Source organism: Capricornis sumatraensis, chromosome 9 (assembly GCF_032405125.1).
Source record: "Capricornis sumatraensis isolate serow.1 chromosome 9, serow.2, whole genome shotgun sequence".
NCBI lineage: Eukaryota > Metazoa > Chordata > Mammalia > Artiodactyla > Bovidae > Capricornis > Capricornis sumatraensis.
The window spans coordinates 20,923,213-20,993,201 of record NC_091077.1 but is presented as its reverse complement, the minus strand read 5'-3'; the positions used below and the strand labels follow the sequence as shown (position 1 = coordinate 20,993,201).

At 53.0% G+C, this 69,989-nt stretch overlaps 3 protein-coding genes across 5 annotated transcripts; all 3 read right to left on the bottom strand.

Moving 5' to 3' along the window:
• Positions 1 to 23,795: 23,795 nt before the first annotated feature.
• DIRAS1 (DIRAS family GTPase 1) lies at positions 23,796 to 24,392 on the bottom strand. The gene has a single exon (XM_068981420.1). It carries the CDS (start codon positions 24,390 to 24,392, stop codon positions 23,796 to 23,798), a length of 597 nt encoding a protein of 198 aa, XP_068837521.1.
• A 10,615-nt stretch (positions 24,393 to 35,007) lies between these two features.
• On the bottom strand, positions 35,008 to 41,550 carry SLC39A3 (solute carrier family 39 member 3). Its single transcript, XM_068981138.1, has 5 exons — positions 41,460 to 41,550; positions 41,085 to 41,166; positions 40,784 to 40,896; positions 39,690 to 40,022; positions 35,008 to 35,867 (listed from the first exon to the last, which is right to left on the bottom strand). The coding sequence occupies exons 4-5, from the start codon at positions 39,897 to 39,899 to the stop codon at positions 35,133 to 35,135; spliced, it is 945 nt and encodes a 314-aa protein (XP_068837239.1). The 5' UTR covers positions 39,900 to 40,022; positions 40,784 to 40,896; positions 41,085 to 41,166; positions 41,460 to 41,550; the 3' UTR covers positions 35,008 to 35,132.
• A 12,706-nt stretch (positions 41,551 to 54,256) lies between these two features.
• On the bottom strand, positions 54,257 to 69,151 carry SGTA (small glutamine rich tetratricopeptide repeat co-chaperone alpha). 3 transcript variants are annotated; one of them, XM_068980113.1, is made up of 12 exons: positions 69,097 to 69,151; positions 62,052 to 62,189; positions 61,360 to 61,466; positions 61,125 to 61,209; positions 59,848 to 59,947; positions 59,419 to 59,523; positions 58,506 to 58,644; positions 57,774 to 57,836; positions 56,609 to 56,646; positions 55,753 to 55,842; positions 55,442 to 55,563; positions 54,257 to 55,361 (listed from the first exon to the last, which is right to left on the bottom strand). In XM_068980113.1, exons 2-11 carry the CDS (start codon positions 62,149 to 62,151, stop codon positions 55,449 to 55,451), a joined length of 942 nt encoding a protein of 313 aa, XP_068836214.1. In that variant the 5' UTR covers positions 62,152 to 62,189; positions 69,097 to 69,151; the 3' UTR covers positions 54,257 to 55,361; positions 55,442 to 55,448. The 3 variants fall into 3 exon arrangements, 2 of the variants coding, with proteins under 2 accessions (XP_068836214.1, XP_068836215.1); XM_068980114.1 differs by having other exon boundaries at positions 54,257 to 55,178; XR_011145380.1 differs by lacking the exon at positions 54,257 to 55,361 and adding an exon at positions 56,078 to 56,219 and having other exon boundaries at positions 55,534 to 55,563.
• Positions 69,152 to 69,989: the final 838 nt, after the last annotated feature.

The window sequence follows — 69,989 nt, the reverse complement described above, 5'->3', positions numbered from 1 at the left end:
TCCTCCAGCCGTCTGCCTCTGAACACCAGGGCCTGGGAACAAGGTCAGTGGAGGGTCAGCAGCCCATGGGAGACAGCTGACAGGGTCCCGTCCCCTGCGTGTGGCCCTGAGCAGAGGGGCAGCAGATGCCCCCAGCTCCCAGCAGCACACGGGGAGGTGGACGTGTGGCACACAGTTCCCGTGGCTGGGCTGGGGTGGGGAGCCCAGGAAGGGATGGAGGAGGAACGACAAGTGACCACACAGGGTGACACCTGGCAGGCTGTCTTCCTGGGTCGTCCTCCGCTTGGCCTCACTTGGCTCATGGACAATCACCTGCCCTGGGGGTAGCGCCGCAGTAAACGAGACCAAGTCCTCACTTTGCCCCGACTCAGGGCCTCACCTGGGATGGTGCCTCAGATTCTCCGTCTGCAGCACTGATGGGATGGTCCAGCCTAGGGCGGGGCCTGAACAGTGGGCAGCTCCTTCCCAACCTCACCTCCAGCCCATTCAGCCTCATCCCTGGTCCTCAGTTCCTGGGCCGAGGGATGGCCAAAGTGTCTAGGCACATCCACCACGACCGAGTCTCCTCCACACCTGGTCCCATCTCCCCAGGGACAGACCTGGTCTTTTCCTCACTTTGGTCCGTGGCTGTGGTGGCAGCCATTGGGAAGACAATAGTATTAATATTAACATACACTGTAGGGCTTCTCTGGTGGCTCAGGAATTAAGAATCCGCCTGCCAACGCAGGGGACACAGGTTGACCCCTGGCCTGGGAAGCTCCCACATGCAGTGGAGCAACTGAGCCTATGTGCCGCAACTGCTAGGCCCCTGGGCCCCAGAATCCATGCTTCTCAACAAAAAAAAAACCATCGCAATGAGAGGCCTGCGTCACAACAAGCGAGCAGCCCCCACTCGTTGCAGCTAGAGAAAAGTCCCCACAGCCACAAAGACCCAGCACAACATACACCGACTATAACACAAATATTATCTCTGCTGCTGCTAAGTCGCTTCAGTCATGTCCGACTCTGTGCGACCCCACAGACAGCAGCCCACCAGGCTCCCCTGTCCCTGGGATTCTCCAGGCAAGGACACTGGAGTGGGTTGCCATTTCCTTCTCCAATGCATGAAAGTGAAAAGTGAAAGTGAAGTTGCTCAGTCGTGTCTGACTCTTTGCGACCCCGTGGACTGCAGCCTTCCAGGCTCCTCCATCCATGGGATTTTCCAGGCAAGAGTACTGGAGTGGGGTGCCATCGCCTTCTCCAAATATTATCTCTAATGTGACATAAATAATAATATTAAGGGTCTTCCCTGGTGGTCCAGTGGCTAAGACTCCTTGTTTCCACTGCAGGGGCCGTGGGTGCAATGCCTGGTAGGGGAACAAAGATCCTACCTGCCATGCGGTGTCACCAAAAAATGTTTTAAATAATAATAAAATAGCAACATTAACAGTGATAATAATATCACATCAAAGGCAGTAATAACCTGTCCATCCCAGCTCGGGTCACCGCCCTGGCCACCATCTCAGCCCCTAGGGGGATTCTGGGCAGTGATTTGTATTCCATTTTGCCCACAAGGAAACAGACACAAAAAGGTTTTGCCCAAAATTGCCCAGGGAGAAAGTCACCCAGCGTCTAAGTAATCACCCCAATCCCAAAGTCTCACTGTGCCACAAGGCCCCCTACATTCCACCAGGTTCCAAAAGGTTCCAGAACTTTCCATCATGTTTGACCATACACCTCCTCCACATCTCACCCCTCCCAGGAGTCCCCATCCCACAAAGGAGGGGAGGACTCTCAAAACTCCCCGAGCCGAGCCTCACTTGCTGCCTTCTCCCAGGGACCCCAGAGCACCCCCCATTCCCTCCCAGTTCCACCCATGGCCAGTTAGGGCCCAGTGCTGGCAAGAGCTATGGCCAAGCTGTGACTGCTCAACAGCCCAGGACACAGGAGAGTTCATGTCCTTGTGCCAGACTCTGAAGGACAGGGCTTAGAAGGAGAAAGTGTCAGATCACAGCTTGACCTCAGCCAGAGATGGGCATCCCTCACGGCCCGTCAAGGACTGCATGCGGGCTTACTCCATGAAATGGCAACCCCCCCCCACCTTAGACCAACAGGTTGGGGCCGGTGTTGTAGTAAAATAAACATAATAGAAAATTTATAATTTTAATCATTTTAAAGTATACAATTCAATAGTATTTAATACAGTCACAGAGTTGTGTAACTATCACCACTAACTAGTTCCAGAACATTCCATCATCTCAGAAGAAGCCCCATTCCCAGCAGTAGTCATGTCCAGCCCCTGACCACCAGGAACCCACTCTCTGTGTCTGCGGATCGGCCTGCTCTGCACGTTTCCTGTCAGTGGAGTCACACCCTGTGTGTCCTTCTGTGTCTGCTTCTCTCACTGAGCACCGTGTTCTCGGGGTCTGCCCATGTGGTAGCGAGTGTCAGGGCTTCTCTCCTTTCCGTGGCTGAGGGATGCTCCCGTGTGTGGAGGGAACACAGTTTTGTTTATCTGCTTGTTTGCTGATGAGATGACATTTGGGTGGTTTCCACCTTTTGGCTGCTGTGAATTATGCTGCTGTGAACACTGATGTTCAGGGTTTTGTGTGGATGAATATTCTCATTTCTCTTGAGTGGACACCCAGGAGTAGAATTGCTGAGTTGTATAGAAACTCCATGTTTTCCAATCAGCTGCCTGATTTCCATTCTTGCCAGAAGGGCACAAGGTTCTCTCCTCTCCACACCCTCGCCTATGCTTGTCACTGTCTGTCTTTCAACTCTAGCCATCCTGATAGTTATGAAGGGGTGTCCTACTGTGCTTTTGATTTGCATTTCTCTGAAAGCTAATAGTGTGGAGAATCTTTCATGAGACCATAGTCTGAGAGGGGCAGGTTTGGCCACACTGTGCAGCCTGTGGGATCCTAGTTCTCTGACCAGGGATCGAGCCCAGGCCCTCAACAGTGAAAGCGCTGAGTTGTAGTCATTGGACCGCCAGGGAATTCCCAACACCACAGTTTTTAATCCTAGGAGACAGGTGCACCAAAGACAGCCTCACATACCCAATTACACGGCCAGAAGGAAGCATGGCTGGTTCTGTCACCGAGACAAAAAAGCCTGTGCAAAATTCAGACAACATGATCAGCTTCGTCTCATGGAAGAGCTACAGAGCGGCGGGCCTGGGCCTGGGTCCCTCCTGGCTTGGCTCCCTGGTTCTTTTACTTTTAACTGAAGTATACAATACAATTGATCTACAATATTGCATTAGATTCAGGTATACAGCAAAGCAATTCAGTTATACATGTATATACCTAGATTCTTTTTAACATTTTTTCCATTATAGTTTATTAAAAGATCATAATATTGATGTTGAATTTAGTTCCCTGTGGTATACAGTAGGTCCTTGTTTATCTATTTTATATACAGTAGTGTATATATGTTCATCTCACGCTCCTCATTTATGCCTCTCCATCCCCTTTGGCAACCAAAAGTTTATTTTCTAAGTCTGTGAGTCTTTCTATTTTGTAAATAAGTTTCATTTGTAGTACTTTTTAGATTCCACATATAAGTGATATCATATAGAATTTGTCTTTCTCTGACTGACTTCACTTAGCATGACACTCTCTAAATACATTCATGTTGCTGCCAATGGCATAACTGCATTCTTTCTGATGACTGAGTAGTATTCCATTGTATATATACACACCTTCTTTATCCATTCATCTGTCTATGGACACTTGGGTTGCTTCCACATCTTATTTATTGTAAATAGTGTTGTTATGAACATTGGGGTGTCACTGCCCCAGTCCTGAGCCTCAGTTTCCTTACCTGAAGACAGACCCTCAGAGGGGCACCCCAGGTGGGTACTCTTGGGGCCAAAATAGCCCTGGGTGGGAACCACTACGGACAAAGTTAAATGCAAGTCAACAGTGACCAGCACATCACCGGAACCTTGACCTGGGGCAGGAGGAGGGGGAGGGGAGAGAGACGCAGCTGCAGCCCTGGGGACAGCAGGGCATCACATTAGCCCCAGAACACAGACTCCAGAGCACCCAGATTCAACTGGGCTCAGTGAATAAGAACCCCTCTAAAGACATGCAGGTGACATAACTGAAATGGAAAGCTCATCTCCAGGAGGCTTCAGGATAGAATCCTGCATCATGGGCTCAGCCACAGACACGGTAGAGAGTGTGTGGTTGGGAATTCCACCCGCCCTTTAGGGTCCAGCGCAGCCCATGGCAGGAGGCTCTTGATCCACATCATGTGCCAGAAGCGAGACGAGAAGCTGTGAGGACACAGAGCTTTATCTGCACTGTGGTTCCCTAAACCACATCAGTTTCCTGCAGTTACTGTAACAAACTGCCGCCAGTTCAGGGCTTAAAGCCACACCCATTGATTCTCTCATAGTTCTGGGGTTGAGGAGTCTGGCTCAGGCCTCACGGAGGGTAAATCCAGGTGTGGGCAGGGCTAGTCTTTTCGGAGCACAAGCTCTTGCCTTTTCCAGCTTCCAGAGGCGCCGCATCCCTGGCTCACGGCCCCTCCCTCCATCCTCACAGCCAGCAGCACAGCACCTCCTGTCCCTCTGCCTCTGACCCTCCCTTTCCCTCTTATAAGGACCCTCTGATGACACTGGGCCTCCCGGGGAATCCAGGGTCGTCCCCATCTCAGAGATCTTACTTAATCCCACCTGCAAAGTCCCCTCTACCCCATGAGGTGATGTGTCCTCGGGGGCCCCATCACTCTATCACAGCTTGCTTCTGATTTTTTTCTCCATGTTTTTGTCTGAATTTTTTAAAATCCATTTTTTCCTGCATATTTAATACCTGCTGGCTACTAGACATACATTCTGTGTGGCCTGCTCCACCGCCCTTGACAGAGGAGCCTCTTTTATAGATAAAACCAATCAACCAAAAACTGAAGCCCTGGCTAAAGAAAGTTGGGTGAGGCCCCCTGGCAACTGCAGAGCAGAGGTGGCTGGGAGTCCGATGGGAGTCCAGTGGGTTCGGGGCGGCATCACTGGACGTGAGGCCAGGTGGAGGCCAGGTGCAGTGGAAAGGTGGCCTTAGTGGAAAGGTGGGCGGGTCAACAGCGAACAGGTGGGGTTTGTCAAAACAGAGGGCATTCCAGGCCAGGGGAGGTAGGAGTGTGACCCCAGATGCAGGAGGGAGACAAATGAACAGTACAGAGAAAGCTGCCGCAGGCTGGCTGCACAGTTAACAAGGATGGGGACGAGAGTGGGGATGGGGGATGAATGCAGTCAGCCAGAACTCAAGTCCTTCCAAAGTCCCCAGGGCTGAGCTGAGAGAGAAGCAGCAAATGGACGAAAACCCCACCAGGCAGAGAAGCACAAACGATCGAGAGGTTTAAAAATAGACGGCCCCATGATGCCACTCCTGGGGACCCACCCGGGGGAACTGAAAACAACCATCAACATAAAAACCTGAAGAGGACGGAAGTTCACTGCAGCGCAAGTCATGGCAGCCTAACAGTGGAATCACCCCAAGTGCCCACTGATAGATGAAGGCCTCAATTCACAGCGGACGCATACGATGGAACGTGATTCTGCTCCAAACTACGAAAGTGGACAGATGCTGAGAACACGGTGCTCAGTGAGAGAAGCAGACACAGAAGGACGCACAGGGTGCGATTCCACTGATGGGGAACGTGCAGGGCAGGCCGATCCACAGACAGACAGTGGGTTCACGACCGTCAGGGGCTCAGGAGGGGATGGTGCGGGGAGTATGTAACAGGGACAGTTTCAAATTTAGAAGATGAAAAGGTGCTGGGTAGATGGGGGACATGGGGAGAACAGTTGCATAATGGCGTGAATATACTTCATGTTACTGAACTGAACTAAAAACAGTTAAAGCAGTGAATTTTATGTGACATGTAATTCACCACAATGAAAAAACAAAGCAAATCAGAGTGGGTTGAAGTGGGTGCAAGGAGGTGAGTTAGGAAACTCATACAGCGCTAGGCAGAGAAATGGGTGGGGGTGGGGGGAGGGGGGAGAAAGAAGGTGGGCTGTGTCTGGTGTGTGATAAACTAATTTTTGATTTCCAGAAACTACTGTGACCAGCAGGGCCCTCCCTTAGGACGACAGGAGACAGGTAGCACGGATGGTCACTACCCCCACCCCTGGCACCATCCCGCCATTGTGGGCTGAGTAAAGAGGCCACTGAGAAAAAGGCTTAGGCTCAACAAAGGGTTCCATTCACACCCCAGAGCAGGAGCAACTCCTGCCTGCCTTCTCCTGGGACATCTCCCTCAGTTTCACTTTCAAAGGACATGCCAAACACCTCCCCAGAAAGCAGCCTGATTTCCAGCAGCCCTCTGCTTTGGCCAGACACTCTGCCCACATGTGAGCCAGCACTCAGGGTGTGGCTCTGGGAAACGGGGCGAGAGGGCAGGAACAGCAGCAGCTTCACGGGGCTTCCAAGTCTTGGGCTACCTGTGCCAAAACTCTTCCCTGGGGTTTCAAAGCTCCCCCTCCTTTGATGGACAGGGAAAGGGCAACCCACTCCGGTACTCTTGCCTGGAAAATCCCATGGATGGAAAAGCCTGGTAGGCTACTATCCATGGGGTCACAAAGAGTGGGACACGACTAAGCGACTTCACTCACCTCCTTTGAACAGAACATGGCACCTTTGCAAAACTGGGCCAGAACCCTTAGGCAGGCTTCCACAGGGATTTCAGTCACCAGCAGTTAGCCCAAGTCCCCCAACCCTCACGCATGGATTTGGGATGTGGGGGGCCCATGTGTCTCACAGTAGTATGAAGACATTTCTCCCCAACATCGCCGAGTGTCTGCAGCCACACATGCAAGATGATGAGCTGTCAACTCCTCAGTTTCATCTCCAGGAACACAGCCTTCATTGGGTACGACTGAACCAGGAGAAAGCTGACATCATGCTGCAAAGACTGAATGCAAAGTTCACAGTGCAAGGGCTTTCCCAGCGGTCCAGTGGCTAAGACTCTGTGCTCCCAGTGCAAGGAGCCTGTCAGGGAACTAGATCCCACATGCTACAATTAAAGATCTCGCTTGCTGCAATGAAGATGGAGGATCCCACGTACGGCAACTAAGACCTGAGGCAGCTCAATAAATAAATAAATATTAAATTAAAAAAAGTTCTCAGCACAGAGGGTGAAGGATCTGGCATCGGACTAGGAACACAGTGAGGTGTTCTGGGGGCAAGGAGACTAATCCAGGCCTCTATGCACCCTGGGGGAGGGGACAGGTGATCAAGGTTAACATCTGGGTGGAGCCATGTGGGTATCAGGGACACTGGAATGTGATGAGAAGGCACTCAGCTCTGTGTGTTCTTTCCCAAACCCACGACTTTGATGTAATCATGAGAAAAGCATCACACAAACCCAGAAGGAGAGATTCTTACACAACTTCTGCCCGGCCTCCTCACGGCTGCCCAGGCATGAAAAGGAAAGTCAGAGAGCTGTCACCACTCAGAGTGGTGAAGAAGAGGTGATGACTGAATGTCACGTGGGGTCCTGGACCGGGGCTGGGGCAGAAAAGGACATCAAGCGAAGCCAGTGAAATCCAAACTGAGTGAGGGCCTGAGTCAATGGCGATGCGCCCGCACTGAGCTCTGGGGGCGGCACAGGCGCTCTAGGGGGGAAGGGTGCTGGGGTGAGAGAGACTGGGCGAAGGGCAACCAGGATCATCTGTACTCCCTGTGACCCTCCGGACATTTGCAATTAGTCCAAGATAAAAAGTTAATTTAAAAAAAAGAAAAAGGAAACAAGGAGTTTGGGATTAGCAAATAGATACAAACTAGTATATATAGGATGGATACACCACCAGGTCCTACTGTAGACCACAGGGAATTATATTTAATACCCTGAAATAAATGATACTGGAAAAGAATGTGAATGAGAATGTATATATTACAGCTGAGTCACTTTGCTGTACAGCAGAGATTAATGCAACACTGTAAATTAGCTATACTTCAATAAAATTTAAAAAAAAATCTCAAAACTCAGTCCACTATCTCTCCTAGATATGACATGTGGGATGCTAGTGGTGGTACCAGAATGGCGGGTATGGGTACTGGCTCATCCTACACCCATTTCACAGCGAGCGAAGTGGAGGCCCAGAGGAGTGGGGGGACTTTGACAATTTGGAAATCAGAGATGGAGCCGAGACTGGAACTCAAGTTTCCAGAACCCCTGTCTTTCATCACCCCAAACCTGAACATACACCTGAGGTTTGTAAACAGCACTGGATGTGTTTCAGTTTTTCTTCGCACAGTCCCGGAGAGGCTCCTGGACATGTCTGATAAGAGGAAGAGAGACAGAGATACAGACACAGGGAGACAGAGAGACAGCGAGAGTGAGACGGGAAGAAAGAGACAGAAAAAGAGAGACAGAGACAAAGGCAAAGAGAGAGAGAAGCCAATCTATTTTTTAAACAATAAATGCCCAGCTCATCCCCAAAGCCCCCCAACCCCATTGCTACTGATCATTCAAGTCAAAAACAACTCTGCATTTCATTAAGCAGCAATTTAAGGGGAAAAAAAAATTCCATTTCTCACTCTTGCCTCAAATATTTAAAAGTCAGCCTGGAAGAATTAATCTGTCAGTTTCTCAACCTAAAGAGAAAGGCGTTGCTAAGTTCAGCAGTTGCTGAGCGAGGAGCCCCGTTGTGGGCGCCCAGCCAAGGGCAGGAAGCTTTAGTTTTCACGTCAACCCAGCCTCTTCCAAGCTCACTCTGGACGCTTTGCCTGGCAAACTGTGATCCTGGAACATCATTCTACAAAACACCAAGCGCCTGACATTATAAGAGTTTGTCTGAATATGTGTTCATTGCATCTGTTTTAATTTACTTTACATGCTTTGGGGATTTATAATGTAAAAGCTATGAGCACAGACATTTATAAACAAAGTTTCATGTTGGTACATTTTTAAAGAATGTTGTAATAAACATAATTGATGTTTTAAAATATGACTTCTTTTTGAGCTATCAGAAGCCACAGTTCATCAAATTTAAGAGCCTGTCATTTCTAAGATGCATGTCTCTCACATTTCGAGACATTGAAGAAAATCAGTGATCCATCTCAGTAGGGAAAAATGTTATGGGAAATATAATCATTCCATACATTTGTTCCCAAATCATTAACCCCTGCCCACCCAGAAGGCTATGGGAATCCAAGCCCCTAACTAGGTAGCATCAGAGGCAACATCGCTTGCCCCTTGGAAGGAAAGCTATGACAAACCTGGACAGTATATTAAAAAGCAGAGACATCACTTTGTCGACAAAGGTCCATATAGTCAAAGCTATGGTTTTTCCAGTAGTCAATGTACAGATGTGAGAATGGAACCATAAAGAAGGTTGAGCACTAGAGAACTGATGCTTTTGAACTATAGTGCTGGAGAAGACGCTTCAGACTCCTTTGGACAGTGAGATCAATCCTAAAGGAAATCAATCCTAAAGGATACCAGTCAATCCTAAAGGAAATCAACCCTGAATATTCATTGGAAGGACTGATGCTGAAGCTGAAGCTCTAATGCTTTGGCCACCTGATGTGAAAAAACTCACTGGAAAAGACCCTGATGCTGGGAAAGATTTGAGGACAAGAGGAGAAGAGAGCAACAGAGGATGAGATGTCAATAAAAGTATTAAAAAATAAAATTATGACTGACATAGAGAACAGATGTGTGATTGCCAAGGAGGAGAGGGATGGGAGAGGGAAGGACTGGAAGTTTGGGGTGAGCAGATGCAAACTATTACATATAGGATGGATAAACAACAAGGTCCTAGTGTACAGACCAGGGAAGTCTCTTCAATATCCTGTGGTAAACCATAATGGAAAAGAATATGAAAAAGAATATATATATATAACTGCATTGCTTTGCCGTACAGCAGGAATTGACACAACATTGTAAATCAACTATGCTGCTGCTGCTGCTAAGTCACTTCAGTCATGTCCGACCCCACAGATGGCAGTCCACCAGGCTCCCCCGTCCCTGGGATTCTCCAGGCAAGAACAGTGGAGTAGGTTGCCATTTCCTTCTCCAACGCATGTAAGTGAAAAGTGAAAGTGAAGTCGCTCAGTCGTGTCCGACTCTTAGTGACCCCATGGACTGCAGTCCACCAGGATCCTCCGTCCATGGGATTTTCCAGGCAAGAGTAGTGGAGTGGGGTGCCATTGCCTTCTCCTATACTTCAACAAAAGAAAATTTTTAAAAATGAAATGACATTTGAGGCTCAGCCCTGTTTCTGTTGGACAGCACGGCTTTGGGGAGTGGAGAATGTAGAGGAATGATTCATGTAAAACTCCACACAGTATAGAGTTAGACCTTTCCCAACAGGCACTCAAAGTTACTAAGTTGTTCTTAGCTCCTTTCCCATAAAAACAAAATACTGGGGAGGGAGGGATGAATTGTCAGAGCATAGAGGATTTTTAGGACAGTGAAACTATTCTCTCATGGTGGATTCATGTCAGTGTACATCTGTCTCAACTCATACAAGACCAAGAATGAGCCCTCTGGTCAACTACTGACATTGGGTGACAGTGACAGGTCCACGCAGGTCTACTGATTATAATGAATGTCCCGCTGGTGGGGGACTTTGATGATGGGGAGGCTGTGTACAGGTGGGGGGTAGGGGCATGTGGGGAAACCTCTGTTCCTTCTGCTCAGCTTTGCTGTGAACTTAAAACTGCTCTAAAAAAATAAAGTTTATTTTTAAAAAAATTGAACTTCCCTGGTAGCACAATGGATAAGAATTCACATGCCAATGCAGAGGACATGGGTTCAATCCCTGATCTGGGGAGAACCCACATGCAACTAACTCCATGTGCCACAGCCACTGAAGTCCCCACACCTTCACAAACAAGAGGAGTCACCACAAAGAGAAGCCTGCATGTGGCAACTAGAGACTGGCCCTCACTCTCTGCAACTAGATAAAGCCTGCTCGCAGCAAGGAGACCCCATGCAGCCAAAAATAAATCAATACATTTACGGAAAAATATCTTCTTACTTTAGTGCAATCACAGAATCATAAAATCTTATTAGAATTAGTTTAGCCAATGGTTTCCATCAGAAGGTGATTCTGCCTCCTGCCAGGGGATGCTGGGCCATGACTGGAGCATCTGTGGTCCTCAGGACTAGGTGCTCCTGTCATTGAGTGGGTGGAGGCCTGAGAAGCCTCCCCTCACCCCACAGCACCCAGGACGGCCCCACAGTGGATGACTTGGTCTCGCGGTCCTCAGTGCCAAGGAGGAGAGATCTTGCCTTAATCAAAACCACCATGTCAATGACAACAACATCTCATGTTTACAGAGAACTCCTCTCGCCTCCTTCTGGAGATGCTTCATTGGATCTGCACAACCTGGAAGGGGGCTTCCCTGGTGGCTCAGAGGGTGAGGGATCTGCCGGCAATGCAGGAGACCCGGGTTTGACCCTTGGGTCAGTAAGATCCCCTGGAGGAAGAAATGGCAACCCACTCTGGTATTCTTGCCTGAGAATTCCATGGACAGAGGAGCCTGGTGGGTTATAGTTCATGGGGTCACAAAGAGTCGGACAAGACCGAGCAGCTAACACTTTTCGGACACGACTGAGCGACTAACACTTACACTTTCATTTCAACCAGGAAGGCAGCCAAGACAGGTGTCCTGCAGATGACAAATAACCAAGAGCTTCCCTGGGGCTGCAAGGTCACCTGTGACCTCCTCTACCCCCCTGTCCCAGTGAACTTGAAAAGTCCCACTTCCTCCCAGGGGCCCAGTTGGCCCCAAGTTCTCCATTTTCTGTGCAATGGTGCAAATGTTGTTCCGGTGTTGAGAAAGAGGGAATGGGGTGGGGCAGGGGAGGGGGGCATTTAGCAATTAGGACCAGAGGGCCCCCAAAAAAGCTTTCACCTTGCGAGGGTCACCCCTTTCTAGGTGGTATGGGGTACACTGTGTACCCCTCCCACCAAAGATATACACACTTCCTAAGCCTGGTGGCTGGGAATAGGACCTGATCTGGAAATAGTGTCTCTGGGGGTGTCGCTGTGCTAAAGCGAGGTCACACGGAGTAGGGTGGCCCTGACCCAACAGCTGGCATTCTCAGAAGAGGGACATGCGAACACACGTGAGACTTAATACAGATTCTCTCCTTAACCAGTTCTACTCAGGCTACCTTTAACTTTTCAATGGGGCCTCGACGTTTGGGTCCCACGTTCATCTCTACACTGTACAATTTCAGCAAGAATCCTGCTAAGTTGGTGGACTGAGATTTCCCCGTTTCCACATCTGATCACCCCCATACTTCACTGGGCTCCTCAGACCCTCCCCCAGCCAATGTCTGCACCCAGAATCTGAGAGATCTCTTATCCAGAATTACCCCAGTGCTTCCTCTTAGCAATCTCCCATCCCCTGACCCTCACCTGCTCCTTGGCTACTCACTGCCACGGGTTTACACTGTATTCAGAGTGGAGCCCGGTTCTAAAATGAGGTTTCTTTTCCCACTGCAATCATTTCTGGGTAAACTCTTGTTTTTACTGTTGTAACTACTGTCCAGCTCTGGGTTTTCTCTGACAGACACACAGGGTGAAGGCCATGTGACAACAGGGGCAGAGACCAGAGTAATATGTCTATGAGCCATAGGGCGCTAGGGGTTGCTGGCAACCACCATTTTTCAGAAGGGTTTCCCTTCTCAGAGGGTAAGAGAATTGACTTTACCAGTTGGCTCAGTGGTAAAGACTGCCTGCAATGCAGGAGGCGAAGGAGACGCGGGTTCGATCCCTGGCTCGGGAAGATCCCATGGAGAAGGAAATGGTAACGCACTCTAGTATTCTTGCCTGGAAAACCCCATGGACAGAGGAGCCTGGCGGGCTACAGTCCATAGGGTCTCAAAGAATCAAACATGACTGAGGGACTGAGCACACACATACACACACACACCACCTTCCAGAAGCCGGAAGAGGCAAGAAAGCCCCTGCTCTGGGGGGCCCGGGGGGAGCATGGCTCCGTCCACAAAGATTGTAGACTTCTGACCTCTAGGACTGGGAAAAAACAGATTTCTGTTGCTTCAGGCCACTTGGTCTGTGGTGCTTTGTAACAGGGCCCCAGGAAAGTCACACAATTAGCCAAAGACAAGGTTGCTAGGGTTGGTGCATTATTTCTCAACCTCCCCCCACCCCACCCCCATCCCCCAGCAATGGCCTGTCTGTTCAGCCCGGGAGCTACATGGACTTGGCCCAGTTCACCTCCGGTCTTTGATTTCTCTTGACTTTTTAGTCCACCAAATTAAGGGGTTTCTTAAGAAGGCAGGGGCCGAGGTCATGGCCTTGACAAAAAAGGACAAAATGTGACCAGTGCTCAGCATCACGAAGCTACTGGGCAGGTTGCAGATTCATTTGCATCCCAGATTCACCTGGTCCCTCACCCTGGCACCTCCTCAGGCGCAGAAAACACATGTACACACCCACCGACACCCACGGTTATGAAAAGCAGACTCTCAACTAATTGTCATGCAGCAAAGATGGGTCACTTTTTTGTATTTTATCATCTCCAAACAGTTAAATTTCAGAAATTCCAAAAAAGGAGCAATTTCTACAAATCAGTCTTTCTCCCTTGGCACTGCATCCGGCATGGAGGGGGCAGGGGCTGGGAAGGCTGCTCCACAGGCACGGTGCCCAGGAGGGGCCCCCCAGACAGGATGACCAGGCCTGGTGTCCAGAGTGCTGGGGAGGAGGGAGACTTTGCCCATGATGACTCCACTCCCTCCCCTCCCCGCGCCAACCTGTCTCGTAGCAAACTTCTCAGCACAGGCCTTCTCCCTGGCCTCTTCCCTTGATGTCCTGGACACAGGTGTCACCCTCACGTCTCTGTGCCCTGAAAGACTGCTTCTCTCATTACACACCTGGGGAGCTAATGAAATACACAGCCCGGGGCCCCAGCCCTGCCACCCTCCAGGGACCCTGACTTAGAGAGCTGGGCCAGGGACAGAATGGCCCCAGGGGCCCGTCTCCACACTGCCCCCGGCGCACACACAAGCGTTTCATTCACGTGGTGCTCCCGGTGCCTGGCACCCGGTCTGAAGCTTAAAATAGGCACACAACCAGCCTTTGTTGGGGAGAGGAAGGAAGGAAGGAAGGTTTCAGACAAAGAAGACAGCAAATTGCACCATCCAGGAAAGCTGAGGGCATGCGCTGGGTGGGCAGAGTGGGAGGTACCGTTCGTGCAGTCAAAGTGAAGGTCAGCCCGAAGGTGGGGTGAGGCCAACTCCCCACCGAGGGAGCAATTTGATTTTGTCGAGTGGGTGAAGATGGCAGGGAAAATGATAAACCAATCTCAGCTTTAGACAGAAGATTCTTGTTATGGTGGGAGTGAGGGTCAACCCACCAGAGCAGGAGAGACTAGAGGCTGAGCTGCCAGCTGGGATGTTCCGAGCAAGAAACAGGGAAGCATTTAACTCAAGGAGGGAAGAAATGCAGACAAGAGAAAGAGAAACAGAACCAGAGGGCTCATGCCTGAACGACCCCAACTATGGAGGTTCAGTTTGGAGGTCTGTCAAGTGCTCAGGAAAGAAAAAAGCCATTGACACAGCAGACCGATTCTTCACTGCCAAAACGCAGGAGCAGCCCAGAGGTCCACCAACAAGTGAACAGATAAACACGTGTGTTCTTTCACACGGGAACGTCTCTCAACCATGAAAAGGAGAAGCCCTGACACTATCACGGGACAGACCCTGAGAACCCGACACACAGTGAGAGAAGCAAACACAGAAGGACACACAGGGTGTGATTCCACTGATGGGAAACGTCCAGAACAGGCCAATCCACAGACACAGAGAGTGGGTTCCTGGTGGTCAGGGGCTAGGGAGGTGACTGCTCATGGGGATGGAGGTCTTACTGGAGTACTGGAAGTCAGGTTTATGGAGATGGTTGCAAAACTCGATAAACTTACCAAAAAACTGAAGTGTGTGCTAAAGTGGCTGACTTTTATGATGTGGCAATTGTACCTCCATTTAAGAAATAAGCAGTAAGACTTTATCCGTTTGCAAGGTTCTCCAGGAGAACTTGCTTCCCAGGTGGCACAGTGGTAAAGAATCCGCCTGCCAATGCAATAAACGCAAGACAAAAATGAAGAGAAAAGAAAAGAAAAACTAGAAACTTGGGAGACTCAGATTTGATCCCTGGGTCGGGGAAGATCCCCTGGAGAAGGAAGTGGCAACCCACTCCAGTATTCTTGCCTGGAAAATCCCATGGACAGAGGAACCTGGTGGGCTACCGTCCATGGGGTTGCAAAGAGTCAGACACACATGCACCCAGCAGGAGAATTAGTACTTTTCCTAAAAGAGTCTCAGAGCTGCCCACCAGCCCCGCTGCCCACCAGCTAGCGGGACAAGATGCAACATCACAGGATGGAAGAGGAGAAGGCGGGACCTGAGCAGCTGGGACAAGTCACCCATCTTTGTAGTGACCCATTCTGGTCTCTGAGGTCTCCTGGGTGTCATATGGAACGAATACTTTCTTCTAGACCCTGAAGAGAGAAAGAGAGACCATGCCCAAGGGCAGCACAAGAAAGAAGTGGTGAAAAGTGAGGTTCAGAGCTATTGAGGTGAGCATTGAACAGGTGACCCTTGACATCATCAAGGACAGAAGACTGAAGAAGACAAACCTTCCCAGAACAAAGACACAGCTCGGCCGATCATCCTTGGGCTGTGAAGACACAGCCACCTGTAGGGGAGCAATGGAAAGAGAAGTTCGTGTCCACATCCTGCAATCACACAACTGTCCTGGGAACCATCCCCTCTAGAAAGCTCCAGAAAGTTCCAAAGTCATGGAGGCCAGGCCCAACCACGCTTTTCTAAGAAACTACAAAGGAGTTTCAAGAATTCAATTGCCCAGGACTTCCCTGGAGGTCCAGTGGTTAAGACTCTGAGCTTCCACTGCAGGGGGTATGGGTTCAACCCCTGGTTGGGGAACTAAGATCCTGCATGACCCATAGCACAGCCCCTCAACAAAGAATAACATACACACAAGTGCCTAGAAAATACTATTTTAAAAATAATTATTTATTACCAGATGCAAATAAGAAAACTTGTAATAACACCTTGGAGGGAAGAAGGCGCTTTTTACACTACTACAGGGTATACCAAAAAAAAATGCCTCCATTCAGTAAGCAAAAAGCTTACTGCGTGAGGGTAATTCATATTCAGTTGTCTTTTCCTTCAAACTATAGGGCCCTGGGCTTTATGAAACATGGAGCAGAAAGCAATGGCGCTGATTACAATCATTTTCAGTAAAAGACCAAGAACCATCTGAAGAACTCAAGCTTCTGAGGAAGACGCCTGTACTTGGTTACGATCAAGGAATATAATCACAAATGCTGGCTTCTTTCAGTGCCGGCAGCCGACCAGTTAATCCCATACTCAAAACCAGTAGAAGTTTTTGAAAGCCACATGAAAGACCCACCTAGAAAGAATTCAGCATTTCTAAATTTTTCTAAAAGTGGTGTGATTTTTTTTCTCCTCTCAAAAGAACACAAGATGACATAAAAACCAACCCAAACCTGAATGGCCATACTTCCCAAGGGTGAAAGGTGAGATGTGATATTTAAAGGAGAAAATAACTTAGTTTTGTTTCCAACAGGGGGTTTCCACCAGGGGTGATTCTGCCCCCTGGGGACAGGGGGCAATATCTGGGGATATCTGTCATTGTCACACTGGTGGAGAGGTGCTCCTAGCATTGAGTGGATGGGGCCAAAGATGCTGCTCCTCACTCCACAGGGCCCAGGATGGCCCCCCACAAAGGATGACCTGGCATTAAGGCCAGCAGTGTACTGTTTACGAGCACTGCCAAGCAGAAAGACCCTGGCCCATCACAGGAAGTCAACTTATAAATCTCATATATTTATTTTTTGGCCACACTGTACAGCATATGGGATTTTAATTCCTCAACCAGGGGTTGAACTCACGCCCCCTGCATTGGAAGGCAGAGCGGGAAGTCCCATGTCAAGCTCAAGCATTTAAAGAGCATATAATTGTGGCCCAGTGGCCCCCTTCAGGGCACACACCTGAATGGTTCCTGTGGGGTACACTTCATCAGAACGACCCAAGATCCTTTCTCTTAAGTAGATGTGCTTGTTCCTTGATAAAGCTTCAGAATCCAGGCAGATCCAGGTAGACTTGTCCGTTGTCATTGTTGTTTTTCCCTCATTTTTAATAATGTGAAGAAAAAAATTTTTTGCAGATTCTTTTTTTAAAACTCCAGAAAGGATTCTTACATGCACCCCAAGATTGAGGGACTGAAATCAAGCTCCAAGTGATTTCTTCCCTCTCCTCCCTGACAACCCAGTAATTCTACCCACCCACCTTCCTCCCCCCGCAATAAACCTTAATTTAGAACATTATTATCAACACGCACATATCCTCGCCATGTGCCAGGAGTGTGCGAGGTACACGCATCTCCTCGTTTCACCCTCGCAGTGATCCTGTGAGGTACCTGCTCCAGTTTTATTACTCCCATTTTACAGAGGAGTAAACTGAACCCCCAGAGGGGATACAGCCAAGAGAGCAGTCAGAGGGGACAGGAGAAGGCAGGCGCACCTATCAGAGCCCCTCCACTCTCAGCCTTTGCAAGACCACAGCTTGCAACTGAGCAAATTTGAGAACTTGGCATTTGCCTCGCTGACATCCAGCAATGGTGAAGGCTCTTTGCTGCTCATCACGCTTGTCTTCTCCCACCCATATTCCAGCCCCGAGCAACCCCCGCTTCACAGGGAAACTCAAGTGCCACCCACTTCCCTCAATATCATTGTCCCCAAAACTTCTACTTTGATTCCTGACTCCTGACTCCCCAAATTCCTGAAAAATTCAGCCACCAACACAAACCTTTCCACTTCCCCTCTGTGCCCTGCACGCCAGAAACAGACCTCAGTGCGTCCAGCATCCACTGTCTGCAACTCACTGAGTTACTAAGGGGTCTCTGCCTACACCAGATGATTAGCCAAAGTGGGGGGCAATTCCCCTCCACTCTCCTCATTACTGACTTCAAACCTAGACCCCCCCCCCCCATTTACTCCAGAATAGTCAACCTTCTGCAAAACACCTGGCCCGGGGCGGGGGGTGGCGGGGGGGTGTCTCCCAGCCTCCAGCCCACCTCCCTCCACTCTCCTCTCTCTCTCATCTCTCATAGACACTCCGTTTCTCCCGACAGCCATCAGATGCCTTTAGAAAGAACCCTGACCCCCTCCCACTTCTCTCAGTTCCCCCGAAGTCTGCTCTTTGACCTTGTGCCAGCTCACCCTGACCCCAAGTTCCTCCACCATCACCAACTCCATCGCAGTCCACTCCCCTGCTACCCTGGAGCCCCAGCTCCAGCCCAATCCCCAACTCCAATGACAGCCCCCAACTCCAGCCCAGATCCCCAGACTCCTTTCAGTGGACCCCGACCCCCAACTCCAATCCAAATTCCCAGCCTCAGCCTCTTCCTCCTCAACGGACTCCATCCCTCAACTCCATCAGCAGCCCCCTCCCCAGCTAACCTTCAACCCCCAGCTCAAGAACCCCAACTCTAACCCAACCCACGGCCCAGCCCATCTTCAGGAACCTCGGCCTCCAACTCCAGCTCGGATTCCCAGACCCTCCTCACAGACCGACTCTCAACTACAGCCAGGATTCCCAGACCCTCCTCACAGACCCCAACCTCAACTCCAGCCCGGATCCCCAGTGCCTCCTCACAGACCCCAACCCCCAACTCCAAACAGGATCCCCAGTGCCTCCTCACAGACCCCAACCCCCAACTCCAAACAGGATCCCCAGTGCCTCCTCACAGACCCGGACCGCCAACTCCAGCCCGGGTCCCCGGTGTCTCCTCACAGACCCCGAATCTCAACTTCAGCCCAAATCCCCAGTGCCTCCTCATAGACCCCGATCCCCAACTCCAGCCCATATGCCTAGTCCTTCCTCGCAGACCCCGACCCCCAACTCCAGCCCGGATTCCCGGTGTCTCCTCACAGACCCCGACCTTCAGCTCCCGCCCAGAATCCCGGGCGCCTCCTCACAGACCCCGACCCCCAACTCCGTCCCTAGCCAAATCGGAGACGTTCCAGGATTCCCCCACCCGCAGCCGCCCAGGCCTCCCCACAGCCCCGGCCGCGCCCTGTCCCCGGGGCTTGAGGCGAGGGCAGCAGACCCAGGCCCGAATAGCGGCGGCAAGCGCCCTTACCTGCGCTAGGGCCACCGCGGCCGCCTCAGCCCCGCCGCGCAGCCGAACCCACGGCCGGCGGGCTTGCACTCGCTCCCCTCTGTGGGGGCAGGGCCAGCAGGCGGGGGGCGGGCACCGGAGGCTGATGCGGCCAATCGCGAGCCCCGGCGACGGGAGCTAGGGCTGGGGGCGGGGCGCAGAGCAGGCAGCGAGGTAGGGTGCGCCCGGGGGAGGGGGCGGGGTGTGGGGTGCGGGCGGGGCCGGGAGGCGGAGCGTTGAGTGGCACCGCGGCTGGCCACCCGCAAGGGAAGAATGCGCGGAGGGCGGGGCTATGCTAATATGCAAATAGGTACATAGTGGTGGATCGCTCCGCTAGGGTCCAGCTGAATTTCAGAGGTGACTTGGTGACTGACGTCGAGGAGGCGCGAGGCGATTTGCCAGTTCAAATCCCGGGTAAGATGGAGGGTTCAAATCCGTATCCTAGCTCACTTGGGGGTAAGAACGTCCCCTCCCGATCTGTCGCTTGACCTCCGGACAATGATAATAACTGCTCCCTTTCCTTGAATGGTTTGCATAAGGCTAGGAGGAGAAACGATATTATCCCCGTTTTACGGAGGTGGAAACTGAGTCTCAGAGAGGTCAAACTCAAGGTTATTCGCCCAACCCTGTCCAGGGTTTCATAATATCCTGAGTCTTGATTGTAAAATGCAGATTTACCGGCCCTCACCCAGATGGAATGAACCAGAATCCTGAAGCTAACTGGACCCCTGGAGTGTGCATTGTTGACATGCTCCCCTGGTGATGTTGGGAAGCATTTGGTGTGTCTCTAAAAGTATACAGCAGTCATACAGAGAGAGTTTCTCATACAGGAGGATGAAACCATTGTACTATGGGACATCAGGAACTTTGTGCAACACTGTTACTCTATGATCTGAACTGCTGGCCTACCAGCTGGGCCCCCCAGGGCTGCTGTCATCCCCGCAGGAAATCTCCCTGCTCACTTCCCGCAGTGCACAGACAGAACCAGAGATCTGAGGACTGCATCTCCCTCCCCAGCTCCATCCCTCAGGAGGAATTACTGTCTGAACAAGGGTGGCGAACTGGTGGCCCCGAAACAAGATGTGGCACCCAAATCCTATAAAAATTCTAAATTTGATGCCAAAATTGAAAAACTAGGATGTTTCATGAAAAGAGATTCAGATTTCCAGGAGCTCTTGAAAACTTAGGTCTGGCAATTCCTTGAACTGTCAGGTGAAGGGACTGATTGCCAGTGACCCCAAAGACAGATTCAGGCAGGGCTGGGGCAAGGAAAGTGAGACACTTTTCTCAAATCTAGAACCTAAAGGGGTGTCCCCAAACATTCACCATCAAGAAAAATACTATATAAATGTCTTTTTATTTTTGGCCACAGAGCGTGCAGCTTGTGGGATCTTAGTTCCCCTATCAGGGATCAAACATGCGCCCCTTGCATTGGAAGCTCAGCATCTTAACCACTGGACTGGCAGGGAATTCCCCATAAATGTCATATTTTAAAAATCAAAATAAATGCAGAAATAATCCATGGTGAACAAAATAACTACAGTTTTAAAGAAAGACAAGATTTGATTCTGTGTTTGTGCACACCAGCTCCCTTGCTACCCTCTAGCCCCAGCCCTGTCAGATCCTATCTTTATTTCAAATCGTGATGTTTTGCTCATCATGGATTCCCTTGCATTAAATATTGCATTAAGATATATATCTAGATGACTTGAGTATTTTTTTTCCCTCACCCGTGGAGAGAGCCTCATTCTCCTCACCCTGGGGCACCGTGGGGACATTTCAATGCTTCTCCCTCTAGCCCCAGCCCCACTTATCAATTGGCAAACTTGGCGACTTGCCTGGTAGTTCAGTGGCTAAGACTCCGAGCTGCCAGTGCCAGGGGCCTGGGTTTGAGCTAGACCCCACATGCCTCAACTAAAGTTCCCACGTGCCACAACTAAGACCCAGCGCAGTCAAATAAATAAATTAAGCTAAAAAAAAAAATTGCAAACTCTGTCCTGAGCCATTTAGCAGATGGGAAAGCTGAGGCCCTGCAGGTTTTCCCCCCACATAATATGGGGATCATCATGCCTGCCAGAGCCCTTCCATTGACTGCAGTAAGTACTGGGTCCAGCAGGGCCTGTGAGATCTCCGGTGGGGACCACAGAGGAGAAGCAGTGGAATGTCCCCACGGTGCCCCAGAGTCCTCGTTCACAACAGTCCAAGCTCTTCCCACAGCCCCCTCCCTCAGCGCCGCCCCACACCTCCCCATCTTTCCGGTCCCTCATCCTTTCCAGGTGGCGAGCTAACTTCCCCGACCCCAAAGAAGGCGCACTGGTGGGGAATGTGGAATCCACGACTTTATTGCAGGAAGACTATTTCTAGAGTGAATGCTACACAGACCCCACAACAGGGGGCAGGGGGACACCCACATGCGAGGGGGCAAAGGGGCAGGGGCGGAGTCACAGCAAGCATGGCCTGGCACGGTCCCCAGAACCCCTCTGTCCCCCAGGGTCGGGGCAGGGCCTGGGGCAGGAGAGGCCTGGAGGCGGGCAGGGCCCCAGGGAGATTGTGCTATCAGGGTGTGTCCCTGAGAAAGGGCCGCAGACCCCCGCCCAGCCCCACTTTCTCTGGCACCTTCAAGTGGGAGGGGTCAACACCAGTTGCTGTGGGCCCTGGACCCACCACAGGCCAGGGTGGCTCAGCTATACCCAGATAGGATGTTACCTGTTCTTCCATGGGCCTGTCCACATGCCGGGCAGTGACACACATGTGCATATGCACACACACAGTGTACCCAGTAAATATCTGTGGAATGAACAGCCACACAGATGCAAGGGGAAAAACACACTGCTACCAAGATGGACACAAACAGTCCCTCTCACCCACATACAGTCCACGTGGTCACATGACAACAGCCACAAGGCCTCTCTCTCATATGTGTGCATGCACATACACACAGACACACACATACACACAGCTTCCTCACACTTCATGACCCAGTGCTGCTAAATGGCTCCAGGGAGAGGCCCAGGAGGCAGGCAGCTGAGACCCTCCATCCCAAGACCACAGGCAACTGAATGCTGCCCACGAGCACATGAGCTGGGATGTGGGTCCATCCCTGGTCATCCCTTCAGATGAGGCCACAAATGAATGCTGTTGCAAGTTGCTGAGTTTGTGGTCATGTGTTCCCTAGCAACAGCTGATGGATACAGATGTGAGGCTGAAAGACACCTTACTACAGAATGAAACAGGTGTGGCATTCCTCAGTCAGGACAAAAAGGTTTACCAATACTTTCTATTATTAATAAATCACATCACCCACACCCAAAAATGCAGCCACGTACAGCCACACTCTTGCAGGTGCCAAGGTCACCCATCACAAGTGTCCAGTCCTGTTGGCAACCACATGACCCACATCTCCATGCACTCTACACTGTGATCACACTGCATACTGTCACACACACAAGAGCCCCCCATACATGCTTAGACATAAGCCATCCGCCCAGCACACCGAGGTGCCTAGTTCATCATCCCATGGGATTCCCCCCCCCCACCCTAGGCCTACAGGTCACCTTCACACTGGCCGACACAGCTTCACCGGGTCCCATGAGTGTGGTGTCATCTAGACACTTAAAAAAACATAATTTCAGGGTGGCGGGCACACCCTGACTCCAGGACACACACCTTCCTGGGCAGCCTCCATGGCCTAGTAGGTGGAAGGCAACAGGTTGGGCAGAGCTCTGCCTCCAGCCCCACGGACCTTGCTAGTGCTGGGTCCGGATGCCTGCCTCTGACAGGGTCTGGCTCCCCCTCCCCTCGTTCTCTGTCCATGGGCTGTGTCCAGGAAGGCCCTCCATATTCGTCTCAGACAGTCTCCTGGAGTTGTGCTGTGGCCATTGGCCGGTTCTGGGCCTCCTCTACCTGCACCCCAGGCCCAGGCCGGGTGTGGAGTGGGATTCCGGGCTGGTGGGGCACTGCTGAGGGCCCTGTTTGGTTATTGCCTGGCAGCCTGAGACCCAGCCCTCAAAGCCCCCCACCAAGCTGTGGGGACGGGGGCGAGAGGAGTGGTCTAGGACCTGGGTTGGGGGAGCCCAGGTCAGAGGTCATGAGGGATGGAAAGGGGAGGGGAGTGTATGTTAAACACCAAATAGGAGAAAACAAAATCTGAGGTCCATGTGCATTTCAACTCCCTCCTCCCCAGCAAGGTCACAGTGATCTAATGGGGGGACCCAAGGGGAAGGGGCAAGAGTGGCAGACACGGAGATGGGGAAAAAAACTGGCGTCCTCAGTCCAGATAGGGACAAACAGCTTCCCCCCCACCGCCTGTTTCCCCACGTGCAGATCATGGGGGCCACCTCCAGCACTCGCCTTCCAGGGATACAGACAGGATGGGGGGTCAGAGCAAAGAGGGAGGGGACAACAGAGTGATGCAACAGAGCTGGGTTGCCACAAGCCCAGAGCTGCCACAGGCTCGGCAAGGCCTCAGTTTCCCCTCCGTAAATGGTGGATGAAGGGAGAGAAGTGGAAGAGGTGGGAGGGAGGCCGGGAGAGGAGGAGAAAGGGAGCAGGAAGAGGACACAGGACTTGGGGAGAGACCCGTGCCCGGGACAAAGGGGTGCCGGTGGTGGCGGGCTCTCTGGGCTCACATGAGAATGCATTTGCCCTTGATGCGGTCTGTCCTCTTCTGTTTGCTGGAGCGCTTGCCGTCGATGTTCAGGCTCATGTTCCGGCGCGTCTCCAGCGTGAGCAGCTCCTGGAAGAGCTCCTTGACATTGTAGTTCATCTTGGCCGAAGTCTCCATGAAGGCGCACTTCCACTCCTGGGCCACAGCCTGGGCCTCGCGGGTGTCTACCTCCCGCTGGGTCTCGTCGCACTTGTTGCCCACCAGCATGACGGGGATGTCCTCCACGCTGCCCTTGATCTGCACGATGAGCTTGTAGATGGGGCCCAACTCCTCCAGCGACTGCTTGCTGGTGACTGAGAAGACCAAGATGAAGGCATGGCCCTTGGAGATGGACAGCCGCTGCATGGCCGGGAACTGGTGACTGCCCGTGGTATCAGTGATCTGCAGCGTGCACACACTCTTGTCGCAGCTGATGACCTGCCGGTAGGTGTCCTCGATGGTGGGGATGTAGGTGTCCCGGAACGTGCCTTTGACGAAGCGCAGCACCAGCGAGCTCTTGCCCACGCCGCCCGCCCCGAACACCACCACTCGGTAGTCGTTGCTTTGTTCAGGCATCTTCCACACGGGGCTGTGGGGCGGGGCCGGGAGAGCTCGCAGCTGCGGCTGCTAGAACCCCAGACCGACCCTGCACAGAGAGGAGTGTCAGATGCAAAAGGCCCACCCAGGTTGGGAGGGAGCGAGAGGGGTGGGCTTCTCGGAGGAGGCAGCATTTCTCCTGCCTCCCCATCGATCTGGTTGACTTTGCCATTCAGAGCCGCATCCTCTGCCTGTCTGCTTTCCCTCAGTGAAATCTGGGGCTTGAGCTCTTTCAGGGTGTGGAAAGACTTGACTGGAAGGAGCGTGGAGATGCCGGCATGGGGTGCACACCCGCAGCTCCCTCCACCTGTGCGCTCCCCCAGCCCCCAAGAGGCACTGGCTTTTCCCTGGGTCTGTGACTGGGGCAAGCTGCCTTGCCTCCCTGAGTGTTTTCTCCTCGGCAAAACAGGTGAAGTGGTGCCTGTCTCCAGCCATCACAGGCTCTTTGCTGTCCCTCAAGCCCACGGGAGCTGCATGGTGGGGTATCTTTAAAATGCAGATGGCAGGGCCTCAGCCCTGGAAGCAGTGAATCCTTTGGTCCAGGGCCACAGTCCTGGGAACTTGCATTTTAAAGCTGCTCTCCTTCCCGCATCCCCTAAGTGTGATCCTGGTGCCAGAGGTCCAAAATTTTGCAAATCATAAAGCCGGTTTTCCAGGTTATAGATGAGAAAACTAAACTTAGTCTAGAGAAAGCCCCACTTCCTAAACTCCAAACCCAGACTACAGTCTGGCCTGCCACCCAGCTCTGATGTGTCCATAGGAACAGAACTCTCTGCAAGGGAGTCCTCTCATCCTCTGTCCCCTCCTCAGTGCTCAGAGAGGTCCAGTGACCTCGGGAGGTCACACAGCACAGCAGTTCCTAAAATGATGACTGTGGGGGAAGAACTGTGGCCTAGGGGCAAGAAGGCAGGAATCTTGTCTCCAGCATCTGCATCCTTATCTATAGAAACAGCAGAGACCCCTTCCCTGCCTCCTCTCAGCCATCTCTGAGGGTCCCTCAGCATGGAGGGGTGTGTCTACGATGAGACAGAGAAGACATGGCAAGATTGCCCCCCTGGCCATGCTACTGCCCTCAGGTACGGGGAGGGGGGCAGGTAGGATGCAAGACCCAATGACGTGAACCTGGCAATGAAAACCACAGTAAGTAAATTGATGTCCCCGAGCCTCAGTGTTCCCATCTGTGAAATGTGAGCAGTTGCAGCACCCATTCCATGGAGGTGCTGGGACAAAGAGTGTCAGACGCTGGAGAAAGCTCTTGGCCGGGTGCCTGGCACACAAGAGGCCTCAGTAAAGATGGACAGACATGATTCTCCATCTCAAGGACCCAGGGTGTAAAGCACCTGACTGGTGGCGGGTAGGGAAGGCATGCTCTCAGTGATCAAAAGTTACAGGTTTGTCAGAAAAAGACAGACAATGAAGCTAACAGCTGACACAGACCCCACAAATGACGTGCCAGGCAAACTTGTAGGAGCTTTAGTGGCTCTAACTCATGGCGGACTGTTAGGCATCTCGGTGATATGCATAGCATTGGGGGGCAGTGGCTAGTGGGGCTGGCAGCCTGCTCTGCAGTTGCTGCCCTCTCCTGGGTGAGCGCCCCGAGAAGTAGGCTCAGCACTTGGCAGCCGGGCACCGCCCAGACTGGCCAAGGGATCTGGGGTGGCTGGTAAACCATTGGCTCGGCTGCCCCAACCCACCCCTTGCCTTGCACTGAGTGCAGACCCCCCAGCAGGTTTCCGGGCATGTCAACAAGGGTGTCCTCCAGGAGGGGTCCATGGGGGCCTGGGATCCCTGACAGGGAGCCCCATTCCATAACCCCCAAACCCACGCCAGGAGCCTCCCTGGGTGCCATTTGAATCCCACCCTCACCTCCCCTGGGCTGGGGTGGGGGGAGGAGAGGGCCGTGGTCACAGAGGCTCCAGAGGGGGTGGTACAGGCTCAAGGTCACAGCAGAGGCATGGCCGAGCAGAGCAGGGTTTAAACTGGCCCTAGTTGGCTGCATGGCCTGGGGTCCTTCCCCTGTGTAAGGCAGCCCACCTTGAGACTCCCAGGCCAGACGAATCTGCCCAGTCCTGGGCTCCTGAGTCCAGCGAGGAAGGTTGGAGCAACGTTAGGTGCAAGAACGCAGGCCCAGCTCAGGAGAGGGCCTGGGGGCAGAGGCTGGCTGCCCCAAGGGGGTCTGACTTAGGGACTAGCTGACCAATGAGGGGTTTGATGACAGAGGGCCTGTTCTACAGGGGCCTGTCCGGGGAGGCCAGCCCAGGGGCTCCCCTTGGCCCAAGGAGGATCTAAGTGGTGGGGGAGGGGGTGTCCACCGGAGGAGGGGCTCCTGGATGAGGGGCTTGGCTTGGAGAGGGAGCGGAAGGGCTGAATGGGTGTGTGGTCGGAACAGACCAGCTCGGGGCCCACCTGACTCCTCCTGGAGAGGCCCTGACGGCGGGACCGAGGAGGGGCTGCGGTGGGCCGGAGGGGCTGGCTTGGTCGAAGGGCTCCCGGTCAGTACCGTGGGGGAGGGGTGATGCCAAAAGGGAGCTGTCCAAGGTGGGCGCGCGGAGGGCGGTCCAGCTAGGGCCCGGCCGGACTGGGGAGGGGGTTCCGGTGGAGGGCTCGGCGGGGAGGAGGGCCCAGCCCCGCGGCCGCGGAGGGTGGGGCTCAGACAAAGGAGGGGCGCGCGGGGAGAGGACCTGCGGGCCTTGCAGGGTGATGCAGCGGGCCCCGGCGCCCCCCGCCTCCGGCCCTGGCCACCTACCTGGGCGCTCGTCCCTGCGGCGCCGCCGCGGCTGCTGCTGACCGGCTCCGTGTCCGCTTGGGCGCCGCCGCCCCCCGCACGCCCGCCGCCGCCCGCCCGAGCTGTCTTCGCCGCCGCGCCCGCGCCCGCGCCCGTCCCCGCCCGTCCCCGCCCGCCGCCGGGTGCCGCGCTCCGCCCCTCCCTCGGGACCCGCGCCCCCGGGCAAGGTCACCGCCGCCCCGCGCCCGGCCGCGTGCCCACAGTTCCTCCCGGGCCCCGCTCAGGCCCCCGCCCCTACATCGGCGCCTGGCAAACACAGAGTGCTGCCAGGGACGCAGTGGGGGTGGGGTCGGCTTCTCCGGATGCAGCTGGAGCACCCCAGGGTCACCCTGCAGCCAGCGGCTGGGCAAGATGAGGGGCACCCAGGAGCAAGGAGAAGGGGCCAGCTGGCAGATAAGGGTACTGAGGGACAGAATAGCAGCCCCTTGGGCTGGTCCAAGGGGGTGGGAGGTGTCCAGCTTCAGGGCAAGGGAAGGAATGTGCATCGATGGAATGAATAAATAATCAATCAATAAACAGATGTGTGAGAAGGCAGAGGTGGCCCAAGAAGGCTTGAGACAATGCGGGTGTTCAGGAGACTAGTCCTCATGGGAGGCTTTTTCCTGGGAGGGGTGCTTGGTCTGGGTTGATGGCTATAAGGGCAGGTCACTGAGACAGAGATGGCAACTGGGTCTTTGAGGTGGGGGGATGCTTCTAAAGGTAGAGGGGTGAACAAAGGGAGCCAAGGAGGCTGGATTTGCAGTTTTCTGGTAGGAAAATGTTCTCTGTCTCAAAGCAGAGCTGTCTCTGAGAGTAGACGTTTGCCTTTGGGAAGCATCTCTGTGTCTGGTGTCCATGTGCCCACGTTTAAGCCAGCAGGATGCCATCACCCCTCCCTCCTGCGGACTCGGGGGGCAGACTCTCAGAGCAGGCCAGGCTTTGGGGCACAGCCAGGGGTGGCTTTGAGCCCACCCCAGGGCCCACGCCTCTTAGAAGCAGGTACCCCCAGATTGGATGAGGAGGCTGACACTAGGGTCCCACAAGGAGGTGCTTTCTGGGGTCAGAGTGGTCACAGGGTGAAAGAGGCTCTTCATGAGGTGGTGAGCCCCCCATCATGAGATGTGTGAGCAGATGGTCAGCTGGAACCCAAGGGCCCCTCTGGCTCCAGATTCTTGCTGACCCATCATGTCTGTGGCTCCAGCTGAGCCAGACCCTTCCTGCTCCCTTGGAGATATGGGCATGATCCCCAAGACCACCTGGTTCCCCCAGAGTCTGAACCCCTGAGGTCTGCCCTGCTTTGGGGTGTGAGGGGCCCTATTTCTCCCTGATTCTGCCCCTCTGCTGCATTTCCCGACCTCTCGTGCCTGGACCATCCACCTCCCTCCTGGCCTCCCTGGACCACCCCCTTCAGCCCTCCTCAAGCTTCCCTCTGGTTCCCCATCCAACCCTGGCTGCCTGGAGCTGTTCCCTGGGCACACCTCCCTCCTGCCCTGTCCTAGGCCTCGTGGGGTGCCACAGAGGGTGGCCTGGTCCCAGGCTAGCGTCTCCAAGTGCTCTCAGCCAGCGATGGAGACAGCCCCATGTGCAGACAGGTCCTATACTCTGGTTTGGATCTCTGTGTCCCAGCCCAGCATGCCTCTGAGCCTCAGTCTCCCCATTTGTGAATGAAGGTCACCATTGTGTTCCTTGTCAGGGTTTCTGGGAGCGATTGGGCCTGACGTCCACCTAGGTGGGGCTGCTGGGCACCTGCACACTCAGAGATGACAGCCCGAGCTCTCTCCCATTCCAACTGCCTGCCTGCCTCCGTCTCCTGAGTGACCAACGGTGCTGGTCTGGGCTTCAGGCCTTAGGCCAGCCCTCTGGCTGCTCAGGGTGCCAGCCCAGGCCAAGGCAGGCTGACTCATGCGGAGCAGCGTGGGCACTGACAGCAGTTCCACTCTGTGGCTGCTATTTATAGCTCCCAGGCCAACCTCTCGGCCTCGTGAGCCAGAGCAGGACTGGCCCAGAGTCTCTGCTTGGCTCTCCCTGGGCACGGGGCCCAACCCCCACCTGAGCACCCCAAACCAAGGCAGCAGTCCCCCTTCACAGCCAGTCGGGAGACCCCTGACCTTCGTGAGCCAGCATGGGAGTGTGCTGGGTTTCTCCAGGTCAGCAAAGGGAATCGGCTCTCCCAAGGCACCCCAGCTGGGAAGAGGCAAGGTGGAGGCTAGAGCTGGGGCCCACTGGGTTCTGAGCCAGCCTCCCACTGTCCCTGGCTGTCTGGGGGCCTGGGCCAGGGACCCGCACCTGGCCTTTGCCATCCTTAATCTGCACAAGTCCTCCTTTATGCAATGAGACATCCCCTCACCTAGGAGGAGGTCCTGGCTCCTTGCCTAGCCTCACAGCCTAGGGGCCTCCCGCTGGCTGCTCCAGGCGGGGGACACTCCAGGCCCACTGTACAGGGAGCAGAGCCCCTGGGTCTCATATTCTGGTCTCTCTGTGCTCCTGGGATTAATGCAATTATGTGGGCGAAGCTGAGGCTGGGCGCAGCGGCCTCTCACCCATGCTGTTTGGCCCACAGAGGGTTTTTTGTTTAAGTTTAGTGTCAACATTTAAAAATAAGAATATCGTTTGTCAAAACACATGTTGCCTTGACAAATGAACAGGCTGGTGTCTCAAGCCTGAATTCTGTCAGCTGGCACCTGTGGAAGCTGGACCCCAGGCCCTGGTGGAAGAGGCTAGTCCCTGGCTGAGGTCGCCTGCCTGGCTCCTGGAGGTGGCCAGAGGGTATCCTCCAGACACTGGGCTGTGTGGTTATTACCGCCTCCATCACCATAGACTTTGCCACCAGCAGGAAAACCCCTTTAACCGAGAGATGGACAGGGAAACTTTGATCACTCAGAGGAAAGGACCATGATGTGCAGGAGACCTCAGGGCCTTTGCAGGCCACTCCCTTCACCAGAAATCCTCCTCCCCCATCTTCTGACTCAAGTGAGACCTTCAGAGATTCCCCCCAACCACGATGCTAAAATAGTCTCTAAACCATCACAATAATTATCCTCTGATTAAAATAAATAAATAAAATTTTAAAATAAATAAAAGTAAAATAGCCTCTGCCTCCCTTCCTGGCTCTCCCTCCATCTTGCTTTAAAAAAAAAAAAAAGTTTATTTATTTAGGCTGTGCCAGGTCATAGTTGTGGCACACGGGATCTTTAATTGCAGCCTGTGGGATCTGGTTCCCCGACCAGGAGCTTGCATCTGGTTCCCTGACATGTCCCCTGCATTGGGAGCACAGTCTTAACTACTGGGCCACCAGGGAAGCCCCACTTTGCTTTTTTTCATCTTAAAGGCACTTAATGCAATTCGTGTCCGTGTATCATGTCTTACTCGCTGGAAAGTGAGCTGCTTAGGCTCTAGGACTGTGGGTTTCACCTGTGGATAATCCTGCCCCCAAGGGACACTGAGAGATATCTTGGGACATTTGTGGCTGTCATGACCAGGGTGAGCTCCTGGTGTCGAGTGGGTGGGGGCAGGGAGTCTGCTCCATACCTCACAGCACCCACAATGACCTCCCCGGGGGATGAACTGGCCCCAGGTCAGCAGTTCTGAGGGAACCCTGGTGTAGGTAAAAATGTATCTCAAACGTGTCCCCTGACCAGCATCATCTGAGAGCTTGGAGAAAATGCAAAATCTCCAACCCCACCCCCAACCAGGACTGCTGCTCACATCCTATTAGGCTCAGGACGGGTGAATGTCCCCAGTGCCTAGCAGGAGGTTGGTGGCAGGGGTAGGGGGTGGGAGTGGGGGGGCGGTGCGGGGATCATTTTCTATGGGCAGTTTGTCCACCCGAGTGGCAGGACCAGAACTAGCTCAGAGGGAGGCGCAGCCGGTCCCTTGAGGGAGAGAGTGTGTGAAGCATGATGGCCATTTCCTTTGCGTTAAACACAGCACTTCAGCTGTGCCTGTAGGCACTGGGTCGGGGTCTGAAAGGCCCAACTGCCCACCCTGTTCTCTCCAGCCAGGCTGGGCACACAGCAAGCACTTGGGCCCTTGGCCAGAACCCTGCTGTCTGGCCAGTCAGCTGTTTTTGCCCTGGGAACTGTAGAGGTCTGGGGGGTGACAGGAGCGGGTGGGGGGAGGGTCTCCCTTCTGCAGCCCAATCTGGCCTCAGCAATGTGACAGAGTTTTAGGGCCTTCTCAGAACCACCCCCACGCCCTGCAGCAGCCCTCCTTGGCCTCTTCCTGGCCTGCGGGAGGCTCTTGGAAGGTCAGGTGGGTAGGTCACTGGCTCTGTCACAAAGCTGACGGACAGCTGCTCATGGTGAACACGGGCAAGGACAGGTGGGCTGCAACAGCCCTCTCCTCCCAGCAGAGCTGAGGGTCCAGGGCTGGTGGTCAGGGCAGGCCTAGAGGCACAGCGCGCAGGGACGCACCAACCGTCCTATGCCTGATTTTCAGGCCCCAAAACACAGAAGGGCTGGGAACCAGGCTCTTTCTCCCAGCCCCATGCTAATGAATTCCCCACCAGAAATGTAAACAGCAGACAGCAGAGGCTGAGACACACTGTTATTATGGTTGATTCAATCTGCAAAGCCTGGGTGCCGCCTCCTAATTTTCTCCTTTTTTGTCTCAGGATCAGGAAGGGGAACCCAGTCGACTTCATCCAGCTATTGCCTGCACTGCGAGCCCCAACTCCCCTCCTCTCCAGGCAGACTGTGGAGGGCAGCGGGGCCGAGGGAGGTTGATGCTCCAAGGACCGAAGCCAGGTTCTGGGTCAACTCTACTCTCTGCAGAGCTCTAAACCTCCTTGCCCTAGTGTCTCCATAATCATACCACCAGGAGCCTGCCTGGTCGGAGCCAAGTGGCTAGGGGTGGCCTTGACCCAACTGGGCACATCCAGATAAAGGCGGCACCTGGTATTTTGTGCTGAAAGCTTTGTGTTTTATTTATTTATTTTTCAAACAGAAAGGCATTTGTGCTATCTGGGATTGCTCGCGTCCAAGCAAAGGTGGTTGTGCCTGGTCACCGTGCAACACCTTAAACAGATCATCAGCAGGTGTCTGCCCCCTTCTCCTCCGTGAGACACATACACAGAGCTCAGAGTGACACTTCCTCAAAGGTGCAAAGTTAAATAGAGATGGATGAAGGCTTGTGGCCAATGTGCAGCTCTGTGTCAGGGCTGGTCCAGGGTCCCAGGAGGTGGGTTTCCAACCCACAGGCTTCTTCAGCCAAAGCTCCTGTCACCACGCGGCACTCTCATGTCAGAGCCCATGGGAAGGTGGAGCCACTGAGCTGTCCTCAGAAGACCCTGGTCTAGACCGGACACAACCAACTTGGGCCAGGGGCCCTCAGGAGTGAGGTCGGCACCCCCAGGCCCCTCTTGGATGAGATGACCACTTCTCACCTCAACTTTCAGCTTTGACCCTCACCCCAAGTGGGGAGAGCTGATCACAACTGACTGAGTGACACCATCATCTCAGTGAGAAGCAGACCCTGCGGCTGACCCTGGCTCCTCCTACAGCAGACAGGAGGGGTAGCCTTGGGGGAGGCTGGTGGATGAGACAGCTTGTGTCCTCTCCTAAACCACACAGCACCCCTCCCCAATATTGGGGGTTCCAGCATCCCCAGGGGCCTGGAAGCAATTCTCCTGGGGCTGGTAGGACCCTGGAGGGAGGCCAGAGCCCAACAGACAAAGGCTGGGGATCCAAGGACGCCAGGGACTGGGATGGCAGTGTCCAAGGCATGAGTGGGGTCCACTGGGGTTCCCCCTCTTTGCTGGTGCTGCAGTGCCCTTCCTGGTCCATAAGCTGGCTCAGGGTGAGGGGGAACAATGGGGCCTTGAGGGCTCCAGTGGTGGGATGGAAGGGGAAATGTGGGGACTGAGGGATGGACAGGCCTGTGGTGTCCCCAGGACACCCCAGGAAGTTGATGGCAGGCAGGAGGGTGGGGACCCTGCTGTGTGTGTGCTTTAGGTGATGGGGAGGTGTATGGAGTGGGGACTCCTAGAGCAGACCCCATGGGAGGCGCCTATCGGATTTGGGGAGAGGAGCCCCTGAGGGACCCCACCCCATTGCATGGGCCACACCCCTCCATCTGAAGACAGGCCCTGGAATCTAGCAGATCACTGGGTACTGCCCACTGAGGGCAGAGTGAAGCGGGGGCAGGTAGTCACCAGCAATGCTGGGTTTAGGACAAGGTGCAGGTGATGCTCCTACCCCCACAGGGGTCACTTGCCTCACCTGGGTACAGCGTCAGGCCAGGTGAGGTTCAGATGTGGATCCTGGTAAAAGCCAGATCGATGTTCCTAGAAACAGGCCCAATACTTCCATCAGCAGTGGTGGGGGTGCCTGGACATACACCCTTGTTCCCTGAGACTGGCAGGGAAACTAACGGAGCTTGTGCATTCCCATGCTTCTGGAGCCTGGCTAGCAGCAGTAGGCCAGGACCTGGAGTGCCCACTCGAACAGCAGTTAGATGCTCCAGGTACACTCTGGGGCCAGAGTACTTGTTGAGCCCAGGCCCATAGGGCATAGGGGCCTGTCCTTGCCAGGAAGCTCAAACAACCCCACTGCCACAGCAGGTCTTGCTGGCGTGGGTCTGGGCAGTGACCCTGACTGAGACAGGACTAGAGATTCTAGGAAGGGGCCTGGGCCCCTGGCTGAATGGAAGAAGGAGGTGGCAGGAAGGGTATACGTAATGGGGTCAGGGCTAGGGGAGCCCAGGCCGTGCCAGAGACGCAGCGAAGTCCCCAGAAAGAGCCCTCAGCCTTGGCTCATCCCTGGGGGCGCCTGCTGGTTGCCCCGACAACACTAACACAGCTCGTCCCTACGGAGGGGAGGATGTATGCCAGCCCCACAGGGCTGTTAGTCCCCTGCGCTCCTGAAGCTGAGCTTCATTTGTACCTGGTGGGGGGAGTTGAGTCACACAGCCCCTGACCCTGGCCTGCCGGGAGTCCCTGGGCACCGGGGGCCGAGAACCAAGGACTGAGGCCCCTGGAACCTGCCCATATGTCTCTCTGGGTGAGAACCAAAGAGCTCAGCCCCAGGCCCTGGGGGGCAACCTCCCCGTGCAGGCAGGCCGCACCGAAAACAGGGAACAGGGTGTCTCCAGGGTTCCTGAAACCATACCTCCACCCACCAAGCACAGCCTCAGGCAGCAGGAACCACTAACCCTGAACAGGGCCTCCAACTAACCCTGAACAGAGGCTCCCTGAAGGGCCCTCTTAATGGAAACCACTCAGGGTGTCACGTGACAGCGCCTGGCCCCTCTGCTAACCCTGGGGACACTCTGCCAGCTGAGTGCTGCAGGGCTCCAGGAGAGGCTGAGGGTGGCCACAGGTGCTAAGTCGCTCAGTCCTATCTGACTCTTTGTGACCCCATCAACTGTAGCCTGCCAGGCACCTCTGTCCATGGGGATTCTCCAGGCAAGAATACTGGAATGGGTAAGGGGATCTTCCAGATGCAGGGATCGAACCCAGTCTCCCAAATTGCGGGCAGATTCTTTAACATCTGAGCCACTAGAGAAGCCCAAGAATACTGGAGTCGGTAGTCTATCCCTTCTCCAGGGAATCTTCCCAACCCAGGAACTGAACCAGGGTCTCCTGTATCGCAGGCGGATTCTTTACCAGCTGAGCCACCACGGGCAAGGAGGACAGAGGCTGGCCACTTCCATATCGTCCAAGCTGGGGTGTTTGGGGAGGAGAGTCTGGGTCCCACCCCACCTCCCCTATGAGTCACCAGATCCCCACGCCCGAGGATGACATGGCCACACGGCTTTGGGAAATACTTTTAAGAGAAGAATTTGTAAAATTAAGAGTGGGGCCCCAAGGCTCGGGGTGCAGGATTTGGGGTGCAGTGTGGTCCCAGGCGGCCCCTCTATGTGCAGGCACAGCCTGGGGGCTGAGCTCTGACTCTCAGGGGAGGTAGGGCAGGGCCCTGTACATCTTGTGGTGCTCCAGCTGGGTGGGGGCAGAGCGGTCACCACTTGATGAAGACCATGCCAGCCAGCACAGTGTAGCCCAGCACCAGGAAGAGGACCTTGAGCAGCCGGTCGCTCTTCTCCTCCAGCTCCTTGGCCAGGATCTCAAAGAAGGTGACGAAGAGGAAGGTGCCACCTGCCAGGCCCTGCAGCAGCACAGAGGCCACGCTGCTGGGCACACCCTGGGCGCTCTCAATGCCCAGGCCAAGGCTGATGCCCAGTGGGATCATGGCACTCACAGTGACGGCCAGCTTGGCTGCGTCTCTCAGGGCCATGGCACTCCTGGCCATGCTGATGCCCAGGGCCACAGCCACCAGCATCTCGTGGACGGCCACTCCCACGAACAGGCTCACCACCTTCTCCCCTTCCTCCTGCAGGCCCAGGGCCAGGCCCTCGAAGACTGAGTGGGCCGACAAAGCGAAGACCAGGCTGAGGAGCCGCAGCGGGCTGGAGCGTGACAGCTCCTGAACACTCAGGCCGTGGCTGTGCCCGTGTGGCTCCGCGTAGAGCGCGTGGCCCCGCGGGCCGCCCATGAAGGGGCTCTCGTACTCCGAGTCGCTGCCAGCATCCGAGCTGGCGTTGAATGTCTCCAGGTCAATGAAGGCCGGCCTCTCCTTGCGGAAGGTCAGCACCAGCTGCTCCAAGAAGACAGTCATGAAGAAGCCCAACAGCATGATGGTCTCGGCCAGCGGGTAGTCGGTGCTGATGTGCACGAGAGTCAGGATTTCCTGGAGCTGGAGCGGAGGATGCCGGGGGAAAGGATGGGAGAGGTTCAGAGGCCAGAGGCCATGACCCCACTGCCCACACAACAGGTTCACCAGATATGACCATTCAATTAACAGAAATACCCACTTCATACAGGTTTTAAAAGGGGGAGGGGACAGTGACTCATCCTTGATGGATTGAAAAAAAAATCTATTAGAAAGGGATTAGGGCTCACGCCACTTCCACTGTGTTGACCAACTTGTAAATGGTGTAGAGACTTCCCCGATGGCCTGGTGGTTAAGAATCTGCCTGCCAATGCAGGGGGACACAGGTTCGATTCCTGATCCAGGAAGATCCCACATGCCTTAAGGCAATTAAGCCCCTGGGCCACAACTACTGAAGCTGTGCTCTGCAACAAGAGAAACCACCGCAGTAAGAAGCCCAGAAGACCTAACACAGCCAAAAATGAGTAAATAAATAAATAATAGTTTTTTAAAAAAAAGAATCCATGCTTCCACAGCAGGGGGCACGAATTCAATTCCTGCTGGAGAAACTAAGATTCCGAATGCTGCTCGGTGTGGCCAAAAAAAATAAAAAATAAAAGCAACCATTTGATACTAAGATACCCTTCCTTTCTGTACTCCTCCAGCCTTCCATAGGTAGCTTCTAAAACAAACAAACAGACAAATATTTAAAAAAATAAAATAGAGTAGTGTGCTAAAGATATGTCCACCAGGAACTTCAGAAAGTGACCTCATTTGGAAGAAGGGTCTTTGCAGACATAACTGAGGTGCAACAGGCTGAGCTGTGTCCTTGACAAACAGAAACTTTTATATGAAAGTCTCCCAACCCCTAGTGCCTCAAGTGTGTGTGTGTGAGTCCTAAGTTGTGTCCAACTCTTTCTAATCCCATGGACTGTAGCCCACCAGGCTCCTCTGTCCATGGGATTTCCCAGGCAAGAATACTGGAGTGGGTTGCCATTCTCTTCTCCGGGGGACCTTCCTGACCCAGGACTTGAACCCAGATCTCCCGCATTGCAGGTAGACTCTTAAGCCTGGTGCCTCAAAACCAACCCTATTTGGAGAAAAGGTCTTTAAATAGGAGATTCAGTTAAAAGAAGGCTGTCGGGGCAGCCCTAAGCCACTACGTGGTGTCCTAACAGGAAGAAGAAGAGCCATCCTGTGAAGAGGCTGCAAGAGATGGCTGTCTGCAAGGCAGGGAGGGAGGCCACAGGAGGCCGCGCCCTGCCAGCACCTTGATCTCAGACTTGTGGCCTCCAGCCCTAGGAGAGAGTAAGTGTCTGTTGTTCAAGCCCCTCATATCTGATCTTCTGTCACGGTCACCCCAGGAAACTCATTCATAAGATAAGGATCTTGAGATGACATCTTCCCGGATAAGGATGGGGCCTGAATCCAATGACAGGTGTCCTTCTGAGAGAGAAAAGGAGAGACACACAGAGACACACAGGGAGAGGCCATGTGATGATGGAGGCAGAGATGGGGTGATGCTCGCACAGGGCCAGGGACACCAGGGACTCCAGACGATTCCCACAAGCCAGGAGGGACACAGGATATACTCATTCTCATGGCCTCAGAAGGACCCAGACCACTGACCCCTTGGTCTTGGACTTCTGGCCTCCAGATCATGACGTCAGTCGGGCCTTCTGGCCCTGATGCCTCCAGAGGTTTGCTTCCACATGACTCAGAGGCTGTTTCTGGGGCCCCTGTCACTCTACCCTCCTGGGTGAAGGTGCTGAGAACCAATAGGAGGCTTGCCAGCACATCTGGCTGTCCTCACCAGACCCCTTGAGCCAGTACCGTCCAACAGAACCTTCCAGATGATGGAAGTGTTCTCTGTCTATGCTGTCTGACATGGAACCCACCAGCCACACATGGCCCTTGAGGACCTGAAATGTGACTGGTGCAACTGAGGACTGGCCTGTTGAATTGTGTTCAATTTCAATTCACTGAAACCTGACCAGCTGGAATGGTCAGTGACGGCCACACTGGACCATGAAGCGGGAGCTCTGGTGGGGGCTGGAGGGTGGCCAGGAGGAGGGGCCTGGCCCACTGAGGTGTTGGGGAGTCCCGGGCAGGGGTGCGGCACAGGAGTGGTTCTGGGAGGACTGTGAGAGGGCCCTGTGCGCTGAAGGGGAAAGGGGAGGGGCAAGGCCACTGCAGTAGTCCAGGCTGGTGGTGACACTGTCAGAATGCAGGAAGGGGGTGCAGAGTACACCAGAGAGGACTCAGATCTCATCCTCACTGATGCCAAGTGCACAAGTTTCCCATGCTCCGTAATGGAGGAACACAAGCTTAGAAGTGCAAAACACTGCCCAGCCCTCAATGTCAGCAGTCCAGGCACAGGATGGGGCTTGTAGATAAAGCAAAAGGCACAGTGAGGAAGCCCATGTGGCCAGGGACTGTGGGTGGCTCTCAGCCAAGAGCTCGGGAGAAACTGTGCCCCAGTTCGACAATCAGGAAGGAACTGAACTATGTCTCACAACCACGTGAGCTCAGATGCCAACCTGTCACCAGCTGAACCTTGGGATGAAACCACAGCCCAGCAAATACCTCTACTGCTGCCTCGAGAAAGCCAGCAGCCAAGTGTTAACCAGACTCCTGACACACAGAAACTGTGGTCTTAAAATACGTGCTATTTTAAGATGCTAAGTTTGTAATAATTTGTTATGCAGCAAACATCTGACTGATACAGGAGTTGAAGAGAGGCCACAATCGTCAGCTTCAGGACAAAGCACACATGCCTGGTGCAAGTGGTCTGGTCAAGTAATGACTGATGAGCCTACCATCTGGGAACCCTAGGTCTTGTTCAAACCCTTTGTTTACCAGGTAAGACCCAGAAAGGAAAAGCAACCAGCTCATGGTCACACAGCAAGTTCACTTTCTACTTCCCCTCACACTTATAGTGTCAAGGTCCCTAAGCTTGGTATCAGGGTTGAAAAGCACCAGAGATGGGGGAGGGGCAAGATAAAGGTAAGAGATTAAGAGGTATAAACTATTATGTATAAAATAAGGACTTCCCAAATGGTCCAATGGTTGAAACTCTGAGCTCCCAATGCAGAGGACCTGGGTTTGATCCCTGATAGCGGATTAGATCCCACATGTTACAACCAAGAGTCCAAATTGCCACAACTAAGAGTCTGCAATTAAAGATTCCACACAATACAAAGAAGATTGTGCATGTAACAGTGAAGATCCCATGTGCCACAGCTAAGACCTGGTGCAGCCAAAGAAATAAATAAAGACTAAAAAGATTAAATAAATAGGCTACAAAGATGTATCATACAGCATAGGGAATATAGCAATAGCTTCTAATAACTATGAAGAAAGTGAAAGTGAAAGTTGCTTAGTTGTGTCTGACTCTTTGTGACCCCATGGACTATACAGTCCATGGAATTCTCCCCAGGCCAGAATACTGGAGTGTGTAGCTGTTCCTTTCTCTAGGGGATCTTCCCAACCCAAGGATCCAACCCAGGTCTTTCACATTGCAGGCGGATTATTTACCAGCTGAGCCACCAGGGAAGCCCAAGAATACTGGAGTGGGTAGCCCATCCCTTCTCCAGCGGATCTTCCTGACCCAGGAATCGAACCAGGGTCTCCTGCATCATAGGCAGATTCTTTACCAGCTGAGCTACCAGGGAAGCCCTTTAATAACTATAAATGGAGTATAACCTTGATAAAACTGTGAATCCCTATGTTGCATACCTGAAACTGACAAAATATTGTACATCAACTATATCTTGGTTTAAAAAAAGAAATGGAAGAAAGAAAAGCAGCAGAGACGCTTGGCCATAAGGTGCCATGGGCCACTACTGCCAGCCCAGGGAGCCTTACCTTTACCCTCACAGCCGGCAGTAAAGCATTGAAGCATGTGGCCAGAAAGACCCCACCGCCAAAGGTGTTGCAGAGCGAGAGGATCTTTTTCGAGCGGTGGGCCTTCTCAAAGTCCATCTCGATGATCTTCACAGGGAGCAGGGAGCCAAGCAGCATGAAGAAGAACATGCCCACCATGCAGAGGATTTTGGCCACCAACAGCTTCACCATGGTGGCGTCCCCTGGCTGCTCTGGTCGCCGCCTGGCCAAACCATGTGTGGGCGCACACTCCCGTCCCACAATGCGCTAGGGGGTCCAACCACGCAGCTGGGGGCTCATGCCTCAGTCCAGCCTCTGTGAATGTCAGGGGCAATGGCATCAGCTGTTGGACTGGTCCTCTGACCAGCTCAAGAAACCAAGCCCATCATCCCCAGTATTTCTACCCACTCCAGGCCTAGCATGCATCATTGTCTCCTGCAGAAAATTCTCCATGGCTGCACTGTCCAGTATGGCAGTCACTAGACACACGTGTCTGTGTAAGTTAATTAAATAAAATGCAGAAATAGGGACTTCCCTGCTGGCCCAGCGTCTAAGACTCCACTGCAGGGACTAAGACTAAGGCTAAGACTCCCCAGTGCAGGGGACCCAGGTTTAATCCCTCGTCAGGGAACTAGATTCCACATGCCACAGCTAAGACCCAGTGTAGGCAAAAATAAATAAATAAATAAACATTTAAATAAAATTCAGTAGAATTCAGCTCCTCAGTCGCACTAACCATATTTCAAGTGTCCAGTAGGCACCTGAGTCTAGCCGCTGCCATACTGGACAGCAAAGAGAACACTTCCATTATTGCACAATGTTCTGGGTCCCCCTGCCCTTATGTAAAATCCAACAACTTTATCCTGAAACAAAGGTTCTGCACCGCCTCCCCTCACTGGCCTTTGTGGTCCCTGACTGTGGCAAGCCTGCTCCCACCTCAGGGCCTTTGCACCTGTTGCTCTCTTCCCCAGGCCACATTTCCCTAAACTTCCAGTGATGCTTGTCTTTCAGATCGCTGCCTCCAGGACCCCTTGAAGGGGCCTCCCCCTGCCCTAAATGGTACCGCCTGTACCCACCTCAAGGCTCCGAGCAGAACCGATGCTCAGTAACAGCTGGCTGACAAACGGACGAGCTGAAGCATGTGGACCTCTTTATGGGACTCAGTGAGACAACTGAAGTCGATCTCGCCCTAGACAGACCCGAAAATGTCACCATTAATACAGGAGACTGTGGCTGCTCCCCAACCTCTCCGTTCTCACTGCCCACGACCCCCTGGTCAGTTCAGATGCCACCAGGGGGCAGATATCTCATTCCCCATCCCTAGGCATCACTGGTGCTACAGGAAACTACATAAAATCCCCGAATGTCCTTACTCACCTTGGGCCGCGACTTCCACAGGATCAAGGAGTCTGTCTTCTCCAGTCCGAAGCCAGGTACACAGTAGGTGCCCAATAAATACCTGCCGAGGATCAGGATGCCCCAAGCTGTAGCGTAGGGGTGAGGGTGGCCTGGACGCCCTCAAACCGGGGGCTAATGGGGCTAGGCAGAGGGGACGGTTTCATTCATTCATCCTTTCACTCAGCATTTATTGAGCACTTTTTGTGTACCCAGCGCTGCCCCCGGCGCCCCGCTCGACAGGTGACAAAGTCGCGCTCCGCTGGGGAAACCCAACGCAAATCAAAGGCGGGGCCTCGGCTAACGGGCAGCAGAGCCCGCCTGGCCCCGAGCCGCCCAGGCCCAGCCCGCACGTACCTCCGTCTGGTACTCGCCCGCCCGCCAGAGCCATCTGCCGCCCAACTGCCAGGAGGTGTCGACCCTTCTGCCGGGCTCCCGGCCGAGCCCTAGATCGGCGCGCCGCTGCCCACGCCCCGCCCACGCCTCTGACCACTGGCCGCCCCAAGCGCCGCGGGCCACGTTCTGCACCCCATTGGCTGTTACAGTTGCCACTCAAACTGCGACTCCGCCTCTCCTACCGGCAAGGGAAAGTAATTTCCTCCCACTGAGCGGCGGGTACGGGCACAGGGTGGCTCCGGTGGGAAACTCAGACCTTAGAGGAAGGGTCCCGGAAGAATTTGGCTTCCAGAGCTGTCCAGGGGCTCCTGGTGCTGAATCCCGTTCGGATCGAGTCTTGGCAGTCGTCAGGAAAGGATTTACTATGTGTGACTGTCCCTCTCGGAGCATCCTGGCTGCTGATGCCCTTCCTGTCGGCTTAAGAAGCAGATTTATCCCTTCAACATCTCTGCTTCCTATGTGCCAGAATATTTTCTTGGAGAACTTCTGTCAACAAAACAAAGCTCTCTCCCCTTTTGGAGCTTATGTTCTAAGAGACAGAAAATAATCGATAAACAGAATAAGTAATAAAATTATATCAGAAGGTGACAAGTGCTCTGGAGTAATAGAGCCCAGCGAGGGTTATCAAGAGCGTTGGGAGGTGGTTTGGGATATACACACACACACTACTGTATATAATAGATAACCAACAGCACCTACTGTATAGCACAGGGAACTCTACTCAACATTCTGTGATAACCTTATGAGAAAGGAATCTTAAAAAAGAATGAATATGTTATGTACACCTGTGGTTAATTCATGTCGATGTATGACAGAAAAACTGATATTGTAAACCAATCATCCATCAAAAATAAACAAACACTTTTTAAAAAGCATAAATATACATATATGTACAACTGAGGCATTTTCCTGTGGACCTGAAACCAACACAACATTGTAAATCAACTTTACTCCAATAAAATTAAAATATATTTAAAAATAGAGTGCTGGGTGGTGAATTGCTATTTTGAGGTTTTTTTTTGTTTGTTTAATTGTTTTAGGATATATACCCAGGAGTGAATTTGTCTGGACAAATGGATATTTTTTAGACAGGGAGAAGGAGACTTTTAAAAAAAAAAAAAAAGCTTTATATTAGTGCTCCAGAGCACTTGTCACCTTCTGATATAATTTTATTACTTATAAAAAAGCAACAAGACTAATTATTTATTACTTACCAAAAAGCAAAAAAAAAAAAAAAAAAAGCAACCAGACTTAAGAAAGAAGAGACTGTATTCATTTGTTAACTAAAATCTTATTGTCAGCCTACCATGAGCCAGGCATGAGAGAGGTACTAAGAATAAAATGGAGAATGCTACAATATGGATGAATCTTAATGCATTAGGCTAATTGAAATAAGATAATCACAAAAGGATAAATACTGTATAATTCCACTCACAGGAGGTCCTAGAGGAGTCAATCCATAGAGACAGGAAGTAGATGGTGGGACCAGAGGCAGGGGGAGGTTGGGGAGTCAGTGTTTCATGGAGACAGAGCTTCAGTTTGGGAAAATGAGAAAGTCCTGGAGATGATGGTAGCTGTACAACAATGTGACTGTGCTTAATGCTGCTGGGCTGTGTACTTAAAAATGATGAAAATGGTAAATTTAATGTTATGCATATCTCACCACAGCAGCTTCCCAGGAGGCTCAGTGGTAAAGAATCTACCTACCAATGTAGGAGACACAGGAGATGCTGGTTCCATCCCTATGTCAGGAAGATCCCCTGGAGGAGGAAATGGCAACCCACTCCAGTATTCTTGCCTAGAAAATTCCATGGACAAAAGAGCCTGGCGGGCTACAGCCCTTGGGATCGCAAAGAGTCAGACGCAATTGAGTGAGTTAGCACAGAGGCAGACTTAATAGGCAGACCTCTAAGATGATTCCAAATGACTCCTACATCCTAGGAGTCACATCCTTGTATAATCTCCCCTTCTCCAGCTTAGGGTGCACCCAGTGACTTGATTCCGATGAAGAGAATATTGCCAAGTGATGCGATGTCATTTTCATGATTAGGTTTCAGAAGACTGACTTCTGTCTTCCTAGCACAACTCTTTCTATTGCATTTTCAGCTTGCTTTTCTTTCTTTCTTTCTTTTTTTTTTGAGGGAGGGGTGCTGCGCCATGCAGCTGTAGAAACTTAGTCTTCCACCAGGGATTGAACTCTGACCTTCAGCAGTGAGAACATGAAGTTCTAATCATGGGACCACCAGGAAACTCCTTCAGCTTGTATGTTTTGGTAAAGCAAGTTGAGATGCTGAAGAAGCCCACACTGCAAGAAACTGAAGGTGACCTCTAGCCCAACAGCTGAGATCTTTGGCACAAGAGCCTGCAGGGAACTGATGCTGCCAACAACCACGTGTGATCTCAGAGCAGGGTCCTGCTCCTGTTGGGCATTCATAGGGCTCATGCCTAGTGGACACTTCAGTTACAACCTTTGAGAGATCCTGAACTGAGGACTCAGATAGGTGAACCTGGGTTCCTAACCCACAGAAACTGAGTTAATAAACCTTGTTGTGGTAAGCCACTAAGTTTTGGGGTAACTTTTTATGCAGCAAAAGATAACGATATATATATATATAAAGGGAAAACTGTTGATTGTACTAAGAATTATTCAGAAAAAAAAAGAAAAAGAGTTCTGCATTAACCAAATAAAGAGTGGTGAGGAGTAGGGGGGGAGACAGAATGTTTGATGTGAAAGTAAAAAAGAGGTCTTCTGTGGCAGTCCAAGGGCTAAGACTCCATCAGGAGGCATGGGTTCGATCATTGGTTGGGGAACTAAGACCCCACATGCCACACAGCGAAAAAAAAAAAGCTGGCCACATTGGGGGAACTGAAACGCCAAGCTGGCTGGATGCTGGTGAGTGATGCAGAGAGCTGAAGGTCAGTCCCAGAAGCCATGTTAAGGCATTTGGATTTCCCCATCAATGCACTGCGATTCAGTGATGAAATCTCATTGCGGAGTTCTAAGCTGGTGAGGGCTTCCCAGGTGACACTAGTGGTAAAGAGTGTAGGAGACACAAGAGCCACAGTTTTAACCCCTGGGTGGGAAAGATCCCCTGGCATAGGAAATGGCACCCCACTCCAGTTTTCTTGCCTGGAAAATCCCATGGGCATAGGAGCCTTGTGGTCTAGAGCCCATGGGGCCACAAAGAGTTGGACACAACTGAGCAAATAAGCACAAGCAGGAGAAGCTTGTGATCCAGTTGGTGCTTTATAGTGATTTTGAGACCTATGTCCACACTTTGGTTGAAGCCTTTGAGAGATCCTGAACTTGGAGGACTCAGCTAAGTGAACCAGGTTTCCTGATCCACAGAAAGATGGAATTGTAAAGGGAACAAGTGAAGGCAGGGAGACCAGTGGAGGAATTTGAGGAAGAACTGATGCTGGTTTATTTTTATTTTTTTATTTTTGGCTGCACTGTGTGGCATGTCGGATCTTAGTCCCCTGACCAAGGATCAAGCCCGTCCCTCCTGCAGTGGAAGCTCAGAGTCTTAACCACAGGACCACCAGGGAAGTCCCAAGAACTGATGCTAGTTTACACAAGGGCATTGACAAGGGAGATGCAGAGAAGTGGGTGAATCTGAAAACCATCTTGGAGAGTGAACTGACAGGACTTGGCATTGGTGCTGGTTTGTCTGTGGGTTGTGGGAGTAGGAGGTGTTGAGGATGACTTGTAGTTTTCTAGTTTGAGCAGTCAGATAGATCCCAGTGGTGTTCACTAAAATAGGAAAAACTGGAGGAGGCACAGACATGGGAGGTGTCAGAAGACTAAGTTTGGCTTTGCAGAGTTTAAGTATGACAAGTCTATAAGTTCTTAACGTTTAATGCCACTTTCTGCCTGTATGGAATTTGCTTCATGACAAGCATGCAATATATGGTAGCTATATTTTTAATGAAGCATAGTTTATTTACAATGGTCTGCCAATTTTTGCTATACAGCAAATGACTCAGATATACATATTCAGTATATATGTATTTATACATTCTTCTTCATGTTCTTTTCCATTATGGTTTATCACATGATATTGAATACAGTTCCCTGTGCTATACAGTAGGACCTTGTTGGTTATCCATTCGGTGTGTGATAGTTTGCATCTGCTAATCCCCAGCTCCCAGTCAGCCTCTCCTCGCCACCCTCCCCCATGGCAACCACAAGTCTGTTCTATATGTCTGCAAGTCTGTTTTTGTTTTATAGGTAAGTTCATTTCTGTCATATTTTAGATTCCAGGTCTAAGTGATATTATACAGTATTTGTCTTTCTCTTTCTGACTGACTTAGTATGTTGATCTCCATCCATGTTGCTGCAAATGGCATTATTTTTTTTTATGGCTGAATAGTATTCATTGTATATCTGTGGGGTGTGCGTGCGTGCTCAAGTCGCTCAGTTGTGTCTGACTCTTTGTGATCCTATGGACTGTAGCCCACCTGGCTCTTCTGTCCATGGTGGGTTATCATTTCCTACTCTTGGGGATCTTTCCTACCCAGGGATCAAACCTGAGTCTCTTGCATCTCCTGCATTGGCAGGAGGATTCTTACCACTTGTGCCACCTGGGAAGCCAATATATGTGTGGTAACTATTTTTACTATTGGACACACAGTGACTTGACTCTTTTTTCTATTTTCCATAATTCACAACAACAAAAAAGACCATTCATAATAACAGCACACCAGGTAACTGCCCCCAGGATCCCTTCCTATAGGAGAATTCATGAACTGCAATGTGTATGTTAGTCACTCAGTGGTGTCTGACTCTTTGCGACCCCATGGACTGTAGCCCACCAGGCTCCTCCATGGGATTCTCTAGGCAAGAGTACTGGAGTGGGTTGCCATTTCCTCCTCCAATAATGTGAAATATTTATTCATAAATCTTTAGAGGAGGAGGCTGCTCAGAGAAGAACTGCATAGCTTCAAGCTTTTTTTAGTTCCAGATATATTTTTGAAAGCTTCCTAGACTCCAGGACCTATGCAAGAGCAGGTATCTTCAGAGTACAATAGAAAAATATTGACAAATTTGACTGCATTGAGTACTTGAAAAATCTCCCATCATGAAAGATTCTGAATGAGCTCAAAAGATAAGTGACAGGCCAGGAGGAAATGTTGAAAATAGATGAAATCGAGCTCTTGATAGCAAGCAAACGTCCCAAAATAAAATGGGAAGGGAGATGAACAAACAATTCTTAGGAGAACAAACACAAGAGGTGAATAAATACAGGAAAAGATACTCAAGCTGTGCAGATAATCATGGAAATAGGAAATAAAACCATCTGAACAGGGAATTCCCTGGAGGTCCAGAGGTTAGGGCTCCTTGCTTCCACTGTAGGGGGTAGTGCCCCTGGTTGGGGAACTAAGATCCCACATGTTTCGTGGCATGGCCTCTCCAAAAATACCCACCAAAAATATCCATCTGAAAAGCTTTACTGAGGTGTAAATGATGTACAAGAAACTACACATATTCTAAGTGTACAGTTTGATAAGTGTTGACATATGTACACACCTGAGAAATCATTCTCACAATCAAGATAGTGAACATAAACTGCACCCACTGAAAAAAATGACCTCCTGCCCCTCCCCACCACCGATCCCCAAACAGCTGCCATTCTGTCATGGTTGTTCAACTGGGTAGTTTCCAGTATTGGCTTTGCAAACGGCACTGCCCCCATCATTCCTCTGACTGCCACTGGGTGGCCATTCGTGAAGGTTGCTGTTGGGCATACATTCCCAGGGCGGTGGGAGGGGAGGGTGAGGCGGGGCGTGGCTTGGGTGAAATAGTATATCCAGAGATTTTAGGGTATCTAGATGCTCAGCTCTAGAATTTCATGTGAGGACTTCCCTGGTGGTCCAGTGGCTAAGACTTCACCTTCCAATGCAGTGGACGATGTAGGTTCAACCCCTGGTCAGGGAACTAGATCCCACATGCAGCAACTAAGACATCGAATATTGCAGCTAAAAGATACTGCATGCAAAAAAAAAAGACCTGGAGCAGTCAAATAAATAATAAATAAATAAATATTTTTAAAAATTCATTGAGCTGTTTGCTTATAATGTACGCATGTATGCTACACGCAGATAAAAAGTTTAAGAAGCACAGTGATGACAAGGAGAAAGAGATTTCCGACCCAAGTCCGCGAGAGCTTACGAAGACCGTGGAAACAGCCCTCAGTTCAGTTCAGTTCAGTTCAGTCGCTCAGTCGTGTCCGACTCTTTGCGACCCCATGAATCGAAGCACCCCAGGTCTCCCTGTCCATCACCAACTCCCGGAGTTCACTCAGATTCACGTCCATCGAGTCAGTGATGCCATCCAGCCATCTCATCCTCTGTCGTCCCCTTCTCCTTCTGCCCCCAATCCCTCCCAGCATCAAAGTCTTTTCCAATGAGTCAACTCTTCGCATGAGGTGGCCAAAGTACTGGCCCTAAGCTGAGATAATTCGTGGTCGGCACCCTCCAGCCTCACCGCGGAAGGGACCCACGTTCTGTGACCGAGTATCACATCAGGCAACCAGAGTGGTGTTCCCACCACAGCACAGAGCCTCACGGAACGTCCCTGTTGAGGATGACTTAAAATTCTGAAACGAGAATTGGCTCTAAACGTGCCACCCCCAATCTCTAGGACGCGGGCCGTTTCTAGGCTCAAGTCCGGATGGTTTCAGGGTCGGACGCGAAGGTGTTCTTTGTGGTCCTGATGCTCACAGATGCAGGCGGCGCCTGCGCGCCCTCTGGTGGCCTCAGCTTCTAACATGCGGGGGCCAGGTCCAGAGGGTTCAGTGTGTGTTCTGATCATTGATTCAAATAATTCATTTTGAAAGGCTGGGGTCGATTTTAGGGAGGGGTCAGATCGGGAGTGGAAGCCAAGTCAGTTTGGGGTTTTCAAGTTACCTATGTTGGGATGAAATCTTTGCTGCAAAGATAACAGGAGCCTTCTAGAGCCAGTGAACAAGTTAATTTAAAAAAATTTTTTTGGCCCTGCTAAGCTGTTTGACTGTATAGAGCTTCTCCATCTTTGGCTGCAAAGAATATAATCAATCTGATTTCGGTATTGACCATCTGGTGATGTCCATGTGTAGAGTCTTCTCTTGTGTTGTTGGAAGAGGGTGTTTGCTATGACCAGTGCGTTCTCTTGGCAGAACTCTATTAGCCTTTGCCCTGCTTCATTCTGTACTCCAAGGCCAAATTTGCCTGTTACTCCAGGTGTTTCTTGACTTCCTACTTTTGCATTCCAGTCCCCTATAATGAAAAGGACATCTTTTTTGGGTGTTAGTTCTAAAAGGTCTTGTAGGTCTTCACAGAACCGTTCAACTTCAGCTTCTTCAGCATTATTGGTTGGGGCATAGACTTGGATTACCGTGATATTGAGTGGTTTACCTTGGAAACGAACAGAGGTCATTCTGTCGTTTTTGAGATTGCATCCGTTTTTGAGATTGCATCCAAGTACTGCAGTTTGGACTCTTTTGTTGACCATGATGGCTACTCCGTTTCTTCTAAGGGATTCCTGCCCACAGTAGTAGATATAATGGTCATCTGAGTTAAATTCACCCATTCCAGTCCATTTTAGTTCACTGATTCCTAGAATGTCGATGTTCACTCTTGCCATCTCCTGTTTGACCACTTCCAATTTGCCTTGATTCATGGACCTAACATTCCAGGTTCCGTCACATCCACAACTGGGTATTGTTTTTGCTTTGGCTCCATCCCTTCATTCTTTCTGGAGTTATTTCTCCACTGATCTCCAGTAGCATATTGGGCACTTACCGACCTGGGGAGTTCCTCTTTCAATATCTTATCATTTTGCCTTTTCATACTGTTCATGAGGTTCTCAAGGCAAGAATACTGAAGTGGTTTGCCATTCCCTTTTCCAGTGGACCACATTGTGTCAGAACTTTCCACCACGACCCATCCGTCTTGGGTGGCCCCCACATGGCAAAGTTTAATTTCATTGAGTTAGACAAGGCTGCAGTTACTCCTTGGAAGGAAAGTTGTGACCAACCTAGATAACATATTAAAAAGCAGAGACATGACTTTGCAAACAAAGGTCCATCTAGTCAAGGCTATGGTTTTTCCAGTGGTCATGTGTATGGATGTGAGAGTTGGACTGTGAAGAAAGCTGAGCACTGAAGAATTGATGCTTTTGAACTGTGGTGTTGGAGAAGACTCTTGAGAGTCCCTTGGACTGCAAGGAGATCCAACCAGTCTATCCTAAAGGAAATCAGTCCTGGGTGTTCATTGGAAGGCCTGATGCTGAACCTGAAACTCCAATACTTTGGCCACCTCATGCGAAGAGTTGACTCATTGGAAAAGACTCTGATGCTGGGAGGGATTGGGGGCAGGAGGAGAAGGGGACGACAGAGGATGAGATGGCTGGATGGCGTCATGGACTCGATGGACATGAGTTTGGGTAAAATCCCTGAGTTGGTGATGGACAGGGAGGCCTGGCGTGCTTCGATTCATGGGGTCGCAAAGTGTTGGACATGACTGAGCGACTGAACTGAACTGAACTGAAGCTGCTTGAGGGATCTTGGATCCCCCACCAGGGACTGAACCTGGGCCCTTGGCAGTGAAAGCATGGAGTCTCAACCAGTGGATCACCAGAGAATTCTCCTGAACAAATTATGTTTTACTGCTGGCAAAATGGTTCGGTATATTTGTTTCTTTGACACGTTTATCAAGGGTCTACTGTGTGCTGTAGGGCAGGGCTTCTCAGCCTTGGCCCTAATATTCAAGGCAGGATCATTCTCAGATTTGGGTCAGCCTGAGCACTGTAGGGTGTGGAGCCGCATCCCTGGCCCCCAGGGTGATAAGCACAGATGTCTGTCTCCCAGACATCACCTGGTGTCTCTAGGGGCCAGAACTGCTCCCGGGTGAGTCCCCTTGCTTCTGCAAAAGAGAGACAAATCTTGTTTCCACCTCATTGCTCCACTGGACTTAATCTGGGTGGGACTGCCATCTAGCTCCTAGGATTTCTGCACCAAGGGTGTGGGGATGCAGAGAACAGTCTTCCTGACCCCATGGACTGTAGCAGCAGCTGCCTTGAGTCTCAAGACTCAACCTACTCCTGGAAGCTTTCTCCAAGGTGCAACTTATGCAAAATCTGTTTAATTGCCTTTTTTTTTTCTTTACTCAATACACTTCTGACAATAATATTCAGAAATATCCTATGGGTGACAGAGGATGCGATGGTTGGTTTGTTGATATCACTGATTCAGTGGACATGAATGTGAGGAAACTCTGGGAGATAGTGAAGGACAGGGAAGTCTGGTGTGCTGCAGTTCATGGGGGTCATAGAGAGTCAGACACAGCTTAGGGACTGAAAAACCACAGCACTCATGTGGGATCAAGCAGCGATTCTCCAGGATACACATCTCATTGGGTTACCTAGAGGAGCCACTGGCTTCTGGGATGAGATGCTGACAGTGACTCCCTTTTTAAAAAAGGCCTTCATTTCCCTCTTCCCCATGCTTCCAGTGGTTCCAAAATAGAATGTTTCTGGATCTTTCCTGTACACTTAGACTGGGTGTGGGGTCAGTTTTGAAGAGGCTGTGCAGGGCCTCCCTGAGATGGGCACACGGGATGGGAGGGAAGGACCCAGACCATCTAAGAAGACCTACGGGCCATGTTAGATGCTCCTGGAAAACATGACTCCTATTCCTGTGCCAACAGGGATGCTCAGCGTGGGCTTCTCCAAACAGGTCTGTCCCAATCCCCTGAGATGCTTGCTTAATACACAGAACCTGGTAGACTTTCCTGGTGGTCCAGTAGCTAAAACTCTTCTAAGGCAGGGGGCCTGGATTCAATCCGTGGGCAGGGAACTAGATTCTGCATGCTGAAACTTAAGAGTCTGTATGCCGCAACAATAGCAAGAACAAAAAGGACTGCATTTGCCACAGCTGAGACCCAGCACAGCCAGATAAGAAAGTAAACACGAAATGCAGAACTAGCAGCACATGCATGCTCAGTGGCTCAGCTGTGTCCTGCTCTCTGGGACCCCATGCACTGTAGCCCACCAGACTCCTCTGTCCGTAGGATTCTCCAGCCAAGAATACTGGAGTGGGTTACCATTTCCTCCTCCAGAAGATTCTCCAGCCAAGAATACTGGAGTGGGTTACTGTTTCCTCCTCCAGAAGATCTCTCCAGGGATCGAACCTGCATCTCTTGTGTCTCCTGCATTGGCAGGTGGGTTCTTAACAACTGAGCCACCTGAGAAGCCTGCAGAACCAGTAAGGGGCTCACTAAATAAATTCACGAGAATGCCTGGACTTGACCAATGTTTCTCAAACCCTTTGGGGTGTGGAGCAGCAACCCTGGTCCCTACCCACTTGATGCCAGGAGCATCCTTCAGTCCCAACATCCAAAAATATCTCCAGATATCACCTAGTGTCCCCTGATGGGGGCAAGGTTTCCTCTGTTGACAACTACCAACCTAAGTGAATTTTCAGAGTTTATTGGGGGGGAAGGTCGGAAGGTATCAGGGATAAAGACCCTCAGATGACTTCAACAGCAGCCCAGATGGGGACCACTTCATCCTCCTCGCTGAGCTGGGGGCCACCAGCCCATCCTTGCTCATCGCAGACAAGGAGGGAACAGGTTTAACTGGCATCGTGGAGCACTAAGACTTTGCTGAGGGACTTCCCTGGTGGTCTGGTGGTTAACACTCCATGTTTTCACTGCAGGGGGAGCGGATTCTGTCCCTGGTCAGGGGACTAAGGTCCTGTATGGTATGCAGCCAAAAAAAAATTTTTGCCAAAAGCACATTCCAGAAGGTTGGTAAAGTCTTAGATTTTTCTCTCTGAAGAATTCTTGCTTGAATGGATTGGCATAAACTGAGACTGATATAGAGGTGAGCTGGGGGAGGAGAAGTGGCAGGAGGGTCCGTAAAGACCCGAGATGCCAAGACTCCTGCCAGACCTGGAAACTGATGATTCACTTTTGAACATGCCTGCACTTCACAGAGGCTGCTCAATCAGACCCCTCTGCTTGGCTGGAAGACTTGACTGAACTCAAGCCTGCGGTGGACAGATCCTAAGGCACTCCAAAATCCCACATCCTAGAGGTCATGCTCTGCGTAATCCCCTCCTGGCGGTGTGCGGCTTAGACCAGAGACTCCTAACCAACAGAATAGATGGTGACCATCATTCCTGAAACTGAGCCATGTTACCTAAGTTTCCAACCTGGGAGCTGAAGCCAGCCAGACTTCCTCTCTCCTGCCACTAGGGTGAAGCAAGTGTTGACAGCAATACCTGGGGAGTTGTGGAACGTTAGCTATTGACACCCAGAGGTGTCCACGTCTGAATCCCCAGAACCCGTGAGTACGGTTCCTTACATGGCAAAAGGGACTTTGCAGGCAGGATTATGAAGGACCTTGAGACAGAGATGATCCTGGATCACCCAAGGAGGGGATGTCCTGTGTCGTCACGAGGAGGCAGAGAGCACTTTGACACAGACAGCAGGGGAGAGGCTTGTGTGTGAAGAGAGAGGCAGAGACTGCGGTGCTGTGGTCACAAGCCAAGGACACCGAGACTCGGAAGCTGGAAGAAGCAGGACTTTCCCCTGGAGCCCCTGGAGGCGGCAGGGCCCTGGCAGACACCTTGCTTTTGGACTGGACCAACTGATTCCATGCTCTTGCTTCTAGAACTAAGAGGGTCAATGCGTGTTGGTTTAAGCCCCTGAGTCTATAGTATGACAGCAGCCCCAGGAAATGAATACAGGAAGCCCTGGGGGGCACAGAACTAAGGGAGGTTAGGCCTTGACTTACCACACCATAAAGACTAAACTCTGCAGATGGTCTGTGGGCAGAAGCAAATGAGGCCTTGGCTGAGACCCTGAGCAGAGGCCTCAGCTGAGTCTCACTGGTTTCTGACCCACAGTCACTAGGAAGGAACCAGTTCTGAACCACTCAGTTTGTGGCAACTTTTGCTTTTGTTTTTGGCAGCACCCCATGGCTTGCTGGATCTTAGTTCCCAGAGCAGAGATCGAACCCAGGCCCTCAGCAGTCAGTGGGTAGTCTGAAGCACTGGACCGCTGGGGAAGTCTATTGTCTCAGTTTTAAAAAGGGACCATTTCCTCAGGCAGGTAGCTGGAGTCACGTAAATGCCAGTCCACCCTTCTGTGGGACACTGCCAGGACCTGCCTCCCCTCTGCTCTGCTCGAGCGCTCATGCCCACAGTAGCATGGGGGACAGACTCTTCCCCCTGAACTTCCTTTGTGACCTACTGGCCACCATCCAAGGGGCAGGGAACATGGGGAGGTCACCTCAGCAGGACAGAGCAGCTCAAGGTCACCAGAGGCTGAGTACACCCACTGGAAGCCACAGAGGTCATGGCCAAAGAAAGTGGTATGGCCCCAAAGCATTCCCACAGCCCAGCGACCCGGGGGAGTCGAGTGCAGGCCTGACACCCCCTGCACCTACACCACAAGTCAGCCTCTGGATAGGGAGTGAGCCAGACCCATCCACACCTGGATTTAGCCCAAGGGGGTCCCCAGTCTGACTTCTGGCCTCCAGGATGGAGACACTGTGTGTAGTTAAAGGCCACAAATTTGTGAGATTGTCTTCAAGGTGACAGGGAAGGCACACACAACCTGGGTCAATGGTTCAGGGTGACCCATGCAGGGTCCACGCTGGGGGTTCCTGGAAGCTCTAGGAGGTGAGGGGGTGGGGGCAGAGTGGCACTGAGAGGTCCACATGGAGGCCAGCAGAGGTCACGATGTCTATTTATTCCCCACACGTTATCTCGTCATCACCGTAGCACTCATGAGTTAGGACGCCTCGTGGGATGTGTGTGGGGCTGTCTCTCTACAAGTTACCTACACACACGGTACTGGTACGGTGTCACCTCCCACACGACCCGACACCATCAGGGAGCCTCCAGAGATCCCATCGCCAACACTGTGGCCCGAGCTGCGGTGCCAGGGACCCTCTCCACCCTGCCCTGGGCTGCAGGAACATCCACGGTGGCTGCCCGGTGATCTCAGGCCCAGGCAGGTGGCCATCAGGGACCCCCGTAGCCCCAACCCCCAAGCAGGAGAGCCCGCTGAGGATGCAGGCAAGCCAGGCCAGCAGGACCACCACCTGTGGACAGAGGGCAGTGGCTGGGATACACAGCCAGGCTGCGACAGGCTCAGGAGCCAGCTCAAAGGTCATGAGAAGGCCCCTCACAGTCTGTCAATTGTGAGCACTGGGAAAAGCATGGCGATCAGACCCGAGTCCATCCGAGCACTGGACTGGAATTTAAGTCCCAGAAATGGGTTGTGTGCACCCAAGACGTCTGCTTCGGCCCCCGCTGGGCGCAGAAACTGCCTCTGGGGCTCTTGCAACTGGAGTTCCTCGTCTGAGAACCCAGGTCTGCTGGGCCGGGCTGGCTGGCAGTGAGCTCGCTTGAGCAGGGGTGGCCAGGGAGGCCACGGTCAACTCAGAAAGCGGCTTCTCGGGGGCTGGGAGGCCCTGCAGACAGACTGGGAAGGCAGGCAGGGGCTGAAGAAGGGGCTTCGGGGCCACGGCATCCCACAGGCCACTTCTCGGAGAGCGGTGAGAAGACCACCCCCACCTCAGAATGTTCTAGAAAATACTTTAGTGACCAGGTCTTCAGGGCAGGGGGCCAGGAGGGAGACGGGTGCTGGTCTGCACTCACAGCTTGCTGGCTCTGTTTCAAGAAGGATCTGGGGGCCGTGAGAGAGTATAAAAAGGGAGGGAGGGGAGGAAGTAAAAGTAAACATCATAAAAATCCGGCTTAACATGCAGGTCCAAGTTCTTTTTCTCTCGTGGGCGATCCAATGGGAGGAGACGGAAAAGGTCAAGAAGGCTTCCTGTAGGCCGGGAAGGACCCGATGGCGCTGGGCAGGCTGGAGGGAGAAACACCTGAGTGGGCCCACCCGGCAAGAGACCTGAGGGCCCAAGGTGCCCCCCAGCCCCGGGGACTCACGGGGCAGTCACTCCTGTTGGTCATCATTGCTGGCACTGGGAGTCCGACTCCTGATCTGACTGCGGAGCTGCTCTATCAACTCTGGGTTCTGTTGCTGCATCTGCTGAGCGAACTGCTGGCCCCTGCAGGTGGGGGCAGGGGAGGCGTGCCTGGGCTCAGCCAGGTCCAAGGCACCCACCCAGCCGCCTCTCCCTACCTGACGTGCCCCTGGAGGGCAGAGGGACCACTCCCTGGAGGATGAGGCCCCACAGAGCACCTGGGGACCTTGGACCCTGCCCCACCCAGGAGCCCCACCTGGCAGGTCTACTCACGCCTGGATGAGACTGGCCAGGTCATTCTGCGAGGGGCTGGTGCCGGGAGTCCCCAGGGGGTTGTGGCCGCCTGAAATCATGCCGGACATGCTGCAAAGAGAGTCCTGGACTTGAAGACGGCTCAGCCCCCTTTTCCCGCTGCGGCCCTGCTTGACCCTTCCCCTCTGCTGGCAAGAGACATTACCTGGGACCCAACTCCCCCTGACCCCACCCTTCTGACTGTAACCTGTCAATTTCACCAACTTTCCCAGGAACATCCATTTTTGACTTAAAAACAGTGATTCTCAGTGGGGCAGTGCTGCCCCCCAGGGACACCGGGGCATACCAGTGACACATAAGACCATAGAATCTCTGAGTCTACTGATGTGGAAACACCGTCAGGCCGATCCACAGACGGGTGACTGCTAGTCAGGAGCTGGGAGACAACGATCATGCGGGTGGGGCTTCATTTTGGGGTGATGGACGTTCTGGAATTAGATTGTAGTGACCAACTACAGGACATTATAAGCGTACTTAATGCCATGGAACTACAAACCTTAAAATGGCTAAAACAAGAAACTGTATACATCTTTTACCACAATAATTTTTAACCACAAGGTCCAAAGAAGAGAGGACTTCCCTAGTGGTCCAGTAGTTAAGAATTTGCCTTGCAATCCAGGATTTGTAGGTTCAATCCCTGCTGGGGAACTAAGATCCCACATGCCATGGAGCAACTAAGCTCATGCACTGCAGCTACTGAGCTCGCATGGAACAACTAAGAGTCCACACACTGTGATGAAGATCCTGAGTGCTGCAACTAAAACCACAGCCAAAGAAATATTTCAAAAAGACCCAAAGGAAAACAGTGGTCACTTACAGCTGCTGAACCTGGGGACTGTTCATCAGGTTTGATGCCTGAAGAAGAGAACAGACCTGTCAGATGGGGCAGGCTCCCCAACGCACCCTGCCACTGACAAGGTTACCCTGTGAGCACCATAGGCCTCCAGTCCAGCACCTGGAGCGCCCACCTGCCTCTTCCTCAGGCCTCACCACGCCTAATGCGCTGCAACCCTCCCCCTACTTTCATCCTGTCTGGACACTCATCTTAGGAGATTCCAGGCACCTTGTCACCACCCCGGACAGGGGACGCCCCAGAAGAGTTGGTCCCAGTTCTCCTCTGAGGATAAACGATGACACCTGGGAATCTCCCCTGCACTGATCTCCTCCCCAGCCAAGTTGGGACTATCTCCTCTGGGCCAATTTTAAGACAAACATGAGCAGAGGTCAGGGAGGTAACTTCCAGGTTGTGGCTCTTTCCACAAAGGGCAAGACAGTGCTACCACCTGGCTGTGGCCCATCCACCGCCCTTTGTGGCTGTCTCAGGTCACAGTCGTGCGAGCACCAGGCATGGCTGGGTACTAATAGCACTGCACAAAGCCTCGGGGGGCTGGGATCATTGACCCTGATGGACGAGGCCAAAGGAGTGGCCACTGCCAGCTGCTTTCCCTGGCTGGGTGTCCTCCTGCCTTGTGGCCATCTGTCCCTGGATGAGAGCGGAGGCCCAGCTACGTCATGGGAGGCCGGACACATCTCACCGGGGCAGAGACATTTCTCTGGCAGCTGGGGCTCCTCTTCCTGATGGTCTGAGACCCTGGGGCCCCTGGAGCCAGCAGTGAGCCCTGAGGACCAGCAAGACCACCTGGAATCGCACAGGTGTGTGGACACGCCAGGTGCCTGCTCCCGGGGGAGGCCCCGTGCAGAACACGTGCCTCTGCACAGAAGATGGCCTTTCTCTGGGGGCCCCACACCCTGCTGAGTCTCATCTGCACCTCAGGGAGCAGGTGTAGCCACTCTGTAGTCACCGTAGCCACAACGAGAAGGGGTTCAGCTGGGGGTGCATGGCTGGGAGAGGTGGGCTCAGTCTGTCCCCTGTGCTTGACACTGAGGAGTCTGACAGAGGATGCTGCAGGTACCCCCACCCTGGGACGTCTGTGGCTGTTCTGACCGTAGGCAGGGGCAGCGGGGGCAGGCGAGGCCATTACCATGCTCATGAAGCTCGGGTTGTTCAGCAGGCCTGCAATATCAAAGCTGCCAACACCTCCTGTCTGTGGATGAGAACAGCCCTGGTCAGTGGTGCCAGGACACAGGACCTCGACGGCTAGTCCCCAGGAAGTGAGGGGTAAGGTTTCCCATGGGGGGGCGTGCTGGAATCCTGGGCGTCCCTGCAGCTCAGGCGGTCCAGGCCTGCAGCCAGAGGGAGTTTTGTAGGAGGAAACACCATGTGTGGGTCACCCAGAAGGAGCTCAGCGTGTTAACCTCAGCTTTTACTTTGACGCTGACTGAGAAGGGACAGTGCCCCCCGAGAGTAGCAAGTCCTTAAGAGACAGTAACCAACTCATCCACAACTGCACCTTTCACTTGCACACCTCCCAGTGCAGGCCTACATGACCCCTCCTTCACGGGGCCCCCATAGGTGGAGCCACGGTCCCACCCTGGTCACCTCAGATCTTTCACACTAGCTACCCTGAGCCTGCTGGCCCTGAGGGCTGACTCCTCCCCGGTGAACCACAGATAGGCTCTGGTCCCCACCCCCTGAGGAGTGGCTTCCCTGCGTGACACGCCCCCTTCTGTTTCTGGGATCAGCCTCTTCTCTCAAGACAGGACCCTGCTGAACAGAGGACCAGCCCCCAGCACCAGAGGGTCTCCACACCCGGTTCAGGCCTTGCCCTCCAACCCAGCTGCCCCGCCCCCAACTGCTGTCCCACGGGACTCACGGGACTGGGTGCCTCTCTCAGCCGCAGCTCAGCCACCTTGAGGTTGGACTTGTAGGTCTCATTGTCAGGATCCAGCTCCAGGGCCTTTCTGTAGTAGGCCACAGCCTCCGTGTGCTTGTTCAGGCTGGAGAGCGCCAGGCTGCAGATGGAGGGACAGAGGGCATGGGGGAGGATCCGGGAGGCAGCCCCAGTTCTCGTGGTGGGGGGGGTCAGAACCCTACACCTCCCTGCTTGGCAGAGCTGGTCTCAGGTGCATCCCTGGACCACCCAGGATTTTATGCCAAGGAGGACCCTCAGGATGGGCTGCAGGCCAGGACACCAGCCAGCCACCCCCAACATCCACAGAGGGAAGTGCTAGAGACAGTTATAAAACCCACCTCCACTGATGACCCCCCGAGTGCCAGGTGGGGTGCACCCCGAACCCCATGGGGAGAGATGCTCTGCCTGGGACCCTCCCCAGCCTCACCCATGTCTCTGCATCTGCTATCCATCTGTGTTCTTCACAAAAAGCTAATTAAACTAAATGACACAGCTATTTCCTGATAGTCTGGTGGCTGAGATGCTGAGCTCTCAATGCAAGCGACCTGAGTTTGATCCCTAGTCCAGGAACTAGATCCCATATGCCCCAACTGAGAATTCACAACTAAAAGATCCCATATGCCCCAACTAAGACCTATTACAGCCAAAGAGGTATTAAAAAAAGAAAAATCAGCTAAATGACATCTCCTCCTGACTTTTGTGAGCCTCCCGGGGAAATCGCTAAGCCCAGGGAGGGGTCATAAGAACTGTGACTTACGCTGGGAGATCAGAAGCTCAGGTGTCAACCTGGACTTGGGATGGTGTGGGGCTTCGTCCCTAACACAAGCACCCCTGGCAGAGAGTATCTGCGGGGTGAATGGGCAGGCACACTCACCCCATCCTGCCATAGGCCTTGCTGTACGACGGGTCTATGCAGATGGCCCGCTCGCAGTCCTGCACTGCCCCTGCGTAGTTCCCCAGTTTGCTGTAGGCTGCGGCTCTGGGGGAAGACAAGCAGAAAGGTCGGGGAGCCGGCTCCTCCTCGCAGCCCCTCCTCACAGCCCCTCGCCCGGTCTCCCTGGCTACCTGGTGGGGCAGAGGCAGGGTCGCCAAGAGCGGGAGGCCCGGGCAAGCTGAGTGCCCATGCTTGTACCTGCTCACGCTCACTCACGCCTGGCTACCCACCTGGCCAGGTGTGCCATTTAGGATGGCAGCTGAGCCATCGCCACCCCACCCTTGGGTGCCACCACTCTCCCCATTTTCTCCCACAGCCCGCCCAGGCCCCTGGCAGCAACTCCCTCCTCCCCCATACTCCAGGTTGCACCTGTTACAGAAGTAGACGGCATTGGCAGGGTTCAGCTCGATGGCTTTCCCATAGAAGTGCACAGCGGCCTCGAAGTTCTCTACTTTCATCTGCTCATTTCCTGAAGAAAAAGGAAAGAATACATCCTGGGGTCAGAGGCAGCATTCCTGTTTCTCTCGGCTTCCCTGTGAGGGGATGGGGTTTTAGGGCCCAGAACGTAACACTCAAAACCACAGGTCAGGGTGGCGGCAACTGTCGTGGCCCTGACTTTGCCATTTGTGAAGCTAAGCCTCGGATGCCATCACTCTTGCTCACTCCTTCAGAAACAGCCCAGTTTTAATGAGACGGAATTCACATACCGTGAATCCTATCCTTTAAAAGTACATAATTCTGCAGTTTTTAGTATGTGTTGCTGCTGCTGCTAAGTCGCTTCAGTCGTGTCCAACTCTGTGCGACCCCACAGATGGCAGCCCACCAGGCTCCACCGTCCTTGGGATTCTCCAGGCAAGAACATTGGAGTGGGTTGCCATTTCTTCTCCAATGCATGAAAGTGAAAAGTGAAAGTGAAGTCACTTAGTCGTGTCCGACTCTTCACGACCCCATGGACTGCAGCCTACCAGGCTCCCCTGTCCATGGGATTTTCCAGGCAAGAGTACTGGAGTGGGGTGTTACTGCCTTTTCTGTTAGTATGTGCAGAGTGGCCTAATCATCACCACTAACTCCAGAACATTCCATCAGCTGAAATAAGCACCAATAGCTCTCACCACTCCCCAGTCCCTGACAACTAGGAACCCACTCTCTGTGTCTGTGGACCTGCCTGCTCTGCACGTTTCTCGTCAGTGGAGTCACACCCTGTGTGTCCTTCCGTGTCTGCTTCTCTCACTGAGCACCGTGTCCTCAGGGTCCGTCCACATGGTAGTGAGTGTCAGTGCATCACCGCTTTCTGGGACTAAGTGACACTCCCGAGTGTGGAGAGACCACATGTGTGTATCCACTCATCGGCTGATGGGCAACTGGCTGGTTCCGCTATGAGCACAAGTGCACAAGCACCTTTGTGGATGTGTTTGCGCACACCTAGGTGGACCCACTGGGTCATGTGATCACTCTAACCACTTGGGAAGCTCCACAGTGGCCTTGCCATTTACATCCCTCTCACTGAGGGTCTGACTTCTCTGTCTCCACATCCATGCAGAAGCCCCTGACCCCGACTCCAAGGCTGGCTCGCCATCTACTCCGATGGACTGGCTGGCTTCTACTTCCTGCAGCATCTGGAGGCCAGGTTGTGGGGCGCTCCTCACCTTCAGTTTTGAGGCGTTCTGCCTCGGCTGAGTCCTCCTCTGAGGGCGGGGTTTCCTGGGGGCTCCTCAGATCTGGCGGCAGCTCCTGTCCCCAAAGCGAAACTGAGTTGCTGGAGAAGCAGTAGGAAACCACTGTTCCCCTGCCCCACCCAGCTCAGCACCCTTCATGCCTCTGGGGGTGACTCAGCCCTTGTTCTGCAACCGAACCATGGCCCCGTGGGACGTGAAGGCTCACCTTGCCCGTGGCAGCTGCTTCAAATATTTCCGGAAGAGTCTGGGGGAGCGCAAGGTCACTGTCCTCCACCGTCACCCCGAAAGCGGTCTCCAGGCACTGGATGGCAACTGCCAGGGGAATGGAGGTGCGCTCTGCTGACCCCAGCCCCGAGCCTGCGATCCTGGCAGGCAGGATTTGAGCTTCCCTTCTTGGGCCAGCTTGCCAAGGCCTCGGAATGCATCAGTTGTGGTTCTGATTCCTCAGGGAAGTGGAGGACGGACCTACCCCTTGAGCCCTGAGGCTGGGAGGAGAGGGGATGGTGCTATCCCTGCCTAGCAATGAGCAGATGGTGACCTCAGGGCTGTCTGTGGGGTCACAATCCTGGAGCCCCTGGGGTGGTCCGACTGCTGGGTCTGGCCTGGGGTCCCCAACCTCATTTCCATCTTTGGTGGGTAAGGACACACATTCAACGGGGGGATTCAGAACCCTAGGGGCCTGCGCCTCACTGTAAGAGGAAGTGACAGAAAACCAGCAGGAGACCCAGTGTCCCTCCCTGTGCAAGAGGACGGGGACCAGCCCATCACACTCACCCCACAAAGCTCCTTGGCACTGATGGGGGAAGGGAGGAAGAGGATGGGGGAAAGTAGCTGGCAGCAGGGGGCAGAGGACCCAAGCTTCAAGCAGGAAGGAGACCAGGGACCCCCCCCACATACCTTCCAGGCTTTCCTGGGCATCAGACGAGAGCTCCCCATGCCGGAGCTGGTCGTGCAGGAAGCGGATGATGGCGTAGGCCAGACGCTTCTTGTTGTCCATCGTGAGGTGGGAGGACACACGCCTGGGAGCTTCAGGACCTGCAGACATAGGAGACAGGCCTGGGGGCTTCAGGATCTGCGGACACGGTCCAGGGCATGAGGACAGGGTGGCAAGGACAGCCAGGCCTTTCCCTCTCTGCCCCCACATCCACCATCTTGTACCTTTCGCCCCAGACCATCCAGGCCCCAACACACCCCACCCTGCAGGAGCCACTTGAACTCACTGGCTAGCTGTATCTGCTCAACGAGAGAGTCAGGAAAGTTAATTCTCCCCATTTCACATAGGGGACACAGGCCACCCAGAGCCCCTGGCAGTCCTGCCTGATTCCTGCCCCAGGGTGACATGGCCCTGGGCCCAGCGGTCATCACTCCTCACCAGCTGGATGGGGTACACAGGGCTCCCCAGGGACACAGAGTGGGCCACAACCCCACCTGCTGCTTCTCTACGCTCAAGACAAGAAAACATTCTGACATTCTGAGTTCCAAACACTGGGGGAACAAGCACTGTCCATGACGGTCAGACAGGACCAGCGGGTGGGCCTGAGCAGACCAAAGGCCCGGAGGGCATTGACTCCCTCGCTTCCAGGCCGCCCAAGGGCTCCTCTGGGTTCTACCATACCCTGCTGTATTCCTAGGCCTTGTGTGACCCTTCCCAGGACACCCTGGTGACACTTATGGTTGTCATGGCTGGGAAGGCAGGCCCCCACAGTGCCATGATGTCCCAGGTACTTCACATCCCTGCAGCTTTGGCCCCTGCAGGGGACCACCTCCCAGTCAGAGAATAAACAGGCTCAGAGGGGGCAGCCATGCTTGCCAGGGCTGCGCAGGGCTGACCTGGCAGCTGGGATGTGCAGTGTGAAATATCTTGGTTCCCCTAACATGCTCCCATGGGGTGAACAGCCTGTGTGGCCTAGAAATCGAGGGGCGGCCTTCCAGCCAACTTATCACTAACCCATCACTGGCCAGCAACAGGTAAATCAAACTAGAGCAAGTCCTAAGCCCGAGGCTTTGCACACTGGCTGAGAGCAGGTGGGTGCTGTACACCCTCGGCCCTCAGGTTCAAGACACGTGACCCTGGAGGCACTTAGGGCCCTGTTTCCAGTTTGCAGAAAACGACATCGCTGACAGCTTAAAGAAAGGAAAGAAGCCATACACAAAAGGCCACACAATGTGCGATTCCACTGATAGGAAATGTCCAGAACAGGCAAATCCACAGACACAGAGAGTGGGTCCCTGGTTGTCAGTGACTGGGGCTTCTTTCGGAATGTTCTGGAAGTAGAGGTGACAGCTGCACAGCACTGTGAATGTACTGAAGTCTACTCAATTTTATAGGATGTGAAGATCTCAATGACTAAAAAGTGAACTTGAAGAAGCGGTGTTTTATGCAGCTGGACAGGGCATCTTGGCCATCAGGGTGGGGGAAGTGGAATGACTTTCCTCCCCCATTTCTGGACATAATGAGCCTTTACCAAGCAAGTGCCTTTGGCTCAAGCATATCCCTGGAACTGGGAGGTCTAAGGTCAGGACGGGCCAGGGCACGGAGGGCAGACAGCCAGCACTGCAGCCACAGGATCTTAGGAACAACAGAGAGGGACCAACCCACACAACTCACTTGCTCAGAGGACAGTGAAGCCCCCAACACTGAGTCATATTCCCCAGCTGAACCAGCAAGCTGCCACCCAAAATGTCAACTATGTTCTGGTTTTTCAGTTGCTCAGTCGTGTCCTACTCTTTGCGACTCCATGGACTGCAACACACCAGGCTTTCCTGTCTTCACCATCTTCATCACCTGGTTTTTATAGGTATTTGTTTTGCAAACAGCAGCTTCATTCACCATAGCCAAAAGGAGGACACAACCCAATGTCAGTGGATGGATGATGGATCAATAAATGTGGTCCCTCCACATAGTGGAATATTACTCAGCCTTAAAAAGAAAGGAGGTTCTGACACCTGCTACAACCTGGACAGACCTCGAAGACATGCTGCTCAGTGAGAGAAGCAGACACAGAAGAACAAATACTGTTTTGCTCTACTCATAGGACGTCCCTGGAGGAGTCAGATTCACAGAGACAGAAGTAGATGGCGGGGCCAGGGGCTAGGGGAGTGGAGTCAGTGTTTAATGAGGTCAGAGGTTCAGCTCAGGAAGATGAGAATGCTCTGGAGATAATGGTGGGAATGGTTGCATGACAATGTGAATGTGCTTAACACCACTGAGCTGTGCGCTTTGAAACAGTCAGGATGGTGAATTTTACATTACGTGTATCCTACTGTTGGCAACCCACTGCAGTACTCTTGCCTGGAGAATCCCATGGACGGAGGAGCTTGGTGGGCTACAGTCCACGGGTCGCAAAGGGTCAGACACGACTGAGTGACTTCACTTTCACTGTAATTAGAAAAAAACTTGTTTTCAAAGCTCAAAGTGGTCCTCTTAGGATGCAGACACCTCTGAGACCCCAGGACCATAGTCCTTTCACATATTCTGCTCTAAACCAAGGGTCAAGGGCCACACCTGGCAGCCACCCATTTAGCTGAAAAAGTCTTCTGTATTCATATGCTACAGAAGTGCCTCCGTAACATGCTTGGTTTTCCTCACTGCCCCCGAACCCCAGAGAATTTACCACCTGGCCTTCATGTTTACCAGCTCACCCCCCACCCCCCTGCTGACTTCTCACTGAAATGGATGGAAGGGTGTCAGGGTCTCCCAGAGGGCAGTCACATGTCAATAGGTGACATGGTAAGGCCACAGGACTGGGTAGCTGGGGCTCTCCCATGTGTTCCAGGTAGCACTTTGGGGCATGCTCCCCGCCCCCCCCCCGTCAGACCCATGGGAGGCAGCACTAGGTCACTGAGATTCATGCTGGGCTGGGAGGGTATTGGATGGTGGTTGGGGAGGGGTCTGCTTTCCCGCCCAGGGAATAAATGTGGCCTCTGTGACAACAGGCATTCACTTAAGAAAACAAAGAGGCAACCTGATGTGACCAAGCTGCAAGGACGGAGGGAGTGACTCTGAGGGGCTGCTGGGGGTCCAGGGAGTTGAGAGATGAAGTCACATGTGTTCCCTGCACACTCTCAGTTCTTCCAGCCCCGCCCCCCGCCATACCCCAGGACCTTCGCGTGTGCTGCTAATAGCCCTCTCCCCTGACAGATGCCTCCCTTGAGGCCACTGCTGCCTGGTTTCCCACTTCTAGGGCTTCTTCTGGTCTATGACAGGACCTTCTCCCAAGGTTTGGCCCCCAATCTGATGCACTGAGCGCCAAGACCAGGGCCCTGGAGCCCACCCAGGGATGATGCTAGCCTCTGCAGTCTTAATGCCTCAGGCCCAGCAGTCTCCATCTGAGGCCAGCTCCACGTCACCCCCTGCCCCAGGGCTGGGATGCTCTGTGTCCCATCTGAAGGGGGCCCAGTGGATGTCCTCACTCTCTCCTATAAAACAGGGTAACGGAGGCTGCTGGGAGATTCCAGCACCTCATGCAGGTGTCTCCCCCAGGCTCTACAGACATGGGGGGCTGGGGAGAATGTGCACTAAAGGGTGTTTAATAGCGCCCTCTGCATCCATCTCTGGGAGAGGGGGTGGGGTGGGGTGGGATGGGACAAGACTGGGTTCCATCACCATGTGACCTCTGAGGTCCTGGGACGCTGATCATATTTAAATACACACCTGAGTGGAAGGGCGGGGAGGTGACCCACTGTGGGGAGGTGACACGGGGCCCTCCTGTTCACACTGTGTGACCATCGGGAATTTATTGTGGTGTCCAGTGTGAGCAGGCATCAAACCCAATATTTTTCTCAAATGTGAATGCAGGGGCCCTCCCCCTTGGCATAGCTGACACGGGGTCAGGTCACTGTGCAGGGGGCATCCTGGGAGCTGTGAGAAATGGGGCAGCATCCCTCTCCCTCACACCCTCGATCCCGGGAAAATCCCCCCAACCTGCCCAGGGTGTTGCCAATCACAAAAGTCTCTAGATGTCACCAAACCCCCAGTTGAAAGTCACTGATACACACCAAGTGGAAAAAATAAAGGGCAGATTTTCTGGCCAAATGACTCGGCTGCGAACTTTCAGCGAATCCTGCATTCGCTGAGTATTCTGGGTTACATGCGGCTTCCCAGGTGGCTCAAATGGTAAAGAACACACCTGCCAATGCAGGAGACAGAAGAGATGCAGGTTCGATCCCTGGGTCAGGAAGATCCCTGGAGGAGGGCACAGCAACCCATGCCAATATTCTTGCCTGGAGAATCCCATGGACAGAGAAGCCTGGACAGCTACAGTCCATACGGCTGCAAACAATCAGACATGACTGAAGCAACTCAGCACGCATGCACGCTGGGTTTCAGGACTACAGACAGGAGACTGCGAGTCTGCAGTGGGACTGGCACCTGCTGGACACAGGCGGTCCATGCAAGTGGCCATTCTCCTCCCTCCGGATGGTCCGCATCACCTTCCTGCTCCCAGCAAAGTGAGTCCAGAAACGCTGGCACATGCTCTTCCTCAGCTGCTACTGGGCACCAGGGGCTTGGGAACAATTCTGACTTGTCAGGCTTTGGCTGGGGAACAGAATCCTCAGCAGGACCGTTCTCTCTACCAAGAACAGCAAGGGCTTTGTGAAGCCCAGAAGGCTCCAGGGGCACTGGCTGCAGGCATGGGGTACAGGCAGGAGACTGGCTGGGAATGGACAATGGCCCTGGGGTGCGGCTGAGGCCAGGGACCCAGCTCCAATTCCTCCCGGTGCCTTCAGAAGCCCTGCTGGCTCTCCATCCACCTTTCCATTTTCTCACTGAAAACACCCCAGCCTCAGGAATTCCCTGGATGTCCAGTGGTTAAGAATCTACCTGCCAATGCAGGGGACAAGGGTTCGATCCCTGGTCCGGGAAGATCCCACATGTGGCTGGGCAGCTAAGCCCAAGCACCATAACAACTGCACCCGTGAACTGCAACTACTGAAGCCCAGGTGCCCTACAGCCCTTGCTCTGCACCAAGGGAAGCCACCACAATGAGAAGCCCACACACCACAACTAGAGAGAACCCCCGCTATCTGCAACTAGAGAAAGCGCATGCATAGCAACAAAGACTCAGTGCAGCCAAAAATAAACAAACAACAACAACAAAAACTTATAAAAAAGACTATAGCTCTCAATACAGGGCAGCACTTAACCCGATTTAGGGCCACTCACCCTTCCAGGAAGACTTAATTATAAAGCCCTGAATGAAATCCTTGGAGTGCCCAGCACTTACAGGCCTGAGCTGTATACTGTACCCACACTCGCTTATTTCAGGGGTCAGCAAACATCTTCTGAAAAGAAGGGCCAGGTTGAGGACGTTCAGCTTCCCAGGGTCCTGGTAACGTGTGTGGATCCAGTGGGTTCTATCCCACAAAACCTCATCCACAAAAACAAGGCTGCAGGGACTTCCCTGTGGTCCAGTGGCTAAGCCTCCATGTTCCCAGTGCAGGGGGTCCTGGTTCCATCCCTGGTCAGGGAACGAGATCCCTCCCCCACAAAAGAGGCTGCAGTGGAATTTGGCCCCCTGGTCACCATTTGTTTAATCGAACTCCCACTGTACAGCATAAAAAACTGAGGCCCAGAGGGATGGGAGCAACCTCCAAGGTCATCCAGGGAAGATGCATATCAGCAGTTTTGAACCTGTGCAACCTGATTTCTAGAGCTCCAAACTCCAAAATACCCTTCCTCACCCACAAAAGTGGACACCCACACCAAACCTTGCATGTGATTTCTTGGAGGTTCACACCCTTCACCCCTTCTGGAGACCAGAAGCTGATGTTACTTGGCCCTAGGGTGAGGGCCACTAGTGAAAAACCACTAGTCTGAGGTAGGATGTACTTAAGCACTGTGGACATTGAGGGCCATACTGTTCTCCGTGGGGCCATCCTGGGCACTGTGGGATGTGGAGCAGCATCCCTGGTCACCAGCCCCTTGATACCAGGAGCGCCCCTGGCTGTGACAGCCATAGACGTCCCCAGACATGGCCCGTGTTCCCTGAGAGGACAGAATGCCTGGCCTAGGGAGAGAAAAAGCAGACAAAACAAATAACCAGGGAGAGAAACAAAAGAAAACGGGAAACGTTCCTGGGTGGAGATGCAGAGTGCTCAAGCATTTCCTGGCATCTGATAACAAAACCATCTGTCCTCTAGGAAACTCTAGACAAGTAGCAAGAACCTAACGAAAGAGGGTTCCAAGTGTACTTAACCTCATGACCTTAAGAGACATATACTTCTACAGCCCCTATTCGTGGCAGAAAAGGGTGGTGGAGGGGGCAAACGACTTGCCCAAGCTCACAGAGCCAGCGAGAGGTGGACGAGCCGGTCCTCAGCGCTGGATTTCGCCCCAGTCTCTGGCACAACAGGCAGAGGTCGTCCTCGTGAAATCGGACTAACCGCTGCTGATCTCTTGGAGCTGTCACTTCGCGCTGGGGGCCCTGCGGCTTTAGTCCTCTCCGGAAGTCCCCCTACTCCATGCTGGGTCTGTGACGACGCCCGTTATACGGAGGGGGAAAAAGGCTCCGAGAAGCCAAGAGGCTGGTCAAGGTCACCCAGGTGGACAGTGAAGGCGCCGGGACAGGGAGCCCCGACTTGAACCCCAAGGACCGGAGCCCCGATTCAAAAAGACCGTGTTTCCGGGACACAGCGGACACCCAGCGAGTGCTCACTGCGTGCGGGGCGCTATGCCTTCCGCTATCCACCCCCGGGCCTCCTAGTCCGCATTTCATACGCCTGGAATCCGGAGGAAGGAAACCTAGGCAGCCAAGGGCTTGCCCTACGCGGTCTGGCCTCAGTTTCCCCTCCGCGCCGCCCACTCACAGCACTCCGCAAATTATGGCGACCCCGGCCCCGGACCGACGTCTTCCTACGGCACAGGAGCCCCAGAGGCCCCAGACGCCCCGAATTGCGGACCTCAGGCCCATTCGGACCAGCGCCGAACCCCCCGACTCACCTCACACAGCCGAACCCGGGACCCACCGACGGCTGCGCCTGCGCACCACAGCACCGCCCGGTCCCGCCCCCCAACTGAGACGCCTGCGCAGAAGGAGCCAGCGCCTCCTGGCTTTCATTCTGCGCAGGCGCGGCAATTATCAAGGCTGGCGTAAGGGGAAATGACGTACTTTAGAGGCTGGGACAAGCTGGTCGTTAGGGCAACTAACCACTACGAGCGAATGGAGGCCGGAAATCAGGACTGACTTGTCCTCTACAGAGGGAATGGAGTGGTGCATCATGGGACGGTGGAGGATTCTTGTGGGTTGGCTGAGTCGTCACGTGGTGCCGAGTCGGCCACGTGGTGCAGCTGCGTTTGGGTATCTGGCGCCCGGAGCATCATAGACGCTCTTTGAATTCGAGCAACTGTTATTTGTTTATTTTTTTTACCCATCCATCCTCCAACAAGTGAATTATGTTATTCATTCAGTCCATCAGAGTAAAGTATAATAATTCACAGATTTTTATTCACCGCAGGTGCCTAGTAGTCAACGAATATGCACGCCAACTATAAAGGGAAATGTTTGCTCTCATTACCTTGTATTGCGATACGCTATAAACTAATAAACTAGTATATAAATGAACACATTTTACTCAATGGCAAGCACTATGAAGAAAACGTGGTGTGTTGTGTTTGGGGGGTAAATTGGCTGGGATGATTAGGGAGGGTCTCTCTCCCACAGGTAAATTTGAAGAACAGGAGAAAAGCACTCCAGCTATAGCAAACAGCGAAAATGAAGACTAACGTAGAATTAAACTTGACGTTCTCAAGAGAGAAAAAAATCGAGGGTGGGTAATGGGAAATTCCCTACTAAATGACCGTCATTAGGGTTAAAGTTGCCAGAAATGTTCTCC

Excerpts from the sequence above, each read along its gene's own strand:
- SLC39A3 (XM_068981138.1), bottom strand. The coding sequence starts at position 39,899 with ATGGTGAAGCTGTTGGTGGCCAAAATCCTCTGCATGGTGGGCATGTTC. Across the intron at positions 35,868-39,689 it reads TGCCGGCTGTGAGGGTAAAG|CTCCAGGAAATCCTGACTCT; the intron begins GTAAGGCTCCCT and ends CCTCCGCTCCAG.
- DIRAS1 (XM_068981420.1), bottom strand. The coding sequence starts at position 24,392 with ATGCCTGAACAAAGCAACGACTACCGAGTGGTGGTGTTCGGGGCGGGC.
- SGTA (XM_068980113.1), bottom strand. The coding sequence starts at position 62,151 with ATGGACAACAAGAAGCGTCTGGCCTACGCCATCATCCGCTTCCTGCAC. Across the intron at positions 61,467-62,051 it reads TGCCCAGGAAAGCCTGGAAG|TTGCCATCCAGTGCCTGGAG; the intron begins GTATGTGGGGGG and ends TTCCCCTGGCAG. Across the intron at positions 59,948-61,124 it reads AGAACGCCTCAAAACTGAAG|GAAATGAGCAGATGAAAGTA; the intron begins GTGAGGAGCGCC and ends CTTTTTCTTCAG.